Source organism: Hakea prostrata, chromosome 8 (genome assembly GCF_041222555.1).
Source record: "Hakea prostrata isolate BN-2017 chromosome 8, UWA_Hpros_2, whole genome shotgun sequence".
Taxonomy (NCBI): Eukaryota; Viridiplantae; Streptophyta; class Magnoliopsida; order Proteales; family Proteaceae; genus Hakea; species Hakea prostrata.
The window spans coordinates 39,663,044-39,730,478 of record NC_142607.1 but is presented as its reverse complement, the minus strand read 5'-3'; the positions used below and the strand labels follow the sequence as shown (position 1 = coordinate 39,730,478).

At 37.1% G+C, this 67,435-nt stretch overlaps 2 protein-coding genes across 4 annotated transcripts; both read left to right on the top strand.

Annotated features, from left to right (window-relative positions):
- The first annotated feature begins 18,869 nt into the window (after window positions 1–18,869).
- Window positions 18,870–21,779, top strand: LOC149007833 (small ribosomal subunit protein eS4-like). Its single transcript, XM_089166566.1, has 5 exons — window positions 18,870–18,976; window positions 19,620–19,697; window positions 19,816–19,996; window positions 20,334–20,431; window positions 20,859–21,779. The coding sequence occupies exons 1-5, from the start codon at window positions 18,974–18,976 to the stop codon at window positions 21,291–21,293; spliced, it is 795 nt and encodes a 264-aa protein (XP_089022692.1). The 5' UTR covers window positions 18,870–18,973; the 3' UTR covers window positions 21,294–21,779.
- Window positions 21,780–40,676: 18,897 nt separating this feature from the next.
- LOC149007832 (uncharacterized) lies at window positions 40,677–66,184 on the top strand. 3 transcript variants are annotated; one of them, XR_016175215.1, is made up of 4 exons: window positions 40,677–40,784; window positions 41,289–43,461; window positions 60,647–60,742; window positions 65,755–66,184. XR_016175215.1 is itself a non-coding variant. In XM_089166659.1 (2 exons), the coding sequence occupies exon 2, from the start codon at window positions 41,289–41,291 to the stop codon at window positions 43,353–43,355; it is 2,067 nt and encodes a 688-aa protein (XP_089022785.1). In that variant the 5' UTR covers window positions 40,677–40,784; the 3' UTR covers window positions 43,356–44,731. The 3 variants fall into 3 exon arrangements, 1 of the variants encoding a protein (XP_089022785.1); XR_016175214.1 differs by lacking the exon at window positions 65,755–66,184 and having other exon boundaries at window positions 60,647–61,818; XM_089166659.1 differs by lacking the exons at window positions 60,647–60,742; window positions 65,755–66,184 and having other exon boundaries at window positions 41,289–44,731.
- The last annotated feature ends 1,251 nt before the right edge of the window (window positions 66,185–67,435 follow it).

Here is a 67,435-nt window from a genome sequence, read left to right as displayed (position 1 = left end):
TTGTAGCATTAGTATAAGAGTAAAGTAAATATAGACTCCCTAAATTTGCAAACTATTACGTTTACACTCATGATATATCATATTATATGTCAAACACACCATTGTAAAATGATAATTCAGTATATGTCGTATTTTCAGAATTTTCAAACTACCTTCTTTACTATCACACCTCATTTGAACCATCAAGTTCAAATTAGGGGTGCAAGTTTGGCCCTGGCGGCCTTGACCCGCCCTAAGCCCGAATAGGGCTTGGGCTAAAGATTATGGCCCTAAGGGCGGGTTAGGGCCAAAATATTTTGGCCCTGAACTAGGGCCAAGGGCGGGCCTGGGATTACTCTCTGGCCCGCCCAGCCCATCCCGGCCCGTCCTTGATTTTTGGCCCTGACCCAGGCCCTGATTTTGGCCCTGATCTTGGCCCTGATCCTGGCACTGATTTTGGCCCTGATCTTGGCCTTGATCCTGGCCTTGATTTTGGCCCCGATCTTGGCCCCGATTCTCGGCTCGATCTTGGCCCCGATCCCGGCCCTAATTTGACCCTGATTTTGGCCCTAATCCTGGCCCTGATCTTGGCCCTGATATTAGCCCTGATCCTGACCTTGATCCTAGCCCTGATTTGAGTCTAAAGACCCTGGACCCTCCACCCACATGGAGATGAATTAATTGTAATACATATGGGTGGATACTTGACACGTGTCAAATTTTAGAAACATGATCATGTTTTGTAGAAAATTAATAAAAATAAATTATAACCTCATTACCAATGGAATACGCATCTATTTGATTTTGGCCTTGATCCTGACTCTAATTTTAGCTCTAATCTTAATATTAATTTGATAATGATCATGTACTACAGTATTATATTTTTACCGTGATCTTCAAACTAACATAACATTGATATGAGTCTTGATTTTGACATTTAGTCACTTTGATCATATTAGACTATAAATTCACTTTTTATATTATTTTTAAGGTAATTTTTATTTTTCCAACAAAGTCATTTTTAGTTCAAAAAAATATTGATTTTTTTTTTGACTAAGGCGAGATAATATATTATGAATAATAAAAACTATTACATAGAGAATTAATATCTAACAAATCTATACCCCAACTTCTCATCATGAATACTGACATCTTTCTTTTGCCTCTACTGTGAGATTTTAAAAAGAAAATTATTAAAGACATATAGCTATGTTTGTAAGTAAAGCATCATTTGCTTTAACTATGAAAAAAATACATTTTTTTTTTGTTGAATACTAAATTATCGTTGATTTACTTGTTAACAAGGTTTTGAATATGAATTTTTTTGTATTGAATAAAGATATCAATTTATTGAACAGTTGTGAATGAAAACATACCTACCTACGGCTTAAGTTCTTGATTTTGAAGATAAATTTTTCATTTTATCATATTCCTTTTGAATTCTGAATCTCTGATGTTTCTAAGTTTACAAAAAGAGTTTGTGTGACATTCTCTATAATTGACTTGACTTTCAAATATGCCTAAATTTAATTACAATTCTTCTGTCTACTTATTCTATTTCATGAATAATTTTAATTCTTTGCTGCTAGAGAAAAACCAAAGGAAAAAACCAAAGGAAAAAATAGAATAGAGAGAGAGAGAGAGAGAGAGAGAGAGAGAGAGAGAGAGAGAGAGAGACTTCAGGGGAAGACAAATTGGAAAATTGGAATGAAGTTTGACCATTGTCTTAGAAGTTAGAAATTGAGAATTGAGATAAATCTTTTTCTTTTTCCCTTCGAGCTTACATATAATAACCATAATTTTCATCCAATAGCAAATTAGAAAACCCTAGAAATTTGGATTTTTTTATTTCTCTAAAATTTAAATGGGTATAAATAGTTAAATACATATTGAATATAAGTTTTGGATTATTTGTTGATATCTTTAATATTGTATTTTCCAGAAGAGTTTGGAATTTAAGAATTTAATTACTTTAATATGTATTTCAAAATAAAATCCAAAAAAAAATCACTTATCTCAAGCGAAAAAAATATTTTAAAAAAATTCAAATAAATAATTTAATTAAATAATAATTTGTTTGAAGAGTATTACCATATCCACATCGGCACATCCTATTAGTAATCAAACGGATTTGGATACCCTTAAACATATGCCGACGAAGAATATTCGAAAGCGGATTTCAGTTATTCGTTTTGTCATTTACACGCTGAGCAACATTCTATATTTTTATTAATAAAATTTATGTAAATAAATATGAGTTATTTGTAATCAAATTTTTAATTCAATTAAATTATAATTTTTTTAGAATAAAAATTGTAAATAAATGGGGATACATTTTAAAGACCACAAGTCTTTTGTCTTTTGAAAAATATTATGTTGGTAGGGCCTAAAAGGGGTAATCCCGATACAGATTGTGATTGTCATTGAAACCGTTTTGAATCAAACCTATATTTAGTAAGGTCATTTTAATAATTAATGATAACTAATAGTAATTGTGAGAAAAAATGTTCGCTTTGGATAGAATTTCAAATCAACTTATCTCCCCTAACCTTTTTATTCAGGGTATGAAAGTGGATCCGTAGAAAACATTTGAAAATTAGTTTCGGTAGATAGAATCACCTAATTTTATCGGATATAATAAAAAAAAAATGGTACTTTTGATTTGAAGATTGTTGCTGTATCATTTGCACCATCAAACTTGCCTTTCGAGTAGGAGCGCATGGGTTAATGGTTATCAAGTATTACATCTATCGAAAAACCTCAAAGAGAGTCTTTTTGGCAGCAAAAAAAATATATTTAACCCTCTTAGATCACTAGTTAGTACTTAGTAGTTACATTTTTTTTTTCGTCCTATTTTTTTAATATTTTTGTTATTAGATTTAAATTTTAAATGAGCCATGCACTAAATTAAATTATTAGAAGATTTCTAAGGAAAAAAAAATTTTAATTTTAGCTAAGGAAAAAGTGAGAAAAAAAGCCCCCCTATTTTAACATATGATCTTACCAAAGTATGATTTAGCCTCCCTTAGAATTTAATACAGTTTATGGTTTTGGCTGTAAGAGTCTAATATACTTAAAAAAGTGAATTCTATATGAACAAATAACCTAGATGGTTAACCATTTATTCCCCACTTTAATTTATTAAAAAAATGGTTAAGTTTTATGTTATCCATTTTAAGAAATCATTATAATAATGTAGTTTAGAAAATTATCAATTGTTCCTTAAGGCTAGCTTTATTAAATCAAAATATGATTGAAAAAAGATAATTTTTTATTTATATAGTTCTGATCATAAGATTTATAACCATCTCAGGTCATTATTTTAACTAAATGTTCTTTTTAAAATCTTCAAATTTTAAAAAGACTAAAACTTTCCCTTATCTGCATTTAAGGAGGGAAAGGCATAAAAAAATATTTAAAATATAGTCACCTATCAAAGTCAAATTAGATTGGAAGAAACCAAGACATGGAAAATTGGAATAAACACTTAAGAACTAAGGGAGTGTGTTTAACAAGTAATTAGTAAAGGTGACTGAGAACTGAGAAAACGTCCTTACTCCTTACCAAACAAGATTTAAAAAAACCAAAAAAACTAAAAAGAAGCTCAAAAGTCACCAGCCCACTGCCCACCATCTTCTTCGCCCGTATGGTGTATGCAGGTTTTATTTTTCAATTTTCATTTCTTCTGTTCTCCTTCTCAAACTCTCAACTCTCAACTCTCATTTCTCAACTCAAGTCTAAAATCGTCTTCAAAGGTTTGAAGCTTTCATTAATTCAAGATTTCAAGGCCTGCAGTTCAAGGTGTGTTCCCATTCACTGAATTTTCCCCCCTTTTGTATGCTGTGTTATTCATTCTTTTGATGGTGTACAATAGAAGCATACAAGGGACAAAAGTAACTGTTTCGCAAATACTGGTAAAATCTCTTCATTGAGCGACAACTATTAATACCTTATATTAAGTTTTTATGAAGTTCAGGTGGCTGGTGAGGCATGTTTCAGCTGTCATTGTGTCTAGCCTTTCAAAAAAGTTAAAGTTATTAGCAAAAGTAATCCTGTACTTCTGATTAATCTAAAGGATTCTCTTGATTGTTGAAATCATTCTTTCTGTCCATCCTCTTATTCGACTATCTTGTTTCTTCTTCTCAAGCAACCTTCTGAAAATCTCTTGTGACCTACTGTCTCTCTCAGATGACTGAGAAGACATACAACAGTTCCATCAGCATCAACAATATTGTTGAATGCATCACCTTTGCCAGTCCCGCTATCTTAGCTTTGTTACCAATCTGGACAGGAAATCTAAATATAGTGGTCGTGCCAATTGCAAGGAGAAATTTGCAGCAACTATGGATGCCTTGTGTATAATCAGTCAAGGATTACTTTGTCAGAAGAAATGCTTACACCTTAACTAGTGCACATCATTCATACTTCTTCAAAGAAATATAAATACAGGGAAAACTTCTTAAGTTAATCGGGTTAGGGCTAGGGACAGGGCCAATCAGGGCCAATTAGGGCTAATCAGGGTCAGGGCGGGTCAGGGCCAACCCATCCCAACCCGGCCCAATTAGGGCCAATTAGGGCGGGAATGGGTTTGGCTTGGCCCTGTAGGGCTTAGGGCCAGGGACAATAATCATTGGCCCTGAACTAGGGCCAGGGTGGGAATGGGCTCAAATTGTACCATATAGGGTTGGGCTTGGGATTGCAAAAGCCCGGCCCAGCCCGGCCCAGTTGTAGCCCTAGTTCAAATTATAACTAGTCTACAAAATCACACCGCATAATCAAGATCATATAGTTTTGGGTCAATCTCATGCACATACCATTGATCTTAATATCAAGAGTATTATCTACTATCTTGTTACATTTTAAGCATCATTGCATAGCATCAAAACTAATAAGTGAATACTGCCTAAGGATAGAAAATAAGGATAATTACTGTTGGCCCCTTGTAGTTTGATTTTATTACTAATAAAACCATGTTCTTTACGAAATTATTGTTGCCCCCTTCCTTATAACGGTGTTAAGTAGCCGTTAAGTTTGAATATGTAATGTCTAATTTGCCCTTCGTTAAAATTAATAAATCAAAAGACGATGCTATCCCATTTATAAAAACCTAAATAAATATCAATTTTACCTTTAACTTCATTTATTTTGAATTAATGAAATGAGCAAAATCCAAATCCGATTTGATTTCCCACCTTCACTAAACTTCATTTATTTTGAATTAAAGAAACGGGCAAAATCCAAATCCGATTTGGTTTCCCACATTCACTAAACTTCATTTATTCTGAATTAGAGAAATGAGTAAAATCCGAATCCAATTTGGTTTCCCACCTTCACTAAACTTCATTTATTTTGAAAATATTTTAGGTGACATTCAGTTTTCAATTTGAGTTGAATTCAATTTTCCTTCCTCTCGGTTTCTATTTGAGTTTTATTCAATCATTCTTTCTTTATTTGATGGTTTTTTTTTAGAATAAAACGAATTATAGTTATTTTGTTCTCCACATTTAATTAAGGGTACTACTGTAACTTGACAAAAGGGTAAATAAGTAAAGAGATAAGTATAAGGGTATTTTGATAAAATATAAAGATGTCACATCATCAGTAAACTAACGGAACTTAACGGTAGGGGGCAATAGTAATTGTAGACAAAGTTAAATGTTGGATTAGTAATTTTGAAAAGCACAAGGGATACAGTAGTAATAAAATCAAAGTACAGGGGGCAATAATAATTATCCTTAGAAAAAAACTTCAAAGTTAACTAAACACAGTTGTCACACATACAACAAGATTCATGTGTGTCTTGTGCCAATGAGACATATTTTTCAAAGTCTAAAATGTCATTTGCAACACAGTTTAAACTGAAACGTTCCCCTAAAAGCGTAAGCTTTCTAACACAAGCCTAATAAGGGAAAATGCAAATGCAATACAACCTTTAACACATCATATCGATAAATGTATCAAGGAAACTATCAATGTAAATAATCATACAAGCAAGTGATAAAACAAAACCACAAATCCATGATAATGCATTATTTATTTGAAAATAAAACAATACAACCTAGTAGTTCATCATTAAGTCAATGCTGGTATAATATTACTACGAAAATTAGATAAATCACACTCGTCCTCTCTTTTTTTTTTTGGTAAAAAAGAATCACACTCGTCCTCTCTACGTATAATAGGGCGTAGTTAGGGGCGGACCCAGGATGCAATATTGGGGGGGCCGAAGAATAAAAGCTAGATAACCTTCCGTTGGGGCAGCACTAATGTTTTTTTGTCGCACATATTGTGTGGGCCCTTATAAGACCCATTTAGGGTCCCACCTCTAAATTATTTTATTATATTAAAAAATATGCCCACATATATTTTGTGGGGGCCACATATTTAAAAATATTTTTTTTATTGAAAATGATATTTTTTAGACAAAATATAGGTAAAATTATAGCAACGATATAAAATAAAATATAAATATATATATATATATATATATATATATATATATATACATAACTTCAACCCTAAAAAGTTAGATGCAAGTCAAAATTTTATTTGGTAAGAAATGTAAACTAATTTTCTTTTAAGGTAAGATGCAAACTAATAGTAGTTAATTACCTACTAATATAGACATTTTATTCACAATACAAAATCAAATAACGAAAATTGTAGAAGAAATAAAGAAACACAGAATATAAAATCAAATAAAAAAATTAACAAAAAAAAGGAGAAAAAGATAAACGATAAATAAATTGAGAAAGAGAAAGAGTACCTAATTGTGGAGTAGATTTTTTTCCAAATTTTCTTAATCCACGCTTGTAGAAAGATAAGAAAATAAATAGGAATCATAATAATACTAAATCAAATAACAAAAATTGTACAAGAAATAAAGAATCATAGAATAAAAAATCAAATAAAAAAATATAACCAAAAAAAAAAAAAAAGAGAGAAAAAGATAAACGATAAATAAATTGAGAAAAAGTACTTCATTGTGGAGCATATTTTTTTTCCACATTTTCTTAACCCACCCTTAGAGAAAAGGAAGAGAATAAATAGGAAGAAAAGAGGAGGGAGGAGATAGGAGTGAATAAATTGGGATTGAAGAGTTAGTTTTAAATTAAGAATGACATTTTGATTTTTGAATACCTAATAAGATTTATTTATTTTTCTAAAATTTACTTTAACCCACGTTTATAGAAACATAAAAGAATAAATGAAAAGTAATGGCATGGAATTGACAACAAAAATTGAGGGATACCTCCCTACAGAAATCTGCACCAAACTAAAAGATATCCCACTTCCTTCTAGTAACAATGGATCTGATGTGATGTCTTGGATCCCATCCGCTGAAGGTATTTTTTCGATACATTCTGCATATGAGACATTGATAAAGAACGAACCAGCTGTAGATATGGGAATATTCAATGAAAAATTTTGGAATACTTCTTGGAAACTTCATCTTCCAAACCGATTTTGCAGTTTCTTTTGGCTAGTTGTAAAGAATAGGTTGATGACTAATGCTAGAAAGCGCCACTTGCATCTTCAAGATAATGATAAATGCAATCTTTGCATGACAGAGGTGGAAGATGTATTACATGTATTTAGGGATTGTTGCTTTGCAAGAAGCATTTGGAAACGTATGGTTAAACCACGAAATCAAATATGGTTTTTTAGGTGCGAAAAGCGGGAATGGATCTATGCCAATATCTGTGGGTTTGCTGCAAAATGGAGTAACGATTGGCCTGAGCGATTTGTGTGTACCCTACAATTTCTTTGGGGATGGCGAAATCGAGATATCCATGAGGTAGATTTTTCCAGACCAGGGAATGGTATGCTCATTATCGAAAAATTTTATCGAGCCAATAAGGAAGCTTGGACAACATGCCGAAGCCCTGTTCTTGATCCAAGTAAAGAATTGGAAGTTTTAGGGTGGACATGCCCTAGAAGAGGATGGTTTAAGTGCAACACGGATGCTGCTGTGAAAGTGAAGGAACGCTACGCTCAATTAGCTGGGGTGATTCGGGATCAAGAAGGCCTATTCAGAGGAGGATTTGCTATCAAGATTCCTCTATGCCATGTAGTAGAGGCGGAACTGCGCGCAATCAAAGAAGGGGTAAAGGTAGCGTTGGATATGGGAGCATGGCCACTCCAAATAGAATCAGACTCGCTGAAGGCCATAAGGTTTCTGGAACCAGAAGTTAACGAGCAAGGATCGATGGGAAGATTAGTTTCTGAAATTCGAAGCCTATATAATTCTCGAGGCCATATTAGATTTAGTCATGTGAGGCATCAAAATAACAAGGTTGCTGATTGATTGTCTAAGAGGCGGCTAATTGGAAGAGATGATCTGGTCTTTTTCAATGATCCCCCGCAGGAAATGACAGACATCCTTAGAGAGGATTGTCTCAAGAGTTGTGCTCTAGTTTGATTTGTTTTGTTTTTTGGGTCTTTTGACCCCGTTTTGTAACAAAAAAAGAAGAAGAATAAATTGAAAGAAAAGATGAGAGAGAAAAGATGGGAGAATAAATAGGGATTGAGAAGTTAGTTTGTAATTAGGAATGACATTTATACCTATTATTTTACCTTAAAAACTTGTTCTCAATATTAGGGGGGGGGGGCAAGTAGTGACATTTCACATGTGGGAAGAGAAAAAACTGAAAAAATTAAGAGAATTGTATAAAATTTTAAAAAATCTGCCGGGGGGCATAGCCCCTCTTTAGGTCCGCCTCTTGGCGTAGTATATCGCTGCCCTAGAAGCCATCTAGTTAACACATGACAACCCCCCCCCTCCCCAAAATAATCATGTGGTATTATCCTCCCATGGACACACTATCAATAGACCATTGATTTCCAGAAAAGGGAATCAACATCATACTCTATGATAAGTACCCTGAACAATGCTCTCATCGATAGTACATGCATTTTTAAGGATTATCCAACACTTAAACCCCCACAGACAATATCATACTATTGGGTATATTCAGTCAACCAAATGCATACTTAACTCACATGATATTATAACCTTACAATCATGCATACATCTTATACCCTATGCACTTATGAAGTAAGTGAATCAGAAAATTAGTGATAAACCCTACCCAAATTAATCACAATATCAAATTTAGTATGGTATTTTACCTATGAGTCTTCTACTTATACAAAAAGTTTTAAGTAAAATATCAAAGTGAATTAGGAGATATATTTGTTCTCCCATGATTAATGAGAACTAGTAAATAGTCAACAGAAGGTCAAGCCCTAACTTATAAAGAACACAAGAATTTGTCTTTATTAATTGCAAAGGTCAATGGTTTACTCTAAATAAAATTTTCAAAGCTCAATGAAATGATCAAAATAAACAATGAATCACATGGATCTTTCCTATGATCATATGGGATCAATCTTAAGGTCATCCTATATTCTTTTTTAAATTTGACATCATAGTCATAGGATTAAAACTAAAGGTCAGAGGTTTTGGTCATCATAAGATCAACCATCATTTGGAAGGGATTAATGATGCTGGAAAGATTAGAGAAGTAAGAGGTAATATAAGTGGACACTCAAGGTAGGACACTAACCACCCAATGAACAAGAACAAAACTAAAAGACATTCTTCTTCTAAAGCCAAAGGCATAACCCAATTCTCATTCCCAATAACTTGTCAAATTCATTCACAATGGGAGAGATTAAATAAAAGTACATTGGAACCTTCTTTTTTTTTTTTTTTTGGGTAAAGATTGGAATCTTCTCCATTCTTAGGCAATTTGTAAAAACCCTCGAAAATGATACATAGTTTGACTGGTTAACCTCCACAACAAATAAGGCATTTTTGAAACTTAAAAATGGTAATTACAAGACATTGAAAATATGAAGAGGTAGTTGATTGTGTGTCCTCTAAGGTAGCCTAGTCCCAATATAGTTGAAAGTGAAGAAGTGACCTTGAAAATAGAGTAAACCTATGAATCTTGTATAAACAGGCATATTGGACTACTTCCACCAAAATGACCATAACTCTTTTTAGGAAAACCCAAATGACTCACCATTTGTTGCATTGAAAATTAATTAATAAACTTCTAGATCTTTCTATCCATCCAAAATCTTGTGCTAGTTATTTGTAGATTCATACAGATTTGAATTCAAAGTTGACCCAAAACTGGTGACTATGCAACCAATTACTGTTTCTAAATGTTTTCTTTAAGCTTGTGGGCCTAGTGGGCTATTTTGTTGGGCCTTAGGAAATGCTTCGGCATTAGAGCTTTCACGGCATGTAAAATAATCCATAAGTTTCCTTGATTTTCATCTTTATGGTAAGGAAAAAGTTTATCAACATAGAATGTTGACAAAGCAGCATAGTCATCTAGAAGTATAATTTTGTAGGCATTTTCTCCAACTCTTTTCATTATCTTGAAAGGTCCATCAACTCTAGGCTTGAGTTTGCCATTACGACTATGAGGAAATCTTTCTTTCCTACGACGAAATCCACAACAAATTTCCTTCTTTGAAAACAACATGCTTCCAATGCTTGTTTGCTCTTTTTTGATATTTCTAATTATGCTTAGTAATTTTGTCTCGAATCTATCCATGAAGCTTCTTCAGATAGATAGTTGGCATGCTCTTCAGCATCTCCACTTAAGTGTTGAGTGGTTGGAAGTGGTGCTAAGTCCAGAGGACTAATAAGATTTCTTCCATACACAATCTCAAAGGGACTTTTACCGGTTGTTTGGCTTGAAGATTGGTTGTAAAAAAAAAAAAAAATCATCTTGAGCCAAAGCAAGAACCCATTATCGTAAATTACTTCTAATTAAGCTCCTCAAAAGGTTTCGCAAACTTCTATGAACAACTTCAATTTGTCCATCGACTTGAAGATGATGAGAAGAGCTAAATTGAAGTGTTGTACCAAGTTTCTTCCAAAGCGTCTGCCAAAAGTGACTTACAAACTTGGCATCATGATCAGAAGTAATTGTCTTTATAACACCATCAAATTTAACAATCTCTTCAAAGTAACAATTCGTAACATGAGTAGCATCCATGGTCATGTTGTCGGGTATAAAATGTACCATTTTAAATAATCGATCAACAACCTCCATGTTATATTATATACCTCTTTATATCCTTGGTAAGCCAAGAACAATGTCCAAGCTCACATCTTCCCAAGGACTGTAAGTATTAGCAATTGAGCGTATAATTCAGTATTCAGAGCATGACTTTTGGTAATATGGCAAGTTCTGCAATGTTGCACATGCTTCATCACATCATGCTCCATACAAGGTCAATAGAAATTTTATTTCGCAACTAAGAGTGTCTTGTCTTCTCCACAATGTTCTGCTAGTCTTCTTCTATGTGCTTCTTTTATAATAGTTTCCTTTAGATAAATTCTAGGAATGTATGAACCATTGTTATTAAAAAGAAAATCATCTTGTACCAAGAATTGTTGAAATGGTCATTGAGAACACTCCTTCAAAATTGTCCCAAAATTTGAATCATCTTTATAAAGTTCCTTGATCATGTCAAAGTCTAAAACCTTCACTTGCATTGTAGATATTATAGAATGTCAACAGCTTAATGCATTCGCCACTCGATTAAGAGTTCAAGTTTTATGCTTGATAAAAAAAGAGAGTAAAAGCTTAAAGAAATTCTATAGACTCGTCATGTCTATTGTTGAGCTAATGTTGTGTATTTATCTACTTTAGTACTTTATGATATAAAAAGATAATCAATTCCTTAAATAAAAAATAATGCTATCAATGATCTAATGCTCTCATAATAGCATAGAACTCCTTGTCAGAAATAGAATAGTTATTTGAGACTTATTTTAATTTCTCACTAAAAAATGCGTTAGGCCTTCTTTCTTGGCTAAGAACCACATCAATTCCCACATTAGAAGCATCATGTTCAATTCAATTTTTTTTTATTAAAATCAAGTAGTACGTCCATGAATAAGAGCTTCTATTACCTTCTTTTTAAGGAGTTTGAAGCTTTGTTATGCCTCTTTGATCCACTTGAAAATCACCCCTTGCAAGCATTTGGTGATAGGAGAAATAATGGCATTAAAGTTGTTGATAAATCATCAATAAAATGAAGCCAAACTATGGAAACTTCATATATCATGAGGTGTAAGAATAAGCCTGCTATGATTGTCTTCACCTTGTTAGGATCTATCTCAATGCCTTCTTTCGAAACAACATAACCTAAGAAGATAACACTATTGGTGAAGAGATGACACTTCTTTGAGTTGGCATATAACTTTGGCTCTATTAGAATATGATCAACTTTGCTTTCACATATAACTGTCTTCTCTAAAGTTTTATAACACTTATCTTTTCTCATTAAAAAAAAGAATTAAAAAAAAACTGAAAAACTTGATGAAGATGCTCTACATGTTACTTTTAAGTAAAGCTATAGACAAGAATGTCATCAAAATAAAACATCAAATCTATAGATATTATTCATAAGGTGCATAAAGATACTTTGGAGCATTGGAGAATGACATCACCATCCATTCATAAAGGCCATCCCTTGTTTCAAAAGCAATTTTCGATTCATCTCCAGCCCTTATCCGAATTTGATGATATCCACTTTGAAGATCAATCTTATAAAAGATTATAACACTATGAAGTTGATCAAGAAGATCATCAAGTTGAGGAATATGAAAGCGGTATTTGATGGTGATTTTGTTTACCGCTTTATCGTCAATGCACATCCCCCATGATCCATCCTTCTTTGGCAGAAGAAAAGCTAGGACAACACATGAATTCATACTTCCCCTCACCATTTCTTTGGCCATAAGTTCACCTACTTGTCTTTAAAGCTCCTTAGGACTCATTCTATAGACTTATTTGTCAAGAATAATAGCTCCCAAGACAAACTTAATGCAATGTTGAATGTCTCTTATTGGTGGAAGTTTGGGAGGAATATCTTCTGAGACTATATCTTTGAACTCTTTGAGAGGAGGTTCAACTTGAGTTAGGATGCTAAAGCTCTCTCCAATTTATTCTAGCACCACAAGAGCATAAGCCTCAATGGATTCTTCCAAGATTTTACCAACTTTAGATTTCATGAGTAAATTATTTCCCTCCCCATTTGATGGTTTATGAATTCTCTCCATTTTGGAAGGACTTAAGGTGACCTTGATTCCATTTTTTACTGAAGTAAATGTATTATTGAACCCATTATGGTTAATCCTTCTACCATATTGTCAAGGAAGCAAATGACAAACATCTCTGGGCATAACTTCACATAACACTTCATCCTTATATTTTTTCCTAATTGAAAATTGAACAAGACATCTTTATCTATCCTCACGTCTTTACCTTGCAAAGCCAAGAGAGCTTGTAAGGTTGAGGGTGTTTATCCATATTGAGTTGCAATTTGTCCATCATTGTTATGATTACATCACACACTTTGCCATGAGATATGCACCTAGTGTGAAAAATGTTATTGCAGAGCCTTGTATCTTCTTTAATAGAAGTGGTATTCAAAATTTGGCAGAGGATAAGAGACTCCCCTTGATCTCCATAGAAAGCTTCATCACTTTGTCTTCACTCTCCTCTTCTTCAAGTTCTTCTTCTACTATAGAGACAATCTTACAATTTGGACATTTGAAAGCAATATGCTCAAACCCATGGCATTTGAAACATTTGATTGATTTTGAAGAAATATGATAGTTAGAATTTAAAGCTTTGTCACTCTTAGGAAGTGATATTGAAGGGGCTCTTACTCTTAGAAGAAGAGGAAGTACTCTCTCCCTTGGCATAACTCTTTATGTTCCAAGGTCAAGAGCTACTACTACATGCTTCTTTAACTTATCTTTCCACCTTAACGATAAGTTGAGAAACATCATTATAATTTTAATTAGGTTGAAATTGAATAATATTACTATTTTCAAGCCAAAGTCCACCAGGAAAGTGAGCAACAATTTGCTCATTCGGGCCAACAATATCACACTTTATCATGAGATGATCAAATTGTGTTGAATATTCTTCCACCAAAAGCTCATTTTGTTTGAGATTATGAAACCGTAGGAAGGCATATTGACAATAGTTCTCTAACAAGAGCTCTCTTTAATTTGTGATTTGACTTCTTCATTTTCTACCATGCTTTGATTCAACTTGCTCCTTCACCGACTCTTTACTTCTATAAGTGCTCCCACCAGATAGAATCATGCTTTTTAAGTTTGACAGCAATAAGTTTCACTTTTTGATCATTGAGTATGTATGTCTATGTAATCAAAGATTCTTTCATTGTGTATAACCAATCCAGGAAATCTTCAAGTTGCATCTTTCTTTCAAATTTTAGAATATCAAATTTATATAGAAATCTTGTCAATCATTGTTGTGTCTTTGACAATAACATTGTCCATCACTTGAATTGTGTGGTTGATAATAGCATAGCACAACCACACATAATATGTTTTTTAAATACATTTTGGTTGTCGGGGAAAAAAAAAAAAAAAAAGTTTTGATTTGCTAATGTTATTAATGAAAGCAGTAATTCCTATTCTATTAGAAAAGTAAAACTCAATGAAGAGATGACTCTCCTCCTCTTCTTCTTTTATTTTATTTATTTATTAAGAACATGCATCTTGATAAATATTTAGGTGTCTTTTTAAGAAAAGTAGTTAAAACATAAATATTGATACTCCAATTTATAATGGAGTAAAAAAAAACGCGCACCATGATTACAGGGTGATTTTATATATATATATAATTAATGCCGTTGAATGGGTGCAAGACCAAGACCTCCCCTAAGGAAGTTGGGCCTTTAACCACTTTACTAACCCATCTCTAGTGCTCTTTTTGTGTATGACTTTAAGACACAAGCACCATCTGACATAGATAGTTAGATTTTATTTATTTTTTATTGGTAAAGACAATATTTTGTAGATAAAAAGAGTTATGCCATATGTGACAAATGATTCTTATGTGTTTATTTTTAAACAAATTTTTTTTTAACGAGTTATGTAACAAATATATATATATATATATATATATATAAAACTTATTTACCTTATTTATCTTAGATGTAGAGATCTAGAATAATAATAAAAAACTGGTCTCAAATTAGGTTTTTATCTATTGTTTTTTGTATGGAAGCATAAAATATTGAATTAATTGCTAAAAATCAATTTGCTATTGATTTTTGCAAACACCCTTCTCTGTATTTTTGCTCCATACTTAGGCTCTTTTGGTATCAATTATCATTTTCAATTATGAGGTTTTTTTCATTATTTTAAATTGTTTGGCATCTATTATCAGTTTTATTTTTATTTAAAATAATAGAAAAACCTCCAAAATCCAAAATATACTTTTTGTCTATTATAGATTATGGTGAGAATTTCATTCTCTTCAATTATGCAAAGGTTTACTTAAAATATTATAGTTAAGATGAAGATAAAAAAGTCAATATACATTCTTTTTTAAAAAACCATGCTTTTTTCTTTGTTTCTTTTATCACTTGCTCTCTCTAATTTTTTAACAATTTTTTATGTTGATACTAAACTTACTTTTCATTCCATAATCTATCTTTGACAAAATTTACCAAACTATTTTTCAATATTGACTTATAAAGAATTATTGTACTTAGTTCTTTAAATAGACATAATAGAGAATGACCAACAGGGTTTGGTCCAAGTGGTAAGTAGCTTGGTCCGCTTAAGCAAGGTTTCGATACCAAAACCTTGTGGATGCAAAAAATCCTCGCTGAGAGACTCACTCACCACAGCCCAGGTGTGCAACCCGGGTCGAACACCGAATTAGTCAGGGCAAAGCCTTGGAAACTGGGGTTGGCAACCAAAAAAAGAAAAAGAGAATGAGAATTGATCTCTGGAATGGGAAAGGTACAAAAGAATTTAAACCTTCCAGAGGAATTCGCCAGGGGGACCCTTTGTCGCCCTATTTATTTGTCATTTGCATAGAGAGATTGACCCACTGTATCCAAGATGCATTGGTTGCAGGGAAGTGGATCCCTGGTCGTATTCGTAAAGGGGGTATGAGAATCTCCCATCTTATGTTTACTGATGATGTAGTTCTTTTTGTAAAAGCTTCCATAGAGCAAATTACCATTGTGAAGGAATGCTTGGATAAATTTTGCAATGCATTAGGAAGCAAGAGCACAAAGAAAACTCGTATTTTCTTCTCAAAAAATGTAGAGAGCCAGAGAGCAAAGGAGATTGCACAAAGAAGTGGCTTTACCATGACAGATGATTTGGGCAGATATCTAGGGGTACCTATTCACTATAAAAGAGACAAGAAAAGTAGTTATCAATACATTATTAACAAGGTATCAGATCGATTCTCCAGTTGGAAAGCTTCTTCGCTTTCCCTTGCGGGACGAATTGTCCTGACAAAATCAGTTGTAATGACTATACCTTACTACTTGATGCAAACATCTTTGATTCCAAAAGGGGTCCTAGGTGAAGTTGAAAAACTAACTCAAGCCTTTATATGGGGCGAGTCCAATCAGAAAAAAAAAGGCACATCTTGTGAGCTGGAATGAGATTTGTAGACCGAAGATGGAAGACGGTTTAGGCTTTAGGAAGTTTCGGATGATGAATGAAGCCTTTATCATGAAACTCACATGGGGGGTTAAAAAGCAAAACTCACTGTGGTAAGCATTTATTCAAGATAAATATTGATAAAAAAGGCGTAAACATTCCTTTAAAGCAACCTCTCCTGATTCTCTATTGTGGCGAGCTATCTGCAGAGTTGAAAATAGAATGAAAGAGCATTGCAAAATAAAAATTGGAGATGGAAAGAACACTTATTTCTGGAGGGACAACTGGTTAGACATAGAAGGTAATTTGGAAGACCATGTGATTTCTCCAGTTCCCAGTCAGTGGCAGTGGGAATTCGTTAACCAATACTTGGAAAGTAATGGCATGGAATGGACAACAAAAATTGAGTGATACCTCCCTACAAAAATCTACACCAAACTGAAGGATTTCCCACTACCCTCTAGTAACAATGGATCTGATGTCATGTCTTGGATCCCATCCACTGAAGGTATTTTTTCGATACGCTCTGCATATGAGACATTGATAAAGAGCGAACCTGCTGTATATATGAGAATATTTGATGAAAAATTTTGGAATACTTCTTGGAAACTTCATCTCCCAAACTGATTTTGCAGTTTCTTTTGGCTAGTTGTAAAGAATAGGTTGATGACTAATGCTAGAAAGCGCCACTTACATCTTCAAGATAATGATAAATGCAATCTTTGCATGACAGAGGTGGAAGATGTATTACATGCATTTAGGGATTGTTGTTTTGCAAGAAGCATTTGGAAACGTATGGTTAAACCACGATATCAAATATGGTTTTTTAGGTGCGAAAAGGAGGAATGGATCTATGCCAATATCTGTGGGTTTGCTGCCAAATGGAGCAACGATTGGCCTGAGCAATTTGTGTATACCCTACAATTTCTTTGGGGATGGCGAAATCGAGATATCCATGAGGTAGATTTTTCCAGACCAGGAAATGGTGTGCTCATTATCGAGAAATTTTATCGAGCCAATAAGGGAAGCTTGGACAACATGCCGAAGCCCTGTTCTTGATCCAATTAAAGAGTTGGAAGTTTTAGGGTGGACATGCCCTAGAAGAGGATGGTTTAAGTGCAACACGGATGCTGTTGTGAAAGTGAAGGAATGCTACACTCAATTAGCTGGGTGATCCGGGATCAAGAAGGCCTGTTCAGAGGAAGATTTTCTATCAAGATTCCTCTATGCCATGTAGTAGAGGCGGAAATGCGCGCAATCAAAGAAGGGGTAAAGGTAGCGTTGGATATGGGAGCATGGCCACTCCAAATAGAATCAGACTCGCTGAAGGCCATAAGGTTATTGGACCCATAAGTTAACGAGCAAGGATCGATGGGAAGATTAGTTGCTGAAATTCAAAGCCTATATGCTTCTCGAGGCCATGTTAGATTTGGTCATGTGAGGCGTCAAAATAACAAGACTGCTGATTGGTTGTCTAAGAGGCGGTTAATTGGAAGAGATGATTTGGTCTTTTTCAATGATCCCCCGCAGGAAATGACAGACATCCTTAGAGAGGATTTTCTCAAGAGTTGTGCTTTAGTTTGATTTGGTTTTGTTTTTTTTTTTTTGGTCTTTTGACCCCGTTTTGTAACAAAAAAAAAAAAAAAAAAAAAAAAAAAAAGAGAGAAAGAGAATTGATACAAAAAAGAGCCTTATTCAAATCAGTCAGTTGTATCAAGGGCCTGTTTGGTTACATGAGTCTGGAGATTTCAAATATCTAGAATTTTCAAATCTATAGATTTCAAATTTATGGAGTTATAATTTATAAAATTAGATGTTTGGTTGTGGAATGAAATATGTGGATTCATCCTAAAAAACTATTTGATCGACCTGATTTTTGTGAATGTGCAAATGTATAGCTTTTTTGAAATCTTTGGATTTCACCCCTTACCCATAAATCTGCAGATTCACGTTTTTAGTGTAAAAAGGTGAATCTCTAGATTTCATGAATCTAGAGATTTTTACAACCAAACGGGTTTAATTCTCAGATTCATGAGTCCAGAGATTTCAGTCCAGAGATTTGAAATCTCTGGATTCATGTAACCAAACAGGCCCTTAACCAAACAGGCCCTTAAAACATGTATTAAAACATGGGTTGGGTATTTGGGTATCGCGTATCTTGACCATGACAAGGTTGGGACGAGTTCTTTTGGGTTTGATTTAGGGCACTAGGGTTGGTCCGGTTGGACTTTGTTTGAGGGTAGGCCAGCCCAACCTGACCGGTTTAGAGATTGTACCCAAACCCGAAATTTTCTCGCATAAATCGGTTCAAGGTTTTAGGGTAGGCCCAGTCCAACCGGTTCAATTATCCTTTCCCTGAACCGTCATGGTTTCGTGCCTCAGCTCTTATACCCTAAACAGGCCAGTATGTTGTTCTCTTGGTTTATTAGGGTTTCTGACTGAAGCACCAACGAGGACGCCGCGGTACGTTCAAGGTAGACAGAGAAGGGAGGAGGAGAAGGAGGAGAAATCATGGTTAGTATTGTTTCCTTCCCATTGTTATTATTATTGTTTTCATCTTGGTTTCCATTATTTCTTTCTATTGTTCTTGTTTCAATTCTCCTTTTGTTGTCATCATTCATCACTATTTGTAAATTTAGTCTTGAGTTCAGAGATGATTTCACCAAAAGAGATGTTAATATCACTTTAGTTTTTTTTCCCTTCTCTTTTTTCACTTAGATCTTACTTCGCAAGTTCTTAGTCGAATTTATGGTGATTTCATAGAACTACATTGATATTTGGTTTCCTTGCCATTTGTACAATGTTGCAGATCTGATTTCTTATTGCTGTATTTCCGAGTATTTTCTTCTCCCCTTCCTGCGTCTGCATTTAGTATTTCTGTGTTCTCTGTGGTCTTGTTTGGATTTTTATTTCAAGGGTTCAGGAGATGACCTTTTCAATTACAAAATATTTATAAGAGTTTCTCTAAGCGTGGTTCCCTCTACGACTGTGGTATTGCAGTAACGGAATTCTATGTTTATTTGATACATTTTTACGATTTCAGCTTATTTATACTTGTTTTTGTTTCGAGGAAATTTGGAATTTTTAGCTCACCTGGCCATAACCTCTTGTTGTGTTTATTTGAGATCTGAATCTTGGCCATTATTGTTAATTTCAGGCTCGAGGTTTGAAGAAACATCTGAAGAGGCTCAATGCCCCCAAGCATTGGATGTTGGATAAACTTGGTGGTGCATTTGTAAGTATTGATAGTTCATTCGGTCTCTGCCTCGTCTCCTTCCTGTGTTGGATATTAATTATACCATCCATGATTACTTATCGATTGTCTGATTCATTTTTTTCTTCTTCTGTTGCAGGCTCCAAAGCCCTCATCTGGACCCCACAAGTCCAGGGAATGCTTACCCCTGATTCTTATCTTAAGGAACAGACTAAAATATGCCCTCACATACCGCGAGGTCATTGCTATACTGATGCAACGCCAGATTCTTGTTGATGCGAAGGTTAGGACAGATAAGACCTACCCAGCTGGATTTATGGGTATGCATTCTTAGCCACTCCTTGTTTTGCATGACTTGCACTTTTTTGCTTGTCCAAGTTCACAGATCAGATGAGCTCTCTGAAGGAATTATGCTCCATTGAATGATAAAATATCCTTGGTGGAACACACTATTTTCTGCCCATTGTCTTTAGGTTCTATTTGTGTATTAGACGTAGGAATAACTTCTTCTAATCCTCTTGTGATGTTATTACTGTACAGTAATACTTTCGTTCTCCTTTTTGTTGATTGGGAAACCTTTTTTTTCCTCTTTCAGTATTGAACTAGCTTGTTAAACGGATAACTGATGTTGCTTTTATCATAATCCGCTATTGCTAGATGTCGTATCAATTCCCAAGACAAATGAGAACTTCCGTCTCCTCTATGATACCAAGGGTCGTTTCCGTCTGCACTCAATCAAAGATGAAGAAGCAAAGGTGATAATCTTTTGAGATTAATCATCTTTCAGATATATTTTTAAAACTGCAAAATTTGTATTGTTTGGGAAAGGTTGTTGTACATGACCCCTGTATGCGCAAGTTTGTGCTTTCAACCATTGTTTGGACATGAAATTGTGCAGTATATTCTTATGTAATGGTTGCAAACATAATTGTGCGATATGCATGACCATGTACTTGCTTTGTTTTTTTTTTCAGTTACAAACTTTATGTATAAAAAATATTTGGGAGTTGGGCAGAGTTTGTTGGTTTTGTCTGTTGTTGTTGGCCTTTGGTAGTGCTTTAATATTGGTTGTCAAACCATATTCTTTTTCACTGATGCTACAGTTTTTTACGCTCTGGGTCTTATTCTATAGTCTGAAAATCTTGGCTCGTTTAATCTTGATGAACTTCTTGTTTCTGGCAGTTCAAGCTTTGCAAGGTGCGATCTGTGCAATTTGGGCAGAAGGGTATTCCATTCATCAACACCTTCGACGGACGCACAATCCGTTACCCTGATCCCCTTATTAAGGCCAATGACACCATCAAGCTTGACCTTGAGAGCAACAAGATTGTTGACTTCATCAAGTTTGATGTTGGGAATGTGGTCATGGTTACTGGTGGTAGAAACAGGGGCAGGGTAGGAGTTATCAAGAACAGGGAGAAGCATAAGGGTAGCTTTGAAACAATCCACGTTCAGGACTCCACCGGCCATGAGTTTGCAACCCGTCTGGGCAATGTCTTCACCGTTGGAAAGGGTACCAAACCTTGGATAGCTCTACCAAAGGGCAAGGGTATCAAGTTGTCTATCATTGAAGAGGCCAGGAAGAGGCTTGCAGCCCAAGCAGCTTCAACTGCTTGACCTTTTGGGTAGATGCAGTGTGTTTAATTTTGGATGGAGTCAGTAGTTTTTAAATTTGCCATTCAGCTTTGAGTGTCATATTTATGTCTAATTTTTGTTTACTGCCTTCAATATTTTGGACAAATTTTTGTAGATGTAGTTCAGTTTTAAAGTCTATGCTGATGGATTGATTGGAGATGACGAAAAATCTTGATCTTTACTTAATCAGATTTGTTCATTTGGTTCGCTGTACAGTCTGTGACAAGTAGCCTGATGAAAGATTACTAGCCTTTATGATGCAACAGTGGCCTCCTTGGGTCTTTAAATTACATGTTGGTTTTCATTTAGATAGGCTTAACAGTCGTCTTCTTGGGTCTTCAGAATGTTGTTGAATTAGTGCTTGGATTATTGTTAGCATTGAGGTTGATAATTGCAGTGAATGAGTTTGTATTAGGTTCATTGTACCAATGGGTTTGAATATATTGTGTATTTCGAGATGTTGCATTTCAAAGCATCATTAAAATTTCTGCCCAGGAAAAAGGTATCACTAAACTAATGCTTCCTAGATCATCACCTAGGAATCTAGGATCCAATTACGAGTTACAACCACCAGAAACATGGGGATTTTGAATGCCGTTTGTAATAAAACTACGAATTTTTTTTTTATGGATTTCAGGTTGTATGTGGTTAGGTTTTGGCTTCAATTTGGCTTTTGAGTTTGTGTTCGTTTGATAGAATAAAGTTGTGAAATCACAATATATGGTGTGTTTGGATCAAGGAGAAGAGAAAATGAATTGACAAGCATTTTTAAATTAAGAAGTATTGTGTGCTGATTTGACCTTCTATTTTTACCATTTCTAAAGTCTTACATTTTATGGCAAAGGTAGAGAAATGGAAAAGGTGGGACTTATATTTTCTAATTTTACAGATTTTTATTTGCAAAGGTAGCTTCGGATTTAGCCACGTCTACAAATTACAAATTACAATTGGACGGTCTCAATTGAAAGTGCGGGGGTTTAATTGTAAATATAAGTTTTTATTTTATTTTATTTTATTTATTTATACTTAAAGTTTTTTAATTTTATAAATTTACAAAAAGAACCCCTGATTCTACCAAACGTTAATAGCTCATTTTGCAGCCCTAAATCGAGTGAGATTTGAAACCTTTCATTGGCGGAGAGAGAGAGAGGAGGAAAGCGACAGCAATCAATGGCGAGATGGAACTTATTCCGGCACCTAAGTAGGACTCGGAGCCCGAGCCTCAGCAGCTGTGGCATCTTCAAGGAGAGAGAAGATAGTGAGCACAAGCGCCATAAGAGCGACGAATGAAAATTTTCTGCTGAAACCCTCTATTTCTACTTGCTTTTGGGCAAGTTCGTCTCAGGTCTACGACTTGTGAAATGAGCGATTATGTGTATTTGTCACGATCTTCCTAGAGAATCATGAGAGTCCTCTTAGGCAATTTCTAGAGTGATCAACAATGTCGTTGCAGCCTTGTTTGGTTTAGGGGAAAATCTAAGAACCTTGCCAAACTAATCTTGTGAGAATTTACGACTAAATTCATTACCATCATAAATTTCTTTTTCATTTTAATGGATAACTAGCAGATTTTGTTAGAAACTAGCTAAAACCTGGTGTGGCTCAGATAAGATTTTACGTAGCTAACTATCTTCTCTGTCTCGTTGTGCTCTGGATTTACCCTCTGGGCCTTACTTCAGGTAGAATAAGTTCCCTCTCGCCGTCGATTGCCGCCGCTTTCCTCGCCTGTTTCATTGCCTTCCTCTCCGCCGATGAAAGGTTCTAGATCTCACTCGATCTAGGGCTTGCGAAAATGAGCGATTACCGTTTCGTAGAATAAGGGGTTCTTTTTGTAAAACTGAAAAGCTTTTAGTGTAAAGAAAGAAAATTTTATTTATAATTAAATCTATACACTTTTAATTGAGACTGTCCGATTGTAATTTGTAGACGTGGCTAAATCCGGAGCGTCCGCCGTTGCTTCTACCGCAAACAAAAATCTATTTTTCACTCTTTCCTTTCCTATTCTGAATTTCACTTTGTTTATTTTTTCTACTTCTTTTTATATTGCAAAGCAACCAAGCAGTTTGAAGAGTACATTTTTTTACTTTTTATATGCTAAAAATAATTACAAAAAGAAGCAGTTTTTATCCTATTAGTAATCTCTGGGAGTTGAAAAAGGTAATAAGGCTACGACTTTAAGAGCTTCTTTTTAGCTTTTGGCTTGATTTGGTTCGATGTTGCTCATAACATCTTACTATGGAAATCGATCTAATTGGACTTTGATTTTGAATTGGTTTTAGTTTTAATGGTGTTGTCTTAGTTTGGGTAATTTTCATTTGGATCTGTTCGATTCAAATCATTTTTACCAAAAAATTGATATTTTGGGTTTGCTTCCAAAAAATTAAAATTTTTTTGGGTGAGCAAGCCTTTCATTAAGTACATACCATCAATTTTATAAATAAAATACCTCTATGTTTTTTCAATGGAAGTTAATTAGGCTTAACAATGTTTGTTTTACTTATGACCCAAGTGTAATTTTGGGCACTTAAATGAGTCAACACAAGTTTCAGACAATAATAAACGACTTAAACATAAATAACTCTTTAAATTTTATATTAAGGGTAATTTTCATCTAGACCCCCTGAAGTTTGGTCCATGTTATTTTTAGTCCAAAAAGATGGACATTTTGCATCTGCCTCCCCTGAAGTATTCAATAAGATCAATTAAGGACAATTTGTGATTTTTATGACCAAAATACCCTCACATCTATTCTATAGTAAGATATGCATGTTTTCTTCACAATTAAATCCAACGGTGAAATGTGGATCATTCCAATCGGATGAACATAAATCCATTTGAAAAAAATACACATTTTTAACTTTCAAATTCTCTCTCATCTCCTTCGTCTCCATCTTTGGAGTCGCTGCCATCTCTGCCTTTCTTCCTCTTCAACTCCGGCGACAATTGAATCGATTAGAATACCCTTTTTCCTCTTCATCCTTTTTTTTTTCTTGTGGTAAAAAAAAGAGAGTCGTCTTTGCGTATTGGCCCAGCCATTTTGACTGTTATCTCTTGCAGACAGAAAATAACAAGATCAACAAGAAACTTGGAAATCTTACCAGAGTAACGACACATCTTGAAGATGGATCCAGATGGAAGTTTTTTGCGTTTTTTCATAATAGCATTTCCCGCCTCTAATTTTTTTTATTTCCTTGAGGACCGTTTGATCCGAACACCATGTGCCACCGCCTGCTTCAAACAGAGGACCCATTAACCTCAGAGTAAGTCGCAGGTTCTCAAGGCCATGCTTGAAAGGTTCTTTACTATCCTTCACCAAAAGTAGCAAATATATCAACTCTTTGCCACTGTAGAATCAAAACTTAGAGAGAGATTGATTTGGAGTTACAGAAAAAGAGAAGAATTTCATAAGATTGGCAGATAAAGAGAGATCGATTTTTTTAATGTTTGCCCTCTCTCTCTCTCTCTCATTCAAGACTGCCGTTGTGGTTGCAGGGCGCAGGGCGCAGGGTCACATAGGCACACAGCACAGCCTCGCAACCTCACCTCGGGGAGAGGAGCCTTTCTGCCACTCTTCCAACGCCACCTCAGATCAAAGAATAGAGTAGGGTTGTGACTGGTAGTGTAGCAGAAGATCCATGAGTAAAACTTAATTCAATGATCGCTGTCGCTAGAGTTGAAGAAAAAAAAGGCAGAGATTGTGGCGACGCCGGACTGAAGACGGAGAAGATGAAGGAGATGAAAAGAATTAGGGATTTAAAAATGTATATTTTTTCAGATGGATTTATGTTCATCTGATTGGAATGATCCACATGTCTAAAATCTAACGGCCAACTAGAGATAATGAAAGGGTGTCAGTACAAGAGCGGATCCAATAAATGCCCCCACTCTTTGGATTTTTACCGTTGGATTTAATTGTGAAAAAAAATATGCAAATCTTACGGTCAAATAGATGTGAGGGTATTTTGGTCATAAAAATCACAATTTGTCCTTAATTGATCTTATTGAATACCTTAGGGTGGTAGATGCAAAGTATCCATTTTTTTTGGACTAAAAATGACAAGGACCAAACCTCAGGGGTCCAGATGAAAATTACCCTTATATTAATAATACATATACAGTTAAAATTATGGGATTAAGTGATGATTTAGCATCTACCATATTTTTCAAAATCCCTAGTGCCCTCTTTTAACCTCAGACACGTTTTCTTGCGACTCTTGAGAAAGAAAAGAAAATCAAAGGGAGGAAAATTGTTCCGTTTTCCATTGGTGGGTTTTAATGATCGACTTTTAGGTTATTTTTAAAATTCTCTTTTTAAACTTATAAAAAGCTTCTAGTATAAGTACCTGTTTTTCTTTATTTAAAACTATCGGTCAGGGCGGACCTACATAGGAGCGAAGGGGCATGCCCCCCAACCCACCCCCCAAAAAAAAATCCAATATTTTTTAAAAGTAAGGATAACAAGTATAAATGTCATTCTCAATAATTTAAAATTTAAATCCTATTTTGAAGAAGGAGTTAAATTTCAATTATAAACTATCTCCTCAATCTCTAAAATTCCTCTCTATTTATTCTCTCTTCTTTTTGTTTTTTTTTTCTCTCCTCTTTTCTCACACACTTAGGAAAAACTTGAAAAAACTCAACTTTAGAGTTCATTCCTAAATCTTTTTCACGATCAGGTATTTTCTCTCTCTCTCTCTCTCCCCTTTTCTTTTTTAATTATTATTTTTGTTTGATTTTATATTGTATCTCTTTCTCGATTTTTTCTATTTAATTCTATATCGTGAATGGAATATCTCACATTTGTTTGGTTTGCATCTAGCCTTTATTGTTGAAATCATTTTTTTTTTATGTATTTTGTTAATGATCGTCATGCTTTAATTTATCTATTTTTTTGTAAGGGTAAAAATGTCATTATCAATAATTTACTTGTATTTTTAAAATGTGTGAACTCACGTTTGAATATGATAAAATAATTCAAAAGAGGGACTCTTAGTAGCTCCACATGGGCCCACACAATGTGTGTGCATTGTGTGGTGAAAAAACGTCAGTGTTTCCTTGACAGAGCGGTGATCCAGACTCTCATTGTTTGGCCCCTCATGTTGAATCTTGGTTCCGCCCTTGGTAACAGTATTAAGCATAAGGAAACATTTGTGATAGAAGAGAATCAATTCCAAATTGAGTAACTAAAACTCCTTATTAAAACGAGGATGCTATCTCATGACATTCTAAAACAACACCTTATTAAAATGATTTGCCAACCTAACCAAATAGGCGCTCTTCCTGCACGTCACATAGACCCTTTTTGATTTTGGACCACAAGATATTTGTATTTGCTCTGGTTTTAACCATGGTACAAAGTGTCGGCAATGCGATATATTGCCTTATCGTTGGGGCGACATGACTCCCCCCAACGATACGACATTTACATTATGTCAACGATATATCGTCAAATTCACCATATTTAACAAAATTTCATTCGGTCCTTGTGTCCGTCGGCAACAGAATGTGAAGCATGAGCCATATTCAACATAATTGCAGACTTTAATACTTTTGTTCACTAATTGTATATTTGTGTTCTCCTTGCATGTTTACATTAGTTTATATGAGTTTTCCATACTTTTAGTTCTGCCCCCATATAACAGGACATGTGCCAATCAGAAACTTTAGATTAAGTGATGTTTCAGGCCAAAATAATGTTCTCAGTGTGTTTATTGGCCTCAAATTAGGCTACACAACAAAATTAAAGCCAAAACGAACCTAAATACCCTCTGAAACAAGGGGTCGAATTTTCATCGACACCCTGTCAAAAGTCACCGACATGTCGCAATGTTGGTGGTGTCATCGGCCACCAACATGGTGACATAGTTTGACATTTCAAATGTTGATTTTAACTAGTTTAATAAAGTTTGTTTTGTTCAAATAAAAAAAAATTACCCAGTGAACAGTTTCAATGCTGAATATCATTACACTTGAAATATAATTAAAAAAAAACTCACATTAACGATCATAGGTAACTTTTTCTTTGGTCAAAACTATTATTGGTAACTCACCAGATGCCTAGAACCATTTGAATTTCTTCTGGTCTACATCTCTTTATTTTTATCCTACCTATGATACACTTGACCAAAATAAAAAGAATTACCTATGGTACTTAATGCTAGTGTTTGTAACTTATATTTCAAGTCTAATGATAGGTAGCCTCTGGTGGATCAAATTAAATTACAAAATTTCATAGAAAACCACTTGTTTATTTGATAAATAGAGAACCACTAGTTTTAATTTCATTGATGTCAACTTTGCATCTGTACTTAACTTCCGTTTCGTCCTCCTTTCCTTATACCTTGCCTAATTAACTCTTTTTATGAATTTCTAACTTCAAAATAAAAAAAAGAAAAAAGAAATTAAAAAATCAAATAATTAGGAATTTAAACTTACTTGGTATAAAAGAGAATTGCAACAGTTCCCCAAGAGCCCAATGCATAGGAATCAACAAATCTTGTAGTTTTTTTTTTTTGGGTAGAACAAATCTTGTAGTTTCAAGGCTCCTAACAGCTCTCAGGAGAACTAATAAATGAAGAATTAAAACCGGTAGATGAACCGTTCATTTTCTCCTGCCATCCACAAGATTGGTTAATGACAAGGTTTTCCCAAGCACTCCCATAACGACTATATAAGCATGCTTCGTTCACAACCATCGCTCAGGCAGGTTTCTTCTTTTCAAAGGATTTCTATTACCATTTCTACTTCTGTATCAAAGCCATGGGTTTTTGCTCCTCCAAGAACTGCAATGGTTCAAGCAAGAAAGAAAACAAAGAGGGTTTACTCCAAGTTTTCAAGGAAATTGATGTTAACGATGTTGCACTCGGTGTTGCTGCTGTTGTTGGCATAGGTCTTGTGTGTTGGGGTTTGTCTAGTGTTCTTGGGTCGAACATCAAATCTGGAAAGAAGATGAAAGCACCTGGAAGGGATTATTACATGTCTAGGTGTGATTTTGAAAGTGACCCTAAGGGCTATTTCGATGATCTCCATCGTCAGTACTTGTTAAATTGTATTGGGTGGGGGGTTACCCGGGGGGGGGGGGGGGGGGGGGGGGGGGGTGGAAATAAACCTATAAATTGTGAATCATTGTAAAACCCTAGAATTAATGAAAACTAAAGTAGCCTCCTTTCTCCCGTGGACGTAGGCCTCTGGCCGAACCACGTTATCTCCTCTTGTTCTTTCTAGATCTTACATATTTTTCCTTGATTATACAATTAACATGGTATCAGTTAAGGTTCTCGATCCATCTTCATAGGTGCTGCAATTTTATTTTATTGTTTTCTCTTTGGTTTCATTGGAAACGGCGACGACGTCGTTGGTGAAGCCGTCCACCTCTTTTGTGCATTGGAATCGTGATTCCAAAGCCCTTCTTGTGATCCGCAAAGCATATAAGGACAGCAGGTTTTTTTTATTTTATTCAATTAGCACCCATCTGTTGTTGCTGATTTTCTACACAACATATAAAGACAAAACAAAGGTTGCTGATTTCTTACCCAGCATATACAGCCAAAAGAGAGGATTCAATTTGACTTGAGTGGCAACCCATTGGATGCTTCAACCGTAGAACTTCAATTCTGCAGTTCTTTTATTCATTCGATTGAAAGCCATCATCATAGTGATCGGTTTGTTTTTTTTGTGAAATTTTTTGGTTGCCAAAGATGGCTGCCCCATTGGATGCTTCGACATCTACCGTTGAATCTGGTGGATATCATTCACCTTATTATATTCATCCATCTGACAATCCAGGTATCACTCTGGTCACTCAAGTTCTCACTGGCGATAATTATCATACTTGGCGACGGGCTGTGCGGATGGCTCTCTCTGCCAAAAATAAAGTTGGTTTCATTACTGGCACCTTATCTAAACCTTCATCCCCACCTTCCGCAGTTGATGCTTGGATTAGATGCAATGACATGGTCTTATCTTGGTTACTTAATGTTATTTCTCCAGAGATCTTATCTTCAGTGGCTTTTATTGATACGGCCTATGATCTTTGGAATGATTTGGCAGATCGTTTCCTGAAGGGAATGCCACCCGCATATATCATTTGAAACGGACCATTAGTAACCACATTCAAGGTCAGTCTTCCGTTTCCGTTTACTTTAATAAATTGAAAGCTCTTTGGGATGAGTTGGCTTCACTTTCTATTATCCCGCAATGCTCTTGTGGGGCCTTAAAGGAATTGACAACATTACAGCAAGCAGAGAAGGTATTTCAATTCTTAATGGGCCTTAATGATAGCTATTCGATTATTAGCAGTCAGATTTTGGCCATAGAACCTCTTCCAAATATCAATAAAGTGTTTTCTACGGTTCTTCAAGAAGAGCGACAACGCGAATTGCGGATTATTCATTCTGTTCCTACTCATCCTGATGCCGCTGCCCTTGCCGCTACTCGCAATAATTCTAGCCGTGCGAGTCGTTCTTCTGGCACTCATCGATCAAGACCTAAGTGTGATCATTGTGGACGTGAAGGGCACTTGAAGGCTCGTTGTTATAAACTTCATGGTTTTCCTCCTAAAGTGCCAGATTCAGGTTCCTCTTCATCCAGTGTTGCAACTTCTACAATGGCTCCTAGCTCTAGCCCATCTCTCACAGGTGAGCAAGTACCAACAGTTTATGCAATTTGTCAATTCTGGAAGCCCTCAACCTTCTGCTAATTTATCTGGTGAGTCTATTTGTTGTTCTTCAATTTATTCATCTCATTGGATCATTGATACAGGTGCCACCAATCATATAACCCACTCTTTGCATCTTTTAAATAATGTTTTACCTTATGCTCATTCTAGACCTATTCGTCTACCCAATGGTACATCTGTCCCAGTGACTCACAAAGGGACTGCTCACTTATCTTCTTCTCTTCACATTCATGATGTGCTTTATGTTCCTGATTTTCATTATAATTTATTGTCTATCAGTCAACTCACCAAATCTCTGCATTGTGCTGTTATTTTCTTTCCTGATTTTTGTGTTTTTCAGGACCTCACCACGAAACGGGTGATTGGGATTGGTGAAAAGCATGATGGTCTCTACTTTTATCGTGCTCATGGTCATTTTGCTTCCTTTGTTTCCCACACTTCACATAGTTTTGACATGTGGCATTGGCGTTTAGGGCATCCGTCTCATGTTCCTCACAATTTTTTATCTCAAAGTGTTTCTGATGTTACCATTTCACCTCGACATTGTGATATTTGTCCTCTTGCTAAACAGTCACGTTTACCTTTTCCAGTTCATGTTGAACGGAGCAATTGTCCTTTTTCTCTTTTACATTGTGACATATGGGGTGATTTTTCTATTGCTTCATTTTCTGGTGCTCATTACTTTCTTACCATTGTTGATGATTATTCTCGATGTACTTGGGTTTTTCTTATGCGTCACAAGTCTGAAACTCAATGTCTTCTTAAAAATTTCATTGCCATGGTAAAAACACAATTTAATTGCCTTGTCAAGAAATTTCGTAGTGATAATGGTCTTGAGTTTCTCTCTCTCTCTTCTTACTTTAATGAGTTGGGCATAATTCATGAACGTAGTTGTGTTGCTACTCCTCAACAAAATGGAGTTGCTGAACGTAAACATCGACATATCCTTGAGGTTGCTCGAGCCTTACGTTTTCAAGCACATCTACCTTTAACTTTTTGGGGGGAATGTGTTCAGACTGCAGTTTATCTCATTAATCGTCTCCCTACCCCCCTGTTAAAGGGGAAAACCCCAAATGAGCTGGTGACTGGTGTTTCACCTAAGTATTCTCATCTTCGTGTTTTTGGTTGTTTATGTTATGCCAAGAATTTAACTCCTCATCAATCTAAGTTTTCTCCACGTGCTATTCCAGGCATTTTTGTTGGGTATCCATATGGGCAAAAGGCATATCGTATTTATAACCCTGTCACTCGTAAGATATTCACTAGTAGGGATGTCATATTTCATGAGACGATATTTCCATACCAGCATGCTTCCTTTCCTCAATCCATTCCTTCTCCCCACACCTCTTCTCCACCTGTCCTTCCTTGTCCTGCAATTGATGATCCAGTATCCCCTCCTCCTCCTACCCCACCCCCCTCTTTACTAGAATCACACTCTGATGATCCTAGCGTCCCTCTTCGTCGTAGTACTCGTCCTACTCGCCCTCCTCCTCACCTCCATGACTATCAGTGCAATGTTGCTTCTCTTCCTTCTTGCCCTTATCCTCTCAATAATTACCTTTCATATTCGGCTTTTTCCCCTACTCACCGTGCTTTCCTTTCTAGTATTTCTAATGATTCTGAACCTCGTTCCTTTGTTGAGGCTTCCCACAATCCCAAATGGTGTGCTGCAATGGCTGATGAGATTAAGGCTCTTGAGCTAAACCATACTTGGAGCTTGCAACCTCTTCCCCCTGGCAAGGTCGCTATCCAGTGTAAATGGGTATACAAAATTAAATATCGAGCTGATGGTTCTATTGAACGCTACAAAGCTCGCTTGGTTGCCAAAGGCTTTACTCAAATTGAAGGTGTTGACTACCAAGAAACATTTTCCCCTGTTGCGAAATTAGTCACTGTGCGATGCCTCCTTGCTATTGCTTCAATTAAAGGTTGGCCTCTTTATCAAATGGATGTTAACAATGCTTTTCTTCAGGGTGATCTAGATGAGGAAGTTTACATGTCTTTGCCACCTGGTTTTTCCCGAAAGGGGGAGAATAATCTGGTTTGTCGTCTTCACAAGTCCATATATGGTTTAAAACAAGCTTCTCGCAATTGGTTCTCCAAGTTCACTTCTGCTCTACAACTTGCTGGATTCAAACAATCATTAGCTGATTATTCTTTGTTTGTATCTTCCAGTGGGTCTAGCATCACTATTGTTTTGGTTTATGTGGATGATATAATTATTACTGGCAATGATCAAGTTGCCATCAATGCTTTGAAATTGTTTCTTCATAGTCGCTTTCATATCAAAGACTTGGGCAGTCTCAAATTCTTTCTTGGCATTGAGGTTGCTCGGTCAACTAAAGGTATCTTCCTTTCTCAAAGGAAATATACATTGGAGATGCTTAATGATGCAGGTCTACTTGGATCCAAACCCATCAATTGTCCTATGGAGCTAAACTTAAAATTGAACAGTGAAGATGGCGAACTTCTTGCTACTCCAACAGAATATAGAAGACTTGTTGGAAGATTGATTTATCTCACAGTCACTAGACCTGATATTGTCTATGCTGTGCAAGTTCTCAGTCAATTTATGGAGAAACCTAGAAAACCTCACTTGGATGCTGCATTTCGGATTTTACGCTATTTAAAATCTTGTCCAGGGAAAGGCATTTTGTTATCTTCTGCTAGCGACCTACACATCAATGCCTATTGTGACTCCGATTGGGCAAGTTGTGCCACTTCTCGTCGTTCTACTACTGGCTATTGTGTTTTCATTGGATCAAGTCCTATCTCTTGGAAGAGTAAAAAGCAGTCAACTGTTTCCCGATCTTCTGCTGAAGCGGAATACAGATCTATGGCCACGACAACTTGTGAACTGACTTGGCTGCGCTATTTACTTAAGGATTTAGGAATTTTGCATCCAGAACCTATGGATCTATTTTGTGACAATAAAGCGGCTATACACATTGCTGCAAATCCAGTCTTCCATGAGCGAACAAAGCATATTGAGATCGATTGTCATGTGATTCGTGAAAAACTTCAGGCTCGGCAAATTCAAGCAATTTATGTTTCTTCTAAGCATCAAGTGGCAGATATTTTTACTAAAGCTTTGAGTCAAGAACAATATCATTTTCTTCTTAGCAAGTTGGGCATTCATGATGTCCATGCTCCAACTTGAGGGGGAGTGTTAAATTGTATTGGGTCGGGTCATAACCCGTACCCAGGTAGAGAGGGTAAGGCGGTGGAAATAAACCTATAAATTGTGAATCATTGTAAAACCCTAGAATTAATCAAAACTAAAGTAGCCTCCTTTCTCCCGTGGACGTAGGCCTCTGGCCGAACCACGTTATCTCCTCTTGTTCTTTCTAGATCTTACATATTTTTCCTTGATTATACAATTAACAGTACTGATTTTGGATTACTATTTTGGAGTATGTTAGTCAGTTAGATTGATGCTACTCAAAATTATGGTTTATAATTATTTCTGCTGATCAGGTTGTCATTTTAATTATCTAGAGGTGATGTGGTTTACACTGATTTCATCTTATACAGACTAGTGTGTTTTGTGATCCAATTTGATGTTAATGCAAAATTTAGTATTTATCTACTTACAAAGAAGAAGAACTCCTTGGCTGTGCCTCTTTCCTCTTGCTTTCTTTTCTCTCTTCTCATTTCTTTTGTCTTCAAATTTTTTTTTTTTTGTTTATTTCCTTTCATTTTAAACAAAACTTTATACAAAATCACTTGTTCATGCCCATTTTGCCATCAAGGACATTCCACAAGCACCTAAAAGAACAACAATGAAGCCAATATTTGAAGCTTGACACTTCCTTGCAGCTTAGGTCCTAGAAAATCAGCTGCCAATAGATCAACCAAAGCCATGTAATTCAGTAATTCAAAACACCAACAACTATCAAAGCTGTTGGGCTGTTTTCTTTGTACACATTTGACAAACCAATCCCAAGTATTATCCCAAACCGCGTCATTGTTGTGAAGAACACCATTATTGCCTTAATCTGATGCTGTATCTTGAATAGTTGATGGAAGCACAAGGCAGCAATAAGTGGACCTATGGTGCAAGGATTCATAGATGCCCCTAAGGAAAGCCCAATTACTACAGAATGAACAAAAATACCGAATTCCAAAACCCTGCAATTTTCCAAGCATTACATCTTCTGAGGGTCCATTGAAGGAAAAGAATTCTTACAAAGTGTATAAGCAAGTTTGTATACACAAGTTGACTTTATATATGAAGGGGAAGATCACAAGGAAATTTGAGCCTATGACATCTTCTCTGAGGTATTAGCTATCCCATTTTACAATGCTTGGTGAATATTACGGGTCATTATTTGTCACATGGCATTATATACTTGTGATAGAAAACGAGACAAATTTTTTATTGACATAATGTGAGTAGAGATGTAGTTAACATTATAAAATCTCCCTTTATACTTTACTAGTAAACTCGTACGTGTAAATGCACGCATGGCTATATGTCAAGTAGGGAGAGAAAGAAATATTTGCTAGAAAAAGGAAGGAAATCTGAAAGATTAAGTGGAGAATAAAACTTTGTAAATTAAATCTCAAATTGAACATCATCTCATTATAAAAATATAGAATCTCTATTTATTCCTTTGGCCTAGGCTTAGATCACTCTCTTTACCTATAGAGATGGTGAGCAATGTGAGATGTTATATAGTTAATTCAATCTTAATTCAAGTGTCACTAATTAAATCTCAGAATGAATAAAATATAATGCAAAAAGACAACATGGAAGTAGAAGGTAATTTCTTGATCTTGCAAATAACTACATAAGAATAGCCAAATGTTAGAGCATGAAAGCTAGTAAATGATCTCTTGACTTACATACTTACATGTATATGATACACAAAAGTAAAGAGAATCCACTAATCTAGTTTCATACTTAATCAATAGTTCCTGATTTTATGTGATAGTGTTGTGGCATAGTCAAAAGGTTTGATATTGATATTTTCTAAGATGACCCCTAATAGTAGGAGTTTAATTCCTGCTGTTATAGGCCATCTTGTCTTTGCGATTGGGATCCAGTTCGCCAGTTGTTGACAATTGCTTCAAATTGTCGTAACTTGTATTCCTTTGCTTTGTGCTGCTCGCATTCCCTCCATAAACCAACAATGATTCCTCTATTTGCATCCTCCTCATTGTTGAATATTGCAAGTGCCCCTTCCCACTGCATATTTGTATTGATCAGACCCCAGCCGCACCTAGTCTGGTTTGTTGTCGGGGAAAAGATTCCTGCACACATAATAGAAAAGTGAAGTTCAATAAGTTACTCATTGTACCATTTTAGAATATAGTTTGTGTTTTCCTATGTTCTTATCCATCTTCTTCCTGGGTGTTTCCCTTTTGGGAGAAGGGGTGGGAGGAGCAGAGGAGGGAAAGTTCGAATTTGCTACACTTGGGAAGGGAGGGGACAATTTCACACCATACATTAGGTTGGGCCTTGACCTCTAAACACATGGGTCCTACACACAAAGCTTAGCAAGCATTTGGGTGTGTAATTCTGTAGAATCATAATCTAGTTGCAATAAAATTGGATTCGCAATAAAAAACTGTTTGGTTAGTTTGAGTCAAAGAATTAAATCTACCTGAAATTATTTGGTTAACATAGATATGGGCTTCAATCATCTAAAATAACTATTTGATAATCCTAATTTTGAATTTAATAGTCTAATGGTCCAACTTTTACTAAGTGCATCACTATGCATTTAAATATAATTTTTTTTATCAAATGCAACAAATATATATATATTTTATTTTAAAATACATTAGGATATGATTAACATCATGATGAGATGATAAAGTATTACCCACAGTCTAAGTTTTAAAACACTATCTGATGTGTCCAAAAATTGATCCTCCTTCAGATCCTTGAAGAATGACCTGCAAAATTGGGTTAGATGTGGCCCGACAACACAGTCGGGTGGCCACCTCCAAAGGTTAAGTTAGTAATAGATCACCACAAAGCTCTGACTAGTTGTAGAGCTTGAATTGAAAACGATAATGGAGGGAAACGATTCAATTACCTCTCTTGAGAATAAGGCTTTAGTTTATATAGAATTTACCTCCCTTCCCTGACCGTTGGATTCGTTCATGCTTCTTCTTGGTGGTCGTTAGATCTTAGGGTTTTTACCCCTCTTTCGGAGATAGCAGTAGTTACATTTCTTAGCACGATCGTTCACCTTGTATTAGTGGTAGTTACCCTATATAACTCGATCTCCTATCCCAAATTCTTTGGGATCACTTTCATCTCCATAACCGGTAGAGTCCCTATACTCTCGTGTTAGTTATTGATTTGAATTCTGGACCGATCTCGACCAGGTTTCTTGACCCAACCGTGGTTGAGCCATCCCCAACTGAAGTCCATGACCCGACCAAGGCTGGGCCCGGTTCGGTATTATTTTGTCCTCATCACTATCTATGAACCAAATTGTGAGAAGAATTACAATTGGAAGAGAGCCGCTACCGGAGAAAAAACAAAGGGGGAAATTAGATTAAGGAAGAGGAATTAAATATTTAGAATCTTATCATCCATAAAATTTAAAAGTATGTGGTGGTAAGGATGAGTTATAATATTTGGAATACAACATCTGATTGGTTTGATAGGTGAAATATGCATTGTCCAATTGACCAATTACCTCAAAATAGTTGGAAGTTCCCTAATTGGACTTGATTCCTAAGCATCTCTTCATGGGTGTTTTTATATATCACCGTCTTTTAGTGACAACATAGATATACATTCACATGAACGATGAATATGCAATTGGCCCCCATGAAGTTTAGTTTGAGACTTACTAGCCAGGCTATAGTCCCCCTTTTTTTTTTTTGGGTAAACTCATTTCATTTAGAAGAACAAGCAAAACAAGGTTTCCAGCCCAACAAGGTTAGAAATCCAAGACATGGATAATGACCAAATTATCCTGCTTGTAACGAATAGAGCCTCCTTGGCTAGGGCATGGCAATTATATTACCCTCCCTAGAAATAAAAGAGAACACACAATTATTAAGATAACCCGAAATTTTTGAGAGATCTCTAAAGACACCTTCTAGGCCCCTAGTACAATGACCATCTCCTAGCAGAATATTACTAAGCTTGAGATTGTCAGCTTGGACTTGGGCCTTGGTAAAACCATTCTCCACCACCCATAAAATAGCCCCCACATAGCAAGCACCTCCCCCCAACAACGGTTCATCAAAGATTGCCGGCAAAGATTCAACATAAAATAACTCTCCCCCATTGCCTCTGACTGCAAATCCTAGTCCACCTTTGTCAGCTGTATGTTTGCAAAGCACAATCAGATCTTACCACCGCCTCTCCTTGTTGCAATCTTGCCCAATGCCTTTCCTCCATGAATGAACTTTACTGCCGCTACTCTAAACCAGTCTAACTAGACTTCACAGTTGCTACCCAGAACTCTGCAATTGCCGCTTGAGCCTTGCACATATCATCAACTGTTGCCTTTCCCTTACCCTTGAAACTAAGTTCATTTCTATCCAGCCATAAGCTCCAGCATGTATAAGACATCCGAGATAGCAACTCTCGAGCTCACTACTTCAAAGGAAATTAAAAATTTTCCCACCTTCCTATCACTCCCCCTAGTGTGATTGATTTCTGTTTGCCGATTATAACATCCATACCATTACCGGACAAAACTTGCCTTGCAAATGGGCATTCAATCAACATGTGATTTGTGGTTTCAACTTTTATCCCACATTCTCTTCAAGCATAATCAACCTTGAATTGTCTCTTCTTCATACCTTCTCTTGAGGGTACTTTTGTGGATACCCTCTATAGAAAATTTCTAACCTTTGGTAAAGCAACACGTGACCATAATCTCTTCCATACCTTAGATGATACATCTTCCCATTTATGCCTACGTGAAGAAGAAGGAAGATTTTGCTGCATTTGTTTTCTTCTGTTAACCATTAAATGATATTTTGACTTTGTCGTGTAAATCCCACTCTTCCCTACACCCCAAACTTGCACATCATCTTTAGGGTATTACGGTATGGGAATTTTCTTGATTGCCCTCACATCCGCAACCCCAAAAAATTGATTATGCAAATCATCTTCCCACCTATGGTTCTCTTTGTCGATCAGTTCCTCTACCTTTTGCAAAATGCATCCCATCGGTTTAGGACTGGTCACCCTGAAGCTTGGTGTATTCGGTATCCATGCATTTTGCCTCCCATATATCAATCTTACTTCCATCCTCCACTTTCCACATCAAACCATCCAGCAATACCTTTTTCCCCACCATTAAGCTCCTCCGTGTCCATAAGGGAGAGGTCCCATTACTGCCTCTAGGAAATCACAATGAGGAAAATAAATGCTTTTAAGAAATTTAGCCCATAGTGCTTCTAGCTCCATCCACAATCTCCATGCCATCCTTCTCAAGAGAGCCTTGTTGTGCAAATGTGGTTCTCTAATTTCCCTCCTTTTTCCTTAGAGTTACACACCCAAGTCCAAGCTAGTCATTACATGGTTTCCTGATTTTACATAAATCATGCAAAGGAAGAAACATGACACATTGTATTAGAAAATATTAGATAGTACATGTTATAAGGAAAGTAAACTTGAAAGCTCATAAAAATGCAAACTCAAATTGAAATATGATCATAAATCTTAAAATGTGCAAGGAAAATAGCAAGATTCTACGAATCTATTTGAGGTCCTAAACAAAATAACCGAATTGCCCTTAAAGGGGGATTTTTGTTGTGGCTGCTCCGCAACACTTGTCTTTTTAAAATCCAACGGCCAAAAATGAAAACACAAGGTGTGAACATAAATGTAAATTTTGTTTTACACTTTAGGTTTTAAATTTTTTTAAATTACAATTATAACCTATTATTGATAGCCGATCAAATCATTATGCATGAGAGAAGTCTTGTGTTGTTCTTCGACTTATCCTCCGCATCCTCTGATTCTCTTGCATTTCAATGGATCAAATCTGCTATTTTATCTTCACCTCTCCCTCTTCTAGATAGTGGCAAAACAGAGTTTTTCACGAAACATCAAGAACATTATGCATAAGGATTTCTTGCTCTTTTGAAATGGATTTCAAATAAATCAACAGTATATAATATTTAAAAATCAATTAAATTCATCGAGTTTGTGATGACCTAGGTATTCACCGTGACATGAACCTTTGCCCATAGAGACATACTTTATTAGCAGAAATGTCAGACCGTAAGGAAGCTATATCAAATCCCATTTAAATTGATTTAGCCTCCTTCTCGGGTTCGGCACGTTATGTTCATGCTCACTTTTAATACTTTGGAGAAACAAATCTTGGTTGAACCCATATTTGCCCATTAGATTTTCTGCGTACACTAAGAATCTATATAGGTTCGAACTTTCATTTCTCTACATTGTTTATTTTCCTCCCTCCCTTGGGCTTATGGAGCCCCAGTCTTTATGATTGATTTGAAAATAGACCTGTAATGGATCGAAATCCGCCTTTGAATTTGCATTCGTATTTGTTTAAGGGTGTCCGTATCCGAAAATTTTATTACTGAAAAATATCTGTATCTGTCCGTTAAGCAACCAGATTCGAATTCGGATTCCGGTAATTGGTAACTAAAAATTGTAAATCGAAAATAAAAAATAAAAAAAATGACAATTACCAATCAATAATCGGATAGTTTATCGGATATCCGGTAAAGTTTTGGATTTGAGTTCGGATGCATTCTTTAAATTTCTGCCGGATTCGGATAGCAGTTTTGCTAATCGGATTCAATACTGGTGTATCCGAGTTGAATTAGATCCGTTTATAGGTCTATTTGAAAATGACCAAAAAATCATTATTTTTAATATTTTTGTCAAAAATTTAAATTATTTTTAGAAAAAAACAAGTTATAGGCTTTTACTTAAGATATCGTTTAAAAAATTTGAAGTTGGGTGGAAAAAAAAAAAGAGGTAGCGGCAAATAAAGTTTTCCATAATATTTCAAAATCTTGAACTGTTTGGTTGAATATGGTAGAAAGTAAGCAAATAAAATTTTTTAAATTAATAAAGTTTACCTGGTGAGATTGAAACACAAATTGCAATTTTTCTATAATCCTTTCTTTTCTTAATTTCCTTGCAATCTTGAGTTTGTGACTACAAGTGGCTCTCATACGTTTTTCTTTTCCTTTTGAGCAAATTGCACTGACACCCTAAAATGGAGGCTTTAAAGTATTGACACCCACTTTATGTTTAAAAAACATAGAGACCCAAAATTGGAGTTTCATTAAATATATTTGTCAAATTTGTCACTGAAAATATTTTAGACAATGTTTATTAAATGAATATTTTTGAAAATAAACAGTGATTTAACTGTTTTCGGTGATAAATTTGACTATAAATGTCCAATGAAAATTCAATTTTGAAGCCTCTCTACTTTTTAAACAGTGTCAGTGTTTTAAGGTCTCCATTTTAGGGTGCCGGTGCAATTTGTTCTTTTTATTTTAATAAAAATCTTGACAACAGTACATACCAAAAGAGTCCATATTAGCTAGAGACATGGGTGGGAACGGATCCCAACCATCAATTGGGGTATGGATGCTTTATGGAGTGTTCAGATCCGCCCAGACATGTTTACGTGTGGGTCCCAACCCAAAACCGTAAAACGGACCGACCATTTTAACCTTAGGAGTGAAGGATCGAAGGAGAAGAGTATGCGAGAAGCCATATCTGGGTCGTCAGCTACGGTTTCCAGTGGCACTCCTCTTCTACGCGAAGCTCAGGTTTTCGAAACATTTCGAGATCGTTCTTCGCATTTTCCAAATCCCAGGTACCGTTTACGTTTCTGTAGATTTTCTCTTTTCTTTATCTTCCCGGTAATATTTGTGAATCTGGCCTATACTTGTTGTTGGATTAGTTGCCATCTCTGACTATCAAAGCGCAATAAACTCAAGAACAGGGACTAAGGAAAATGAAACTGCGTTAGGGCTCATTGGAATAACTTTGACTGTTCTTCATTAGTTTCTTTAATGGAAAATGTTACTAAGATTGCTCGTTATTGGTTTCCGAACTCCAATTTGATTTATGGCTTAACCTTGTGAACTTAGAATCTCCGTTATGCTTAGTGAAGTCCTACATTACATAGCATAGCCATTAATCAAAAATAAGGAAAGAGTTATCAACTTTTTCCCCTTTTTTTTTTTGGTATCAATGGTTGTTTAGTGGGTCCTGGATTTATTTGACGTCATTCCAAGCTTAAGTTTCAAATTTTTGTTTTGAACTTCATAGACGATCATGTAATTTATGTGATATTGTTAAGTTTTTAATTTTGCAGATGTCTCTGTTTCTTGGTAATCTATCTTCTAATGTTCGACGGGAGGAACTTGAACGTGTCTTTTGGAGGTTTGGGCGCAGCAGTGTTCAGCTGAAAGATGGATATGGTTTTGTAAAGTTTGATGTTCCTTCCAATGCAGAAAAAGCTCTAAGATCACTACGAGGTAAGAATATATGTGGTGAGCCAATATCTGTTACATGGGCAAACAAACAGCCAAGGCCTTCTCAAAGATTTGCCCGAGGTAAAAGGTCCGATGGACCATACCACCCGAAGAATTTAACTAGGGGAGAGAGTTATGGTACAAGGAAAAAAGGTTTCTTTAGATTGCCAGACTATAAAATGAATGCTGAGCACCCGAACAGTAGTAATGGTAGATTTTCATACATGACGGATCAACTGGATGAGGAAACAAGTCATCATGAGGAGCAAATTGGAGATCATGGAGGAGAAAAAGATCACAACTCAAATGAAGGATTGCTGGATGGTGGGGGTAGTGGAGCTGCCGATGGTGTGGACATTGACAGATGGGGGGAACATGTGGGTAAGATGTTGAATACTAATGTAGTGGAAGATGGGACTGATATGGATCGTTATGAACCTTACCATGGGTTTGACAGAAGAGATCAAGAAGAAAACCAAAACATAAATGGTTCTCTTCATGATAATAATTGGAGAGAACACACCGGTGAGGGAACATTGAAGCAACCTGATTATACAAAACCCCAACCAACCTGTTATGGCTGTGGATTAACTGGCCACATAATGCGTAATTGTCCCCGGGCAGATACTTCTCAACGGAAGAGGTTTACACATTTTGATCACCGGAGAGATGAGAGGATTGGTTTCACAGGTAATGGCGATAGGGAGTCAAAAAGGCTAAGGCGTTCATCTTGGGGAAGATCAAAGTCAAGTAAAGATCCTATGTCAAAGGAGCAGCAGAGGACTGACAGAAGGGAGCACGGTTCAAGAAAGTCTAGCAAATTGGTTAGGAGAAATGGAAGCTTTCCTGTAAATAAGAGAACTACATTGTCTCTGGTCCAAAGGGATGATAAAGGTAAAAGGAAAAGTAGGGCAGAATATGAAAGTCCAAAGGAACACCATGGAAAGAAGTCAAGGAAGTTGGATTCATCTCCTATGCGTTCAAATTCCACTGCATCAAGTTTACCCTCGCATTTGCGGTCCTCAAAGTTTGTTTCTGGGATAAGCTTCCGCTCAAGGTCAAGATCAGTATCATCGAAATCACGTTCAGTTTCGTCTACTTCAGCATCTTCAGCATCATCCTATTCGAGGTCTGAAAGTTCTAGCTCAAGGTCAACGTCGAAGTCAAGTTCTCCATCTTCCTTGTCTTTGTCCAGTTCACCTGGTCTGTCTTTACCATCTCCAAGTAAGGTAACAACAAAGGCATCAACTGTTTCACTGAAGGGGCATCTGGAGAATGCACATAGTCCCCAATCCAAGGAACCTTTGATTGAGGAAAAGCAGATACTGGAAATTGATGCAGGTGTGACATTTAAAGATGAGAATGTATTACCATCCCTAAAAGTAGACGGTGAAAGTAAAAAGGTAAGTCATCGGCCACTGGGTGATGATGGAAACCCTACTACATCTAAAGTTGGGTATGAGGTAACAGATCCAGGCACAGCTACTTTGGAAGAACGTACTTCTCCTTTTGATTCTTCATCTTTAGAGAATTCAGTAGATAAGAGGGGGCCTTGGAAATCACAGTCACTAGAACTCATAGATTCACCAAATCGGAAGCTGAATCTTGAGGTTCCCACTAATTCACAGATTGATAGTTCTACGAAAATATCCTCAGAGGAGATGTACATGGTTTTGAAAGGCTTGCCACTGGCAGAAGATAGCGAAAAGAACTTACCTCCTGAGGTTTTCTTTGGTTCGGCACGCTTATGGCCTTGGGAGATCATATATTATCGCCGATTGAAGAAGGGCTTGATATCAATGGAGAATTATGCTAGACGACTTTCTCAAAATAGAGAATTTGGCATTGTGGATAAGTACGTCAGAAGTAGTAGCGGATGGCATGAATCTGATAATACCAATTCTTGATTTGTCCTCTGTTTTTGTGCAAACTTGTCATCAAGTTCTGCAGAACTCCAAATGTTTCATAATCTTCTTTGTATGCCTTGTTGAAGTACACATTCAATATAAACAGGTAAATTTCAGAATCATTCAGTTCGGTTCTAGTCCTCTCAAGTAAGTTTGATGCAGTATAGGAAAATGTTTTTCTGAAATAGCAGTGGAATATGTTGTTTAAGCTGTTAAAGAAAATAGCACGATGAAAGTTGTTCTATTCTGATATTGGACTGATGATGCACATCGTGGTCCTTGTGTGGGTGAAATGATTCAATAAGTTGCAAATAATAATTCCAAGCTTTTTTGTTTTGTTGATTGAGTGGACAACTGAATCTGCTATGCATGGTAGAGAATATTTTGCGGTAGCAACTTGAATGTTTTGATGGTGCTAACCCTTTTGTGTTTCTGGATTAGAGTTAGGAAGGTGCCATTGTTTGTTATTGGAAAGTAAACAAGAAGTGATGCAGTACTGCAGGCTCACATCCACAAGAATGCCCAGAGATGTAGGGCCAAGAAATGGCAGCGTCATACTTAGTTAAATTATCAGTATTTAAGTTAAATAAAGTGAACCTGGTTCAATTGAATCAATTGGGTATATATATTTGTCCAATTTGAGTTAGGGTAGTAAGGTCTTTTTCCATTTAATTATATACTTAGAATCCCATTTGATTGTATATTTAGAATAGGAGTTCTGACATGGGAGGGTTAGAGTTAGTTGAGTCAACTAAATAGGAGTTTTATTTGCTTTAGAATCCCTCAAAAGAAGGGTTGGAGTTTGGATTAGCTAGGATATTATTTCAGAGCTAGTTTAGGATTCTTGTATTTCTATTTTAGTCAAAAATGCACAACCCCTTGTACTGCTGTGCCTATTATTTAAACCCGCCCAATGTGGAAGAAATAATACAGATTGAAGAATATAATTCTGTCTAAAGTGGCCCCCCTTCTTCTTCTTCTTCTTCTTGTTTTGGGTAATCTCTTGGAGAGGTTGCACCCTTGGAGTTGGGCTCCATTGTTTCAAGTCAGGACCTTCTAAAGTTGCTGGACAGTTTCCTTGTTGTCCAAGGAAGAGCTCCTTGGAGGAGTTTCTCAGGCAGCCAATAAATCAGGTTGCAATAAAGTCTGCAACCTATTTCTTTCCTTCTATTTTTACCTTATTTTCTGTTTTCTGTTTTAGACATTAAACCTGCAAGTCCAGAATTGTACCCTTCTTCCCCCAATTTTCCTAAACCTATATCTCCACATCTGTCCAGCCAAACCCTCTCTCCTCCTGCTTCTAGGCATGGCATCCATAACACCATCCCACAATCAACCCTAAACAAGGTGAACTCACGCAATCCTTCTGACTTAAATCCCCCCCCCCCCCCCCCCCAAAAAAAAAAAAAATTAAAAAAAATAAAAAAATTCAGTTCTTTATTTTACTTTGTTGAGCCTTAATCCTAAAGGTTGATCGAAGCCACCAAAGCTGGTTTCTGTTTTAGAGGATCCTGGAGTCATTGCTGCCTTGCTTGGACAGCCAATCAAGGACTGAATTAAGTGGTATCAGCGCTATGGATGAAAGCTGTGAAGAAGGGGGAGCGCTGTAGGTTTGATGTGTGGAGTGGGGTTGCAGGGAATTGAAAGGGGAAGGGGCTGGGACTGTTTACGATGGGGTTAGGGGTAATTCTAGGTCTCAAAAAGGGAAAGGGGCTGGGAAGGCTACAGTTGTAGGGGAGGGGCTTTCTAGGGTTGCGTGAGCAAGGGGGAGGGGTGGGGAAGCTTGTAGCTACTTGGGAAGGTGCTGTAAAGCTGTTCTATGCACATGAATGTCTTGATGATCTCTTGAAGCTGCTTTAGTTGAAGAAGCAGCAGAAATTCTGAACTCAAAACTCTCAATGAAGGCCCACCCAATGAAGGAGACCCTGAACTTTAACTCAATCAATTCAATTCAGCATCAAAACTGCCTTTACTTACAATGAGGAGGCTATTTATAGCCTAACTGACTGAGTCTGACTTAACTTAGGATTTCCTTATCAGATAGGGATTCCTTTACAACTCAATCGGACTCTTAATAGCTCTTATGAAAGGAATCAAATTACTATGCTATCTCAGCCCTTGGATCTGAGATCTCACCTTCACACTTTTAAGTCATCTAATTAGGCACATGCTAATTAAATAACTTAACACCTAAGCAACCAAATTACAATTAAACACTACTTTGACTCGAGATAAATACTCCAAACAACTTCAACTTGGACTCGAGTTGACTCAAATAAAATATGAAATAAATCCTAATTTAATTTTAGGAGTAAATGGAGGGCCAAAATGCCCAAAATACCCCTTTGGTAGGGATCAGCTGCCTATGGAGGCTTCTTAGAACCATCTTGGGGGTCCCACTTGAGCTTTTGGCCAGGGGTCCTTTTGTTCACATCACAAGGAGATACCATAAAGTCAAATTAGAACTCAAAGAATTTAATTGCAACTTGGATCCCCAAGTATTTTAGGACTGGTGAGCAGCCTTAGAGGGTTACTTTGACATACCAGAAGATAGGAAAATGAGGCAGGCTTCAACCAAACCTGTAGGTGCCGCTAGGGAGAGGTGAAGAACAGATGAAAAGGAAATGTAGTATGATTGCATTGCTCCCATCACCTGGGGTAGAGATGGGCAGGATCTAATGAAGAGGTAGCCTTCCCAAACACCTTAGGGCCCAACTACAGGAGCAATTTCATATGCTAAAGCAAAGGCAACATGTTTGTTGCTGATTAGGTTCAGAGGTTTGATTCCTTAGCGTCTAGACAAGGATAGAGGTTCCAAAACTCTGGACTCTTACTTGATTCAGGCTTGTTTCAAGTCTGATATCCCAGATGCTGGTGCTACTTGACATTTATAATCTCAGGGATTTATTTGAAAGGCTTTGAAGGCAGAAACTTTGGTATACCAGCCTGTGGAAGGCCAACTACAACAAGAGGGTCACCCCTACTCATAATTCCCTTGGAGACACATCAGTAGCCCCTTCACGGAATTTAGAGCCTACCAAATCATGGTGCAAAGGGAAGACTCCAATGAGGAGCATTGAGAGAGAAAAGTGCTTCATCTGCCAAGAGAAAGGGCATTATGGGAAGGACTGGCCAATAAAGAGGCATTAGCTCTGGCTGAGGAAGGACCTGAAGTGTTGGTCTTAGAGCCCTTGACTGCTTTAAGTGATGAAGAAGCCGTTGAGGATGACTGGCATGAATGTGGAGTCAATATCATTAACTGAAGTCCCTTGATTGAAGTGCTGGAAGATCAGCTACTGATGTGAACCAGGACCTAGGGTTTAATTGATTGAGGAAAAACCCTAGATCTGGGTCCATCCTCAGGATCCTCTTCTAGATAGCAGTTGATAAGAACTTACCAATCACTCTGAGATTTAATAGTAAAAATGGAAGAGACTTACAAGACAAAGCTGGTTTTAATGGTGCCAGTTACCCGCACACCCAATACTGCCCTCAGCTAACGGCTGCTCTAACTCACTCACATAACAATTGATGCCTATCCTCTCCCTTTCCCCTCTATTTATAATCCCCTCCCATACCCTTAACCCTCTCTTCCTCCTCCACGTGGTTGATAAGAAACTACTAATCACTTTGAGATTTAACAGTAAAAATGGAAGAGACTTACAAGATAAAGCTGGTTTTAAGGGTGCCAGTCACCCCCACACCCAACCAACGGCTGCCGTAACTCACTCACATAACAATTGATGCCTTTCCTCTCCCTTTCCCCTCTATTTATAATCCCCTTCCATACCCTTAACCCTCTCTACCTCATCCACGTGGCTATCCTCCAGGGGTTACATTTACTCCAGGAAAAAAACCAGTGGGCTGCAAATAGGTGTTTGTGGTTAAACAAAATATGGATGGATCAATTAACAAGTTGAAGGTTAGACTAGTTGCAAAGGGGTTTTACCCAGACCTATGGGATTGATTATCAGGAGACTTTTGCCCTTGTTGCGAAACTGAACACTGTCAGTGTTTTGTTGTCTGTAGCTGTAAACAAAGACTGGAACTTGCACCAACTAGACGTAAAGAATGCCTTCTTACATGGGGAGTTAGAAGAAGTTTATATGGAAATCACACATGGTTTCTCCGATGACAATACTGCAGGGAAAGTTTGTCGGTTGTAGAGGTCAATTTATGGGTTAAAACATTCTCCTAGATGTTGGTTTGGACGCCTCCTGAAGGCAATCACTTTTATTTGGTATAAGCAAAGCAATGCTGATCATACATTATTTGTCAAGAAGTCAGGTGCTAACATCACACTTCTCATTGTTTATGTGGACGATATTATCATCACAAGGAATGATGGTAAAGAAATTCAAAGGTTGAAGGACTTTTTTGGCAGAGAGTTTGAGATTAATGATCTAGGGAAGTTACAATACTTCTTAGGGATTAAGGTGGCTTGATCAAAGAAGGGTATATCCCTATCCCAAAGAAAGTATGTCCTAGATTTATTATCATAAGTGGGAATGTTGGGGTGTAAAGCAGTTGATACCCCTATTGAAGTTGGAGCTAAACTTAAAGAAAAAGAGGGAGAACCAATGGACATAGGAAGATACCAAAGGTTGGTAGGGAAGCTTATTTACTTGTCCCACACCAGGCCAGACATCGCTTATACTGTGGGGATAGTGAGCCAATTCATGCATGATCCATATTTAGCTCATATAAAGGCTGTTACCAAAATATTACAGTATTTGAAGGGAACTCCTGGAAAAGGAATACTTTTGTCACCCATAATCTAAGAGTGAAAGCATACACTGATGCAGACTAGGCTAAATCTCCAGACAAGAAGTCAATTTCATGTTACTGTACCTTTGTTGGAGGTAATCTAGTTACTTGGAGAATTATGAAACAGAATGTGGTAGCTTTATCCAGTACCAAAGTTGAATATAAAGCTATGGTTCGTGGAGTTTGTGAACTATTATGGTTGAAAGGCTTGCTACAAGATATTGGAGTCCAAGTTCCAAACCCTATGATGGTATATTGTGAACAACAAGGCTGCTATTAGTATTGCTAATAATCCGGTACAACATGACCGAACTAAGCACATTGAAATTGACAGGTTTTTTGTCAAAGGAAAGCTAGAACAAGGGCTTATTTGCATGCCTTTTGTGAGGTCTGGAGACCAAGTGGCAGATGTTTTCATTGAAGGTTTGAAAGAAGGAGATTTCCTTCCTATTATAGGTAAGTTGGGCATGACAAATATCTATGCCTCAACTTGAGGGTGAGTGTTGGTTGAGTTCTACTAGGAGTTCAACTCTATTAGAGTTTGTGTTCATGTAAATTTCTATTTCTTGTTACCCAAGTAAGGGTATTTATGTAATAGTGTTCTTTCTACTTTATTATAAATAGAGGGCTTGAGATCACACTGATCACATTAAGCCATTCTGCCAACATTGTGTTTCCCAACAGTTTGAGAGTCTTTTACACCTACTTTCGACTTCGGGCAGAACCTTGTGCTGGGTTTTTGTTTGATTATTGGTTTAGGAGAAATGGGGACTGATTCTTCATCAAAATTCAAAGGATCAAGTTGTTATTGTTGGATGAGAATTATATGGGAGTCACGATTCTGCCCAGGTATGTTTCAGAATTATTTTTAAGAATTTTGATTGAAGTCTTGCCCTATATTTCTTCTGTTGGAGATGCTTCAGATGTAGATTGGTTGTTTGCTTGAGCTAGCCCTGTTTTTCCAGATTTTGTTGGCTGGATATTGGATATCGGACTGATAATTGTTTCGGTTGTGCTCTACTTGATCTGGAAGTTGAACTATTGTTGAAATCTGCACTTTATTCTTTACTGACAGCTATTTTATTCCTGGCAATCTATTTACAATCTGGGTCTGATCATTGTTTTGGAGTTAGACTATTGTTTGCAACTGCTACTGTGAAGAGTTTATTAGTTGATTTCTAGGGCTTGATTCTGATTTTGGGGATTATTTTTTTCTGCTATGGTATTTCAGTTTTAGATCTAGGATGAAAAATTGTTCCTTGAAATATTCTAGTTGTAGTGCTTATTTTTCAGATTTGATATATGTTCGATTGAACTTCTTTGGGCCTTGACTTTGGAGTTAGCCTCTGTCTACTTGTTTATAGTCTCTTGCCTGGACTCAAGAAAGAACAGACCCGTATGTCTGACCCTAAGAGTACAATTATTGAAACCATGTCATCCACATCTCATTGTATATCTGAACAAAAACTTGAAGGGTCTATCAATTTCTATCAATGGAAAATGATTGTCAGGGTTGTTTGTGTGGACTGGTTGTGCGCAGCAAAACCATCTCACTAAGTCTACTAGAAACGGTACATGGGAAACGATAGATGCCCAAATCTTAGGACTGATATTGAACTCCATGTAGAGACATATTGTTGACCTAGTTGCACATTGTCACAGTGAAGCATTTTATGGGGTTATTTAAATATCTTGTATTCTAGATAGAATAATCTTTCCTGTATCTATGAGGTTTCATAAGAATTCTATAGGGCTGATACCAATATTTTGTTGATTATAAGGAAATGTATGAAGAGCTGAATCCTATTACATCCATTTCATTGGATGTTGTTGAGATACAAAATCAGCGGGGACTACTTGCAGTTATAGGTTTTTTGGGAGGACTTGGAAAGGAATTTGACTTGGTTAGAGCACAGATTTTACGGGGAGATAAGGTACCCTCACTGTCTGAAACATTTTACCGTGTAGTTGTGTGTCCCAAGAAAACACACAGGAGTCTAGTTCCACTAACAATTCTGCATTGGCATCTTTTACTTCAAACCATGGTTCTAGTGATGGGTCAGGCTTTGGAGGTACTCGTGGGCGTGGGAATGGAGGACCAGGTAGAATCCTCAATACTTAGGGATCCACTGAAACTGCTGGGAATGTCAAGACTCGTCATCATTGTGGACGAACAGGACATACATGTAAATTTTGTTGGAAGCTAACATTGCAAATTATCAGAGTCATCCACTACTACCACTACACAATCAAAAGGGAAGATTGTTAAAATGATTGATGAAGAATATGCTTGCTGCACCCAGTTCTAGGCACTTTAATCTCCACCTCTCACTACCGCCTTTTTTAGATAGGTAATGCTACAGCCTGTGTTTCTACCTCCCATCCTTGCATCATTGACTCAAGGGTGTCTGATCATATGACTGGTTGTCTCAGATAACTTCTCATCGTTCTGCCCATTGTTTTCCATTGTGACCTTTGCTGATGGTTCTCATGCCAATGTTAAAGGTATAGGAACTGTCAGTCTTACCCCCACCTTATCCCTGTCCTTCATTTTTTCCCTTTTAACTAATTGTCTGTTCATAAACTAACCACCGCCTACAATTTCTTTGTGACTTTCTTCTTTGGTTATTGTGTGTTTCAAGATCTTATGGCAAAGATGACACATGGTAGAGGCTGTGAGTCGGGAGGGCTATACGTGTTTGATGATATTCCTTCTATTGCTTAGTCGAGCATGTCTTCCCATCTCACCAAATTCATTGCTGCTTGGACCATCCTTCATTAGATACTTTGAAAATTTTGGATAAATGTTTTAGTTCCATTTCTTCTTTGCCTTGTGAGTCATATCAGTTTGGGAAGCTTCATCATGTAAGCTACCCCCCTTGAGTTAATAATAGGGTAGACAAACCTTTTTCTCTAGGACCATGCTCTACTACTTCTACTTTGGGCTTTTAGTGTTTAGTTACTTTTGAGGATGGTTATGCAATAGTTACCTGGATATATATGATGAAAAGTCGTTCTGAATTGTTAATATCTTTTCTACTTTTGTGAAATTTGTACAAAATTTGGGGATTGTCAAAATCCTTTCGGGTGATAATGCAAAAGAATATTTTTTTGGGTCCTTCTAATACTTTTATGGTATCACATAGCATTCTTCATCTATGCTTTAATGTCAAAGCCCCTAATAGAATGGTGTGGCAGAACGGAAGAGTCGTCATCTGAAGGAAGTCACCCACTCTTTACTGTTTGAAATGCGGGTCCCCAAATCCTTTTGGGCTATGCTGTCCTAACTGGTTGTCTTCTCATTGACCGAATACCCTTGTCTGTTTTGAAAGGTGGTATCCTGTATTCCTTGTTGTCTCCTAGTAGTCCTTTACATGAGTTGCCTCCTCACGTCTTTGAGAGTGTCTATTTTATTCAAGATTGCTAACCTGGGTTGTCTAAGCTCGATTTAAAAGCCCTTAAGTTTCTGTTTGTTGGGTGCTCTTGTACTTAAAAAAGGGGTACCGTTGTTATTTATTTGAACTTTGAAAATATTTTATTATTGCTGATATTTCATTCTTTGAGTCGGTTCCTTCTTCTTTTGAAACTATACATACCTCTTCTATGGATGTGGATCTCCCTATTATCATTTTCCCACTTGTTATAGATAGGCCACCACTTGTTTAGATAGAGATCACTACTGTGTATCGACGATGTCTAATGACATCTACATTCCCTCTATCTTCTGCGGCTCCTCTACCTTCGCCTCCTCCACCCGTGGATCCTATGGTAAGTCCCTCTATTTTTGGCCTTGATGTTCCGATTGCTCTTTGTAAATGAACTTGGAGTTGTGTTCAGTATCCTATCTTTAACTTAGTTTCATACACTAAACATTTCTCATACTTTTCGTGCATGTTTATCTACCATTGAGACTCACTCTCTTCTTAGGACTTTGTCTGAAGCCTTGTCAAGCCCTAGGTGGACGGCCGTGATGATTGAGGAGTTGGTAGATCCATGGTACAAAATTCGGTCGAAATGTGCGAAATTTCGACCAAAATTTTGCATTCTGGAAAATGCGAAATGAAACTCATGAGGACCGAAAAAAGTCTTTAGTTTCGATCAAAACTGTCGAAATTTCGTGGGAAACCTGAGAAATTTCGTGGAAACTTGAGAAATTTCGTGGAAACTTGGGAAATTTTGTGGAAACCTGAGAAATTTCGTGGAAACTTGGGACTTTTTCTTGTAAATTTTGTAGTTTTTCCAAATTTTCAATTTTTTTGTTTATTTCATGTTTTTCCAAATATCACGACAAATACCCTCTCCATCAAGACTTTCCTATCTAAAGTGTGTATTCCCTCAGGTTGGTTATCTTAAGCATGTTGATGACCAAACTTATAAAGTTACAGTTGTCGATTACCTTGACAACCATAGGCATAAAATGTCATGGGATGTCTATGTTCGTTGGTTGGAGGAGAGGATGTTACAGGCATAGTACTACTCAGCTCACAGGATGAATCCACTCTTGGCACTCCTCATAGCATTAAGTTGTATTTTCCTTTTATTGTCAACTATTTTGAAGTTAGAAATTATATATTGAATGTTATGTGCTTAAGTAGTTAAGTTTATAATGTACTTTTCGGGCAAGTCTACATTGATGTTATGTACATTGAATGACATATCTATATTGATTTTTTTAGCAAAATACAACCAATGTGTTCTTTATGCTCTAATTACCTTAAATACAGGATCCCACCCCAAAATACTCTTTAAAACCTGTCGAAACTTGTACAGAAAAGTCTTCGGTTTCCTCGAAATTTCCCATTTTCACCCGGTCGAAACTTTAGTTTCCCTCGAATTTTTTACCATGGGTAGCTCTAAAGGAAAATCATACTTTGGACGTTGTTCCTCTGCCTTCTGGAAAAACTGCTATTGGATGTTGCTGGGTGTTTGCAATGAAAGTCAACCTTGATGGTACACTTACTAGGTTGAAGGCTAGACTTGTAACAAAAGGATATGCTCAAGTGTATGGTATGGACTATTTGGATACTTTCTGTCGTTGTAAAGCTTACTTCTATTCGGATCCTAATCTCTCTAGCTACTACACATCATTGGCCGCTGTTTCAGTTGGATGTGAAAAATGCTTTCCTCAATGGGGATCTTCATGAAGAAGATTATATGGAGCGACCCTCCAGGGTTTGTTGCTTAGGGGGAGAAAGGTTTGGTGTGTCGTTTGATGAAGTCACTATATGGGCTTAAACAATCCCCATGTGCATGGTTTAGCCGGTTTACTTCAGTTGTGAGAAAGTTTGGTTTGACTTGGTGTGAGAGTGATCACTCAGTGTTCTCCCATTAGTTTAATACAGGGATGATACTTAGTTGCGTATTTGGAAGATATAATTATTAGAGATGATTTGGCCGGTATTGACGTATTGAAGACCTATTTATGAAAATAGTTTCAGACCAAAGATTTGGGAAACTTAAGTATTTCTTGGGGATAGAAGTGGCATAATTTAAGAAGGGAATCTTTCTATACCAACACAAAATGTGATTGACTTACTATTTGAAATGGGGATGCTTGGCTCAAAGCCTTTGGATACTCCTATGGATCCAAATATAGAACTTTTGCTTGAAGATGGAGACGCCCTTGAAGATCCAGAGAAGTATAGAAGATTGGTTGGAAAGTTAAATTGTTTGGTTATGACTCGACGTGACCTTGTCTTTCCAGTTAGTGTTGCGAGTCAGTTCTTGTTTAGCCCTCGTACCACTCATTGGGATGCATTTGTGCACATAGTGAGGTAGTACCTTAAGAGAGGTCCTCCACTTGGGCTTCTCTACACAGATCATGGTCACAAGAGAGTTGAAGGATTTTCTGATGCAGATTGGGTTGGTGCATTGATTGATAGAAGGTCTACTACATGCTATTGTACCTTTGTTGGAGGAAATCTTGTGTCTTGGAAAAGTAAGAAACTGACAATGGTTGCTCGATCAAGTGCAGAGTCAGAGTATCAAGCCATTGCACTTGTCATTTTTGAGTTGATGTGAACAAACGAATTTTGGGTGAGCTTTGCTTTAGTCGTGAGTTTCTTATGTCTTTGTGGTGTGACAATCAAGAAGCTATTCACATAGCATCAAATCTTGTATTTCATGTGCGTACAAAGCATATAGAAGTTGATTGTCATTTTGTTCGGGAGAAGCTTCTACAGGGACTGATCTCCACTTGTCATATTTGAACTGGAGAACAGTTGGTTGACTTATTTACAAAGTCCTCTTTTCTTTTTTCTTTTTTTTTTTGGGGTGGGGGGGGAGCGGAAAGAGAGATGTATATTTATAACAAGCTGGGAATGTTTGATATTTACTCTCCGGCTTGAGAGGGAGTGTTGGGGGGCATTTTGGGAACTACAAATAGGGCTCGGGATTTAGTGCCTATCTCTAAATCTTGAGCCTGGAATTACTAATATTTGAGTCCATATTGGACTCTTCTTTCTTTATTTGAAGTCGATTGTAATTGAGAAATCTGAATAATAAATATAGAAGAAGTTTCATGGAGTTCCTTCTGTCAATTGAGGCTCCTTTCAATCTCTTCGCCTTTCTCTTCTCTCCTCTGTTTTCTTTCATCTTCTTCTTCCTCACAATCTCACTGGCTTCTGGTTTTACTATAGTTCACACAAACAGAAGTATATTTAGGGTCCTGCAAACATACTGAACCCAAGTGAGCCTAAGTGGACTCAACCGAAATAGTGCAAAACTACCAAAAACACGCGCACAGAGGGCCAAGGGGGGCACCCGGACCGGCCCGGATCTGGTCCCAGCCACTTGTGAGCCGGAGCCCAGGCCGTGGGAGCACACGTCTCCCTTTTATCAGTAATGAATGATTTCAAGTACGGGAGAGTTGTTGTAGTACTACAAGCCAAAGTCCATAAGAAAGCCTAGAGGAGAAGGGTCAAGATATCACGGCCCAATACGTAGTTAAATTTTCAATTATTAAAGTTAAATCAACTGAACCAAGTTTTTGTTGGTTGAATTGAATCAATTGGATTTATTAACTGGTATACAGCTGGGGTAATAAGGTATTTTTCCATTTAATTAAGTAGAATAGGGCTTCCAAGCATGTGAGGATCAGACTTAGTTGAGTCAATGGGAAGATCTATTGAAAGCATCCTTGGAGTTGGACTGTATTATTTCAGTCAAAGGTTTTCTAAAGTTGCTGGCAAGTTTCCTTGCAAGAACTCCTTTCAGGAGTTTCTCAGGCAGGCACAAATCAGGTCTGGGACCTTTTTTTCCATTCTATTTTTACCTTATTTTCTGTTTTAGCCATTAAACCTACAGGTGTAGAACTGTATCCTTTTTCCCTGAATTCCCAAACCTTATGTCCATATCTGTCTAGCTGAACTTTCTCTCCTTCAGTTCTTCTAGAGATACATAGATCTCTAACATCATCCGTCATTTGATCTGAACTACAGTCCTTTCTGAACCCTAGTTCGGGTTTTACCTAGAATCCCTAGAATTACTCAATTAACCTGAAAGAAGGTCAACTCACCCAGTCCTCAGACTTTAATCAGTCCTTTATTTTACTTTAGCAGGCATAATCCCCTAATCCTAAAAGCACAGCCCCGACCAACCCTTCCTTCATCTGGGAACTTTACAAACAGGTTGATACAGGCAATGCTGGTTGTCTGATGTAAATTGTTTCCAGGGATTCCTAAGGTCTAGGGTTACTTCAACTTCCCCAAACCCTAGGACCCCTAATTTGAATATGGGGTATTTTGGTAATTTTACCAATTTTCGGGTGGCTTAGGTTTGGGTCCCATTGAGTCCACTTTATTGTCTGGACCTAGATCTATTTTTGTTTCTCATTTGGATAGTATTTTGTGCGTTATTGCAGAATCCTTGTCTAGTTGTGATTCCCAGTTGTGTTGGGATCCCCTAATTTGAGTTTATTTTTTATTAGGACTACATATCTACTCTTAGGATGCTAATTGGATTTCTCTGGAGTTATGGTGCTGTCCTTGTTTATGTTGGAGGTTGTTAGTAAAGTTTTGAGTCCTAATTAGATCTAGTAAGTTAGTTTGAAGTCAATCAGGTTTCTTAGTTAGATTCGTATTTTTGTTTCTTATTTTAAGGCTATATATAAAGCCTCCTTGCTCTGTAATTAACAAAGTTGTATTGACTAAAACTCATAGATCCCCAACTCCTAACTGCACCCTTCCCCTTCTAGTTGGATGCCCCCCTCCCCTTACCATATCCCTACCCTTAGATCCTCCATTAAACCTTTCCCCATTAGGTATTAGAATTTTCTGCAATTCATCAACCTTTGAAACCCTAAACCCTAGTTTCATTGTAATTCTTATATCTCCTAATCCCCAACTCCAATCACCTTACCCTCTTAGGATTAGCCTCCCAGCCCCTTACGCTCAATCCCAGCCCAGCCCAATCTAAGAATCCTAAACCCCTTTAGGACTCTTCAAACCTATCCGAAACCAACTAGGACTGACACAAACCTATTAGAAATAACTTGGATTACAATTCACCAGCATCAGTCCCTATCTTAAGCCAACTGAAACCCTTACACATCGATTTCCCAATCCTAACTGCTAATTTCAGTTCTGGAATCAAGCTACAGCAGCAGCTGAAACTTTAAAATGCTCCTATTCCCTTAAAACCTAATCCTAGACTCATCACCAGTTCTGAACCTGAAGTTACTGCAAGTTTATGAGCTTCAAAGTCTAATTTCTGTTGTTTTTAAGCTTGGCCAAACCCTTTCTGGGTATTTTTTTGTTACCTTAAACCCTAATTCCTCCAAGAAATTTCCTATAAGACTGCTGATTCCCTGAGAGAGGATCTTGAAGTGAGCCTAAATCTAGAGCAACATCATTACAAAGTAAGCCCTAGAATTTTGGTTTACATCATTCTGTTTAAAGTAAGCCATGTTTGGATGCCCAATCAAGGACTGCAACAAGAAGTCTGCTAATGCATTTGGAGATGCTCCTGATGTAAGTATTATACAGTTTGAAGGGGGTTCTTATGTCTTTCATTTAGAATATTGTCACAAATTGTGAACCTTGCAGTTACAGTTTCTAATCAATTAGTTTGCCTTAGAAATTTTGACTGCAGAGCATATGCTGATGTGTGATTTTAATTTTTAAGCTATACTACAGTGGTAAATCTTTAAAGCTGTTAGGAGGAATATCTGAAAAGTTCATGGAATGCTTGGTGGTTCTTTCAAAAGTCTACATTGGACGTGAAGAGGCTATGTCAGTCATGACTTCTGATCTTCTTAAAATATTCTTGCATAGGCTTCACTAAAGCTGAGCTCTAGATTCCAGGAACTAACTTGGGATCTTGTGGCTTAGTAGATCCGTGTTTAAGCATCCTGAACAACTCTAGAAGGATGTGAATGAGGAAAGGCTTGTCAGTGTTTATATCCAAAGATAAATCACCCTTGGTGATTCATGGGAATGGTGGATTTGTGATTGCTTGGAGTTTTTGGTTTTCTTCAGAATCCACTTTAGTTTCTCTTTTAAATCAAAATTGGGTGCATTAGTCTTTGATAATGAGAGTCTTGACTTGTAAGGTTGTTCATCATAAGTTTTACCATGGTATGAGATTTCATGAAATTCTGGTGGTTTCAACCCCAATGAAACGAATCACCTAGGCAAAATGAAATTGAATTGTCTTTTGTTGAAATTAATTTCTATATTTTGCCCCGGGAGGATTGTTATTTGTTATTCGAGACTACAACAACAACAAAAACAATTGTCCCAACTAAATGGGGTTTGCTAGGAGTCTTGCTTTCCAATCAACTTGTTTAAGGCCATGTTGGATACAAGGCTTAAAACTATGCATATCATTTCTCGCCACTTTTATGAAGGTTATCTTAGGTTTGCCCGTAGCTCTTCTAATTCCTTCAATTTGGTTTTTATCACTTCTCTATACAGGGGCATTTACATAACTCCTCTTTAAACGTGGTTGTGCCACCTTAAACCTCTTTCTCATAACTCATCACTTATTAGAGGCTTAGAGCTGCACCCAGACCAGCTTTAATATGATCATTCCTCATCTTGTCCTTCATAGATTTGCCACTCATCCATCTTAGCATCTTCATTTTTACCACACTGATTTATCTATAATATGCTTTTTAATTGCCCAATACTCTGCGCCATACATTATTGTTGGTTGAATGACGGTCCTATAGAATTTTCTTTTGAGCTTTAAAAGAATACGTGACTCAATTAAAATTTCGGATGCACCTCTCCACTTCATTCAACCTATTTTAATTATTCGGGAAACATCATCTTCTATATCACCTTTTTTTTTTTAATTTATGACTGAACCAAGGTACCTAAAAGCAATCACTTTGAGGAATCTTCTATCTTTAAGTTTTACCACAGTATCGTTTGCCTGATTATGACCAAAGACAAACTAGATATTTTGTCTTCGTTATACTTAGCTTAAAGCCTTTTGATTCCAAAATTGCTCCCCATGATTGTAACTTGGTATTAATCTCTACTTTTCTATCAACCTTTTCAATAGCCCAACACTCAACACCATCATCATAGTTGGTCAAATGACGGTCCTACAGAATTTTCCTTTGAACTTTAAAGGAATACGTCAATTACACAAGACCTCGGACGCACCTCTTCACTTCATCCGTTTTAATTTTTTGGAAAACATCATCCTCTATAACACTTTTTTTTTTAATTCTTTTATTATTTATGATTGGAACTAGGGGACCTAAAAACAATCACTTTGAGGAATCTCCTTGGCATCAAGTTTTACCACCTCATCGTTTGCCTGATCATGATCAAAGTTACAAACTATATATTCTGTCTCAAGTAAAATAGAAATCAAGCCTATGATGGGTTGCTTGTGAATCAAGCTTCAAGGGTAAGGGTAATAAGGTACATGAACAAACATCATCTAATAATAGTATACATGATTCATGGTAAACTTGGGTCATGTAACCCTTAGGTAGCACAATTGTCAACACATGAACAACTTTAGAATGCCCTATTACGAGTTCAAACCATAGTTCAAAATCTAGTTGAAATTTGAAAATTTTGGATATTTCAAAGTGAGATACCATGTTGAAGTAAAAGAAAATACAATATTTTGAGAATTTCTGTCATCTCGTTTTGAAAATAAAAAATACTGGAAATTTCAGCCCAGAAAATGCACTGTTTCGTTGAGATTTTTATCTTTGATAAGAGGGGGTTGGGACTTTTTTTTGGGTTGGGGGGGGGGGGGTTTGGGGTGGGGTTTAAGCATCTCAGTAGACAGAAGCACTACTAGTATGTGAATCCTCAAAAGGAAAAAAGAAAAGCTTCATTATTATCATCGTCAGCAGCAACAGCATTAATTTTTTCAGTCTAGTTCCTCCTAGATTTCTTGTTGGTGAAGTTGGTGTCATTGAGGAAATCAATTAAAGTTGGGACATTTGGGGTCTTTCTCAGAGAGCATCACATACTAGAGGCAACAAGGACAACCCATCAACAGCATGGATGTTGCCTCTGGGCTGTTGGAGGATGTAAGGGTCTCATCTGAGCTCATCTCTGATGACATGCATAGACTCTGTGGTATGTCGATCCTGATTGGTTTGGTGAATCGACTTTTGGGTTGGGGGTTGAAAGGTTCAGCTTCAAATCCAGCTTTGGACTCTTATCATTTCTACTCATTATTGTCTGTTCAAATCCTCTTGTTTCCTGTATAAACATACACAAAAGCTTCAATCCAGACCGAAAATTATTTCTTTCTTTTCTTCTTTGGATCTAGCCGTGGAAATAATTTTTTTCCCATTCTGATAGTAGTGGAATGGTGCTGCCAGTATGTAACTACAATTAAAATTGAGTTAAATTAAATCAGTCTAAAAGCAAGATCCTTGAAGAAAAACTAGATCAGAAGAAATCGAGAGTGAGAGAATGGCTTGGTGATGGAACACATTTGAACGGGGAGAAACACCACAGCTATGACACCCTTATAAGGTTTGTGGTTCCTGATGGCTCCACCACTGTTGCGTCCAAAACTAGAATGGCCAAGTTGTTGCTGTTGAACCTCTTCTGGTCCCTTATGTAAGGGAGGAACAGAAGGGAGAACAGAAATATATGAGCCATTTCTGGGCTTTCCTTAAATGATATTACTTACAAGGAAGGGTTGGAGGGCATCGGGTGAATATAAGGAATTTATTGATTGAGAAAAATCTCCCAAGAATGTAAGGATCTTTTGCAGAAGTGAGCATCATTGAAGACAAGATGGGCAAGTAAAAAATATTGACTACAAAATGCTGGCTGATGGGTTCTTCATTCATTTATTTCTGGATTTGTTGGTCTGACTGATATGTGTGTGATGCTGTGCTTGTACTTGGTTTTTCAACTATCTTTTAAGAAAATCCTAAAACCAAAAGCTTATAAGATTAGTACTGAAGAGAGAGAGAATATGAAAGGAAAGGAAGAAAAGTCCAACCAACTTCACACACACACACACACACTCTCACCTTTCACTGTTCTCTCTGTGGATTTGACTTTTAGCTTGAAAATTTTGACTGTTTGCAGTGTATGGGGGGTTATTCTCAAGTTGTGCATCAAGAAGAGGAGCTTTGGGTCATCTGCCTCACTGATATATACGACAAAATGGTTAAATATCTTATGGTATTTTCTCCCTCTTTTCATCCTCATCATCAATTAAGAATCTAGGGATTGTAAGATAATGAATAGACCATTAATAAGCTATGTTCTCTAAATATATGATTCTTACAAAGCCGCGTGCTAGATTTCATACCAGGTTTTGGTTGAGTTATGATTATGGCAATTTTTGGGCAATTCCAATCATTCAGTTCAGCCTTCTTTTTAGCCCATTTATCTCACCGACATTAATATCTCATCGTTCAATAGGCAAACAACTCAGTTTTATCCAACTCAATTGGGTCAGCCACATGGATCCTTCTAAATAATGTTAGGAAAAACTGATGTCCACGCCAAAGGTAAATGAAGGATATGAATGAAGAAATGGTATACAAATTGGAAAAAGAGAAATGAAAAATGGAAGTAAGAGGAAGGAGGCTAAGGCTGGAAATCAGGAAAATATCAGCTACCTGGTGTCAACGTGGATCCTTGCCTGTAAACCATGCGTGTCATTTTTCAGAATCTCACCTGTGGTCATTGTAGGCTTGCCCCTAGCTCTTTTAGGCTTTTAGCTCCTTCAATTGAAATCAGATCACTCTTCCTTGGTGGGGCGTCCATAGGCCTTTGTTGCACATGGCCATACCACCTGAACATTCATGAAGTTTGTACTGATCAGGATAACTCCCACATCAACTCTAATATATTAGTTCCTCACTTTATCCTTCCTAGTTTTGCCACACATTAATCTTTAAAATCCTCATCTCTGCAAAATACGTCTTTGGTATAGCAGCACTTAACTATCCAACAATCTGCCCCATACATTATAGCATGTCATTCAATGGTTCTGTAGAACTTCCATGGAGCTTTAAAAGAATGTGCCAGGTACACAACCCAGGTCATACCTCTCCATTTCATCCATTACAGTTTTATTTTTTGTGAGACATCATCAGTTATGTCATCGTCTCTGTGTTTGATTGGCCTCAGATATCTGAAACTGTCATTTGGTGGTATATCTTTTCTCAATTTAATTATCACTATCCAATCTTAGTGTGATTTGCATTACCTTATCTGAACCCAAGTTTTATCAAACCTTTTTAAACCAAACCAGGCATGGGAAGACTGTTTTAGACCATAAGATATTTTTAAGTCTTCCCACCTTGCCAGTGGTCCTAGCTAGGAGGTCACGACTCACATCACTAGAAAAGATGTTTGTCACGACTAACATCTAATTGCTGAAGATCCTACCCTGGCAGCACATGATAATAGAGCTCTGATAGAGTTCCTAGTCACTGGGACAAAGATTTCTCGATGCCGATCATGTTTGGTAAATCCCTTGGCAATCAAAGTTGCCTTGTGTAGAGAAATTAGTTCCATTTGTATTCTGTTTTACTGTAAACACCCACTTGTACCTCAGCGGTTTCTGTCCCTTGGGACGACAGCTAGCTCTTAAGTATCATTTTGTTTTCCATTGCCTACTTGTTCTCTATCATTGTAGTCTTGCATTTAGGGTATAGTTTCTTTCACCCTTGTAAGGTAGACACGAAAGATAAAAAGAAACAAAAGCATGATAGGGGAGAGAGAGATTCGTAGGTAACTGTTGTAATTCTGAGCATAAGGGGTAGAATTGTCTCTAGGATATTATTCTGTAATATCCCACATCGAGAATTTCTACTCTTCTTGTACTCTTTATGTCTCTCTAATACAAGTCAGAAGTTCTCAATCCATTCAACATGGTAGAAGAGCCGAAGGTTTTCAGAATTTAACAGTCATATGTCTGAGGAAGGTCTATGGAAAACTCAAAATTTCCTTCTTCCTTGTTGTTAGTAACACCGTAAAACCCCACCGCCCTTCCCTTCCATCCCTAAAGTTAGAAATGGGGTGTTGGGTGTATGATTTGATTCCCTTATTGGTAGCAATGAGATGATCATCATGATAGGAAAGAGAAGAACTGCTATCTTTTGTGTGTGTTGGAAGCTGGAGCTGGTTCAGGGGGCACTGGAAGATATGGTAAGCTAGGAGCCTTTCTCTTGCTTCGTGAATATGTGTGTGCTCTTCTTTATCAATCATCAGGCCCTGAAGAGGATTGTTATCAATGATGAGAAAACTCAAAGAACTTGATTTGAAGGCGTCTCTTCCTCGAAGTAGTTTTCTCCTTGAGGAGATGCTGGATTCAAGGGTTCATCCAAAGTTACATCTATCTTGACGAACAATAGCACCAGGAGCCCTTTTGAGAAGTGAGTAGTCAAGAAAAATACACCGAAAAGCTCAAGGATCCAGCTTAGAATGTGTATGGGAGGAGTTGTGGGCAAAGCAAACGTACCCAACAAACTCTAGACTGGAGATGATACACAATCACTGGGTCCTGAAGCTAAACTAGGGTTTTGAAATCTTGAATAGTAAACGGTACCCGGTTAATGAGGAAGGCGGTCCTGAGAACATCTCCACAATAGAACTATTGAATGTTGGTGGTAAACATGAGACCATTCAACATCCATGGTTTGAGAACTCCATTTAAGAGCTAATTTGATGATTCATAAAAACTGGACCGAGATTTCACTGAGTTGGTGCATCTTTTTTGGTGGTCTCTGTAAGTTTTCAACCTAGTTTGGTTTTGAAAGTTGGTACACAGCCTATTTTTGGGCTTTTTAACACAATGACACTCTCATATTATGTACAAACTGCGTCCAAAAATGGAGTTTGATTTTTTAGCATAGGTTGTTGACACTATAATGCACTAAAGTCTAAAATACCAGCCAGCTCTGCATAATTTAATAATAAAAAGCAATCAAATCATACATTTGACATATTACAACTTAAGCCCCGCCAAGTTGGCATCTTAGACTGAGTTCTAAGCCATGCTCATCAGTGATTTTGCAGCATTGTAAGAATCCACTACACCAAGAGGGTTGAGTTGCTCGAGTTCTGTTGAGACTTTTACCGACTTGGTTCACATATAGGGATTTTATATGTGGTGATGAGTGGAGGATTTGTTTTGATCAAGGTTGACCAGGATATGATATGTTTTAATCTTGCAGCCCACCTCATCCTGGTATATGAAAAAACCGAGATCTTAATGAGTTATTGTACAATGGGATGTGTGTTTTTCCTCTTGGAAATTACCGTTTCGCTTCAAAGTTCGAAGATAGGAAGTCTGGGAAAGAATACCATGGTCAAGATATTTGGGAAAAGGACCGTTGAGATATTCGGTCCATCATTTCATAATGCTTGATTCTAAGACAGGAAAAGAGGGGTCTCCCTAAAGTCAGTGCCATTGATGAAGTTGTTGCAGGTGACTACCGGCTTGAAGGGGATGAAAAAAGATTGGAGCTGATAGTAGAGTAGGAGGGTCTGAATCCAGGTAGTACAGTCCATCTCATACCTTACCTTATCCGGTATTGATTCTCATCTCCAGTTCCTGAAAGACAAAGTGAGAAGCAAATAAATGAATGCATCAGAAAGGTAATAAGTGGTAAGTAAATTACAATAAAGATGTTGCACATGAAAAACATATTAAAGGGGAATAGTGGCAGGTATGTAAAAGTTCCTTTACTAGAGAACGGAAAAAGACCCATCTGCCACCTGCACTTTGACCTTACCAGAACAAGAGGTTTGAGTACTAAAAATGTCTTGACGAGTCAAGTGATGGTCAGAAGTTGCAGAATCCAAAATCCAGCAGGGAATGGGCTGAAAAGAAGCAAGGGATATACCTGAATGGGCAAGATTTGAAATGGAGGTAGAAGATGCTGGTGCAGAAGCAACAGAACCCATTTGAGGGGCTGCTCACCTTTTGAATAGAAGGAAGTGGGATAGCGGGGGGTGATTTTGGTAAACCGGTGCATGAGCTGAGGCTCCCATGTCCCGCTGACTCTCCGAAAAAGGTTGGTTGTAAAACGGCTGATAGTCAGCCCGTTAACCAGCCTAAAGAAAATGATGAGGATGCTATGGGGTTAGTAGTACTACCAACAGTGTCAGTCACATGAGACTGAGAACACGAACCACCCTGTTTTTTCTACAATTCCCTCCACCTTTAGGGCAATCATAGAGCTTCAAATTTTTTTTGTTGGTGATCACACTTAACAAGGTTTTCACCCGAAACTGAAGGTGTAGTGGAGTCCACTTGTGTAGTAGTGGAAGGGCTTATGGGCTGTGAGTAATAGTAGGCACCATAGGGCACTGATGACACTGATGGCACTCCATGTTGGACCAGGTTATAAGCCTGAAGTAAAATAGGGAACTTTATTAGGGGCTGAAAACCTGGACAGGGATCTGATCGCACGTTGGTTCAGTGAGAAATCATATACATACTCCATTTGAGGTCAGTCTGCAAGGCCACAAGGGCCTTGCATCAATAGGATCAACTGTGGACACTGGATGGTAAAGGTATAATTGCTGCCACTAGTTGAGTACTGAATAGTACAATGGTGGTCAGTCTGAGACAGCTGTTGAGTAGAGGTGTGAGGTATCAACAATTTGGTATTGGAGTAATTTCTGACTGAATATGCTACCCCTTTTCTGGATAGTGCAATCATCTAACATCTTGTGGTATCATGCAAGAGTGGAAGGTTGTGCGGCATAGCCGTCTTCTTGCTGCAAACTTATTTGATGGATTTCTCTTGAAAACTAGCAGCACGAACAAGTGAATCTCTTTTCAAGTTGACAAGGTAATGAATTTCTTATTAGCCTATTTCTGGTTGTTCATGTCTCTTAACTTTTTGTTTTATCTGAAATTTGCTAAACCATATCTTCTCTTCAAGTTAATGCCAATTGAATCTCATGGAGAATATATGCATTGCTTGGCCTCATCAGGGATGGTTAACTCTGATTGAAAAAAATGGAGAATTGATCATCTGAAAATGGCATACAATTTGTGTGACCGCTCGAAAATCACTAAGTGATGATTGTTTTGGTCTTGTATGAGAGTGATAATCGAATGAGTAAATATCAATTTAGCATGTTATATCATCAAATGCTATTGATACTAGTCAATACAGCTAAGTTTCTTCCATTGGTTAATAATTGCTTGAAATAATTGTGAACAGGTTGGTCATGGTAATTCAAAAAGATAGTCATTTTTCAATTCAGGAGATGCTGAAGATCACATAGTTATAGGGCTTATGTGCTTATGATCTCAGTACATATGGTCCCAAGATTTATAGGTGATGGTAAAGATGGATCATTCCAACAATGCGAAAAAAGTGTTGTTTTTCCTTAATACAGTAAGTAAATTTTGGTGGATTGCATCCTAGTCTTGCTATTCCTCTTCAAAAGTGTTGACTTGGAATCCATTCATGGGATAATGGTGTCTTTGTTCTTGAGATCTTTTGGTCAGGTTCGTTGAATCCATATGCAATTAATCTTTTGAAGTAAACGTGTGGAGGAGCCATGATTTCCATTAATAGGTGATAATGAAGTGATGCCTATTGATAAAACCTCCCAGTTCAGATTTCACTTTCACTCGGTAGAAATGAGTACAGGGAGCTAGAATCTTCCATTTTTAGTGTTTCTCTTTGCCTTTTTGTGGCTGAAGAAGCTGACTTTTCATGGATGACGATATTGAAATCAAAGTAGGTTTATCTGCCATTTTAATGGTCCATAGCTTGATGTTTGAATAAAGCTTGTGGAATCATTTTCAGAATCAGAACAAGATTCTTTCCTTTCCTCTCAGGAAATGTGGATTTGGACGTTATGGGTTTATTTAGTCACGTTTAGTTTGTGTTTCAGGTTTTCAACTTCGCTGAAGCATTACAAGGTTGTAAGCTTGGGTTCACACCCATTCAGCGGCATTAATTATATAAAAGCTCCATTGAGGATGTAATCGTGGTGCGCGCTAGCTGACCCGGATGAACATCATATCCAAAAAAAGGTTGCAATTGGGCTCAGCCCTTAAATATTGGAAAAGAACCCCTTATTTCGAAAATATGGTGTAGAATCTCTCTCTTCCCTCTTCAAAACAAAAGAAGGGGGGGGGGGAGAGGTGTCTTTTCCTATGAAAAGAGATTCGTGATGGTATTCCACTCTTATCGAGTTAAATTCATTTACTCTTGAGGGTGGAGGATCTTTGATTCCTGCCACCATACATTTAGGGGTAGAGTCTATTTTGGGTCTCGATTCCAAACATGTAGTGGAAGGAGCGTCATATGATGAAAGGGTCAAATCCGTCTTTACATATGAAAACAGAGAGATTCATGAGAGTTTTCCACGCCCTTATCGGGTTTGACTCCTCTAACCTTGAGGGTGGAGGATAACCATCCCCCGATCCGTGAGTCTTGTTCCTGAATGTGTGGTGGAGGCAACGTCAATGAGAAGGTTTTTGTCTTTAATTTTTTTTCTTTTCTGGTGTTTCATTTTGTGATAGATTAGGGATAGATTTATTTCTCTTGTTCTGTTTCCATCAGTTCCTTTTGGGGTAAAGAAAGTTGTGTTGGGCGTGATGACAACAGATAACCGTTGATCCTCATGTAAAGCTAGAATTTCTTAGGCAGTTGAGGGTAGTTATGTTAGGATTCTAGGCGTAGTTGACTTGTTTAGCCACACCACCAGATAGCATTCCACTCCCCTTTTTTATAAGGAAAGGGTTAGAGAGAGAGAGAGAGAGAGAGAGAGAGAGAGAGAGAGAGAGAGAGAGAGAGAGAGAGAGAGAGAGAGAGAGAGAGAGAGAGAGAGAGAGAGAGAGAGAGAGAGAGAGAGAATTGAATGGTAACGTGCATGCTGGAGAGGTGC

Excerpts from the sequence above, each read along its gene's own strand:
- LOC149007833 (XM_089166566.1), top strand. Across the intron at positions 19,997-20,333 it reads CTACCCAGCTGGATTTATGG|ATGTCGTATCAATTCCCAAG; the intron begins GTATGCATTCTT and ends CGCTATTGCTAG. Across the intron at positions 20,432-20,858 it reads TCAAAGATGAAGAAGCAAAG|TTCAAGCTTTGCAAGGTGCG; the intron begins GTGATAATCTTT and ends TGTTTCTGGCAG.
- LOC149007832 (XM_089166659.1), top strand. The coding sequence starts at position 41,289 with ATGTCTCTGTTTCTTGGTAATCTATCTTCTAATGTTCGACGGGAGGAA.